This window comes from Arctopsyche grandis, chromosome 13, assembly GCF_051622035.1.
Source record: "Arctopsyche grandis isolate Sample6627 chromosome 13, ASM5162203v2, whole genome shotgun sequence".
Taxonomy (NCBI): domain Eukaryota; kingdom Metazoa; phylum Arthropoda; class Insecta; order Trichoptera; family Hydropsychidae; genus Arctopsyche; species Arctopsyche grandis.
The window spans coordinates 12,944,072-13,016,160 of record NC_135367.1 but is presented as its reverse complement, the minus strand read 5'-3'; the positions used below and the strand labels follow the sequence as shown (position 1 = coordinate 13,016,160).

Here is a 72,089-nt window from a genome sequence, read left to right as displayed (position 1 = left end):
AAACTAGCTGACGATTCCAGCTGATAGCTCGTTACGAATCGTTTAGCATGGGAGCGCTAATTGGGTGTCGAATTTTGTTTATTCAGGCAATCGGCGGCGAAGCGCCCTTTTAAATTGTCGTGCGTGTGAAATAAACATGCATTGTTCATATCGGAAGCTCTGCTTAGAGCTGTGCTTTGATTAATTTATTAAATAGTAGAAGGGGGAATTTTTTTTTCAATATTCAACTTCAAGAAGATGTTTACATGTTCGGAATGGTACGGTGATTGTTGCCCACAAAGCGCTCGACCAAAAGTCACTAAAATCTCTATAACTACTAGTCAGTGGCGGCTCGTGCATATGGGCTGCGGGGCTGCAGCCTCCCAATACAGTACAAATGCATGCTATTTTTGCCGTCCACATCGGCTGTGGGGCTGTAGACCTACCAGTATAGTACATATTCAAGCTTTTTTGTTTTCATTCGATCAATGGTTTGGTTAACGAGCTGCTACAGCCTGAATAATCTCTGCAGCCCCCCCACTATGAAATCTCACGAGCCGCTACTGCTAGTAGTCAAATGTAAACCAGTCACGAGAAAACTGGTTGACCGATTTTAGAGTGTGACGGGTGATCACGTGTGACCGATCTAGAGCGACCGGTTGTCCTGTGACCGGTTCACATTTGACTAGTAATCACCGAACTGAACATCTGGCTGCCGAAATTTCCATCATATTGTGGCGGCTCGCTTATACGACATGGTCGAGTTTGGTTGCCTTCCTGCGAGTGGGGACCAACTCGGCTGGGTTCGGAGAGCCGCTACTCACTCTGCCTTCAGCTGTCATAAATAAAACACGTGCATTAACATGCCAGTCGTCTCATTCATTCATCCCCCATAATACTAACGATAACTATCATATTAAGGAGAATTCTAGTGCCAAATATTCTGTACTCGCAATTTTCATGGCAAAAATTGTCTTTTGGACGATCGCAATGTGCGTAATAATCCAATTACTATTCGGAATGATCAGAGAATCGTTCTTTACTTATATATGGGTAAATATTTGGAATAGTCGATCGAATGAATTAGTAACTTCTAATAATCTTATTTTTAAAAAAATACAATCTTCTTTTTTCGGTTTATTCTTTTTTTTTTCTTCTCCATTTTGAGCTTTTGCTTTTTGCATTTTGTAGTATCAAATTAACAAACCTCTTGAATCCATTGGCTATTCCACCTCTCCCAAGTATTCGAAAGCTCCTCTTTTAATTTTCTTTTAGTGTTAGTCGAAAACCAATGTATCTACAGAAAATAAATGAAAGCACAACAGGCAAAATTATAATAATATAAATTTGCCACTTTATTTCAAGAATGGCACATTCCAATGTTTTTATATGGTAAACGGACATGGGCCCCCCTGGATTGATTGAAAATAGTCAAATAATGTTACTTTTATTTTAAATCACTTCGTGTTAGCATAAAGAAAGTGTGGAGACACGTTAACTCCTGTCTGTAAAAAACGAAAAACGGATGCTGTTGCTTGTTCATCTGCAGCAGCAACGCTATCACCAGAATCAGACCCTGACAAGCTTGAAAGTGGAGATACTAGGTTAACCTATGATATTGGACTCTATGTAAAATCTACTACGAAGATTCCTATCGATCTTAAGCTTAAGTATCGTTTGCTAACTGATCCATACAAGCCTCACCCGTCATATGATTTTGAAGGCGACATGTCAGGAAGTGGAAAACGTTGTTTCCGGGAATCTTGGCTAACCCAGTATACTCCATGGTTATCATATTCACCTAGGTTAAAAGGTGCTTTTTGCATTTTCTGTGTTTTATTTCCGCAACCAGTTCAAAGAGGAATTCAAGGTGCCTTCATTACTACTCCTTGTACAAAGTACAAAGATTTTAATGAATGTGCCAGAAACCATACCAGCTCAGCACGGCATCGTGGGTCTCAACAAGATGCTGAACACTTCGCGTCAACCATTAGAAATCCAAATAAGGATATTATTTGTCACATAGATAATTCTGTAAAACGAACTATTGAAGAAAACAGAAATAAACTGTATCCTATTATTTCAACAATCTTATTTTGCGGAACAAATGATTTGGCAGTTCGTGGGAAAGATAGCACCAAAGGAAATGTATGCATGGAAAACAGAAAGAAACAACTTTATGCGTATCGAATTGAGGAAAGAGACAGTATTTTAAAAAACCATTTTGATACAACTGCTGGAAATGCACGTTACACATCACACCGAACGCAGAATGATTTGATCAATTTGTCTGAACAAGCTATGCGAGAAGACTGTCCGTTCGTTCGCCATACAAATACGCTACAGTAAATTAAAACTACATTAAAACATTACTAAAAATATTTTGCCCCCCCTTAGAAAATTTTCTGCGGATTATTCCACAAAAAGCGTTCTGGCACACGTCACTAAAATCTCGATCACGGAACATCTCCGGAAAAACGCGGAACATTCCCATTTATACCGTAGTCATGTGCACACAAGCTACTAGTAATATATAATTGACTTCTGTTTAGGAAAAAATATTTTTCAGATTCTGGTCGTGAATGATGCGTTTAAGCACCGAGGACTTTTCGGCGGGACATCCGGCTGCGGCTACACGTCACGTTGACGTTTCTCGGCTAGGGCGAAAGCGTCTTGCGTGTGACGTCATGCCACGCGCCTCCACACCTTTGCTAATCAATTAATCATTGTCGTCAAGTCATACTAGTTGATGATTTCGATATTGCAAAGCCACTGGGGTATTCGCAATGCAATTCACTTTCAGCCCCCGGCTTTACGCTTGTGAAATGTCGACCATAAATGCGCCCTATCTAATTCCCAATACGTTGGACAAATTGATTGATATTTTACGATTTACATGAAAGTTTAGAAAATTTGATTGTTTTGACGTTGAAAAAATAAATAATAATTATTCGCAATTTGTTAATGGGTCATGTGCGTGATATATACCATTTAGTTCTATATGTATTCGATAATTGTTTAAAATGAATATTTTATTTCTGATTGGAGTAGTTAAATATATATACTTCCTGAGATCTTTTAGCAGTATTAGTTATTGATTTGATATCAAATGGCAAAAAACCAAAAATGTATGTCGGATCAAATTCGACAAGGCCCCGGCGAGATTCGAACTCGCGATCTCCTGTTTACTAGACAGGCGCTTTAACCAACTAAGCCACGGCGCCTCTTGTCCCATATTGTTGATATGTTTCTACTTAAAGTGTTTAACATATTTTTAATTATGATTGTAATTTTATTTTATTAACAATATTTTATTTCAAAAACATAATTTTATACTGCTTTCGCCTTTCGTTATTTATTTTAAAGCAAACGTAAATAAATTAAACTAGATGTTTATAGTGACATCTATAGATACATATTTAAGTCTGTCTCAAAATAAATTTACCTGCTGATTTTATTTACATATAGATGTCACTTTATCATTTAAAAAATCGTATAATATTTTTTTGATCATATACGTACACATTTCAATTGGATAAATTAATTTGTAGCTAATGAAGTGAACGTGTGATAAGATATGGAGCCGGAAGCTGCATAAAATGATAAAATACAATCAAGGAAAAGCTATTTATTATTGTATAACTGTACCAAAATAATGAAAAAACCCACTTTGATAAGATTAACTACATTAAAATTTCGTATGCACAAATATAAGCTTACATATGTGTATAAGATAAATATCACATATTTTCACATACATACATACATACATATGTTGTGTGAATCGTTAGCGTGAACGATACCCCATTGTGATGTATTCAAATTTGACAAAATATACGCAGAAAGTGATAAATATAAAATTGGGGTAACAGAATCCAAGGAGTCTGATATCTTTGAAGTGACTCCAAATGACATTTATATATGGAGCTGTGACATCCTGAGCGCTTCATCATTTATTTATTCGATACAACGTTTGGATTTTGAATATAGCGAGGAACACGGAGATAGAGACAGAGGGATGTGTTTGTTTTATTCACGTGTGATAGATGTAATATACATGCATTAAATTTTTTTCAACACATTATCTGAAAATGTTATTAAATTTACAAAAAAATTGAGGAGGTATTTTTAATCCGGAAGCAAACTATGAGAATTTTCGTAATGTATTCGTGCGATCGAACCTTTACTATCTACCTCGGCTACCTTTTGTGCAAGAGTTCAATTGAATATTCGTTGCATTAGTGAAGAGAAGGTGCCTTTGATCTTCGATTGATAATTCAAAATTGAATCAGCCACTCTCGACTTCTCCTCCAATGCAATATCGGAGTCATCTCCCGTAAGAAAATACAATAAAAGGACATGCTTCGAAACAAGTTTTCCCGATTTTTGTTTCAAATGCGACGTAAGGGATCGCTTTGTACAAATTAGAAAAGGCACTTTATTTAAAATGCCTTTTAAAACGTATGTTTTATTTTTAATCGGATTTCAATGAGGGGTGTAAATGTGGCGTGCGGTGAAATTCTCTAAAACATATTCAATATATAATTCATAAGTATTTTAGTATATATTAGAGTTCTGAAACTCAACAGCCCCAGGTTATTCTGGTGGTTATATCATCAAGTATTTATGAAATTTAATTTAATTATCAAATTTAAAATGAAATTCATAAAATATGTACAGGTGATCGATGGACTTTCATTAAAACATGTTTATTTCTCGATGCACCGAAATGTTATAACTTATGTTCACTTTTCTGGGTTTGAAAACTTAATCCTACATCTCTTAATATATAATTTGGAAAGAGACTTTGTATGCATGTAAATTTTGGTTGGTAGAATCCGTGACGTCATCGGAAAAATCTAATTTTCTACGACGACGATATTGATATCGATTTCGATTCCGTTTTTGATTTTGATTCATTTTTCAGTTCTGGATCCGGATTCCTTTCTCAGTTCCGGATCCGGATTTATTTTACAGTTCCGGATCCGGATTTCTTTTACAGTTCCGAATCCAGATTCCCTTTTCAGTTCCGGAATAAAAAAACAAATTAATGTTAACTACTAGATTGGCCATGTTTAAGCGGTTTTTTTTTTAAATTCCGTGCGAAGGCGGGTAAAACCACTAGTAAATTATAAGCAAAAAGTTTATTTATTATTAGAAAGAGAACATAAATCGGATTTTCAAAACATGCAGGTAAGTGTGAATGAGAGGGACTAAATTGAGTAACCAAGCGCTGGCGCTGCCCTTACGAGTTCATAATCAAATAATTCTCTTTAGCCCTCGGCGATAAGTTTCCCACCGTCTCGACTTTTTCCTTTCCCTTTCCGGTGATGGAATTTTCTGGATTTCGGGCCTGACGTGATCAACATGGCCGCGTAACTAATCAAGAAGTGCATCCTTAACATGGGCGAATGTTCATGGGGATGACAATTTGATTAAATACATAAATTTATGTATCTACGTGTATATTTTGGGCTTTGGTAACATTTAATATCTTTTGGCAAAAAGTTATAGCACGGAGGATGTACTTTAAGTATGTATTTAGCTACTAGTGTATTCTAGTCCATCCGCTGTAGGAAGATAATTAGGTAAAACGTACATGCTGTCCCTTTCACCCCATCTCAACCAATAGCATTTCGTACGTACAATGTTCTATTGCTTATACGAAATGCTATTGGTCGAGAGGCTGTAGAAGGGATAGCATGTACGTTTCTCTTAAGTGTCTAAATCGACCAAAATTAACTTAGAAATTTAATTAATTTTATTTAAAATTTTTATTATTATACAGCAAATTTGCGAGAAATACATTTTGTGAGTAGCATTTTACAAGATTCAACAAATTCAAGATGCTAATAACTTGAAACTGAGTGGGAGGATACCGATTTATTGGATCTGTCACAACAATTAAACTACACAAATCGGAAAATTCTTACAGGAGAAGGTCGATCAGTGTTTTTTTTTTAATAGGCACAAGATCTCGCCAACAGCGTATTTGGCCGGGACTTGAACCCACGACCATCTCTACTGGTATGATAGCTCTACCAGTGCACTACGCTGTGGTAAATATTAGTACAATATAAAACGATGATTAATATAAATAAAATATAAAAATGATTTCCTTATGTTTAATAATAACTTTTTTACTCTATCTATGTATGTATGTATGTATGTATGTAGTAACAATAGATGAAGTAATCATGCGGAAATTAAAACCCGAGACTTTGACTGATTTGAACTCAGAATCGATCACTGATCATGGTTTCATGATCTAGAAAAAAATATGTGTGCTATTATATGTGTAATTTTTTGAACACCGTTAGTTCTATCGAACTAAAACTTAGTATCAGTTACTATAATGTTAATCGATTCTACATTAGCTTTTTTTTTACTTTTTAGTTGACCAGTGGTGGTACCTCCCCTTATAATTATGTAGATGTCCACTTTATTTTAAGTTTTTGGATTCAATTATCTCCGAAACCGCTTAACAGATCCGACTCATTTTTTTCTTTAAAATACATACATACATGTATTAATACTAATTTTTATTTTAAATTTATACCAAGAATTCCTAACAGTTAGCCCCAATGCGCCTTTCTGGCTAGAAACATTGTACATTTGATACAATTATTATTAGTATTATACAAAGTAAATAAATATCAATCAACACCTACAGGGGCATCTATGGTTGAATATGTAAATTTGCAGCATTTTAAACAATTCAGCGAAATTCGAGATTGCTGAAAACTCGAGATTTGCGAGAAAATGGGTTAGGTTGCCAATTTGTTGGAACCGTTTCAATGAAAATCAGATAAATTGGCAAACTCTGATAGGAAACGATCGACCTGGAGTCTGGTCTGGTCTGGTCTGGCCAGCCAAAACCAGTGGGATTTGAACCCGTGACCACTTTGTTCAAAGCACTACATACGCTAACCACTAGTCTATTCTGCTGGTTTGGTTTGGAAATCTTTCTGAGGACTTCAACCAAACTGGGACTTCGACAAAAGACCCACCCACATGCATCGCATAACCCGCGTCATAGATGCTCAAATGTTTTGTTTTGAAAAGACGGTACCGGGTATGGTACCACGAACGCCATATTTTTTCTATATGTTTACAACTATCTAAAAAAAACCCACGTCCCACATCCCACGCTGTGTGATTTCACCCTAAGGAAGCTGAGCCGCTGTTATACTCTTTCTTTCTTCTGGGTGTCGATAATATTTTGAATATAAAAATAATACAAAAGAGTGTAAGGGTAGTTGTGTGATAGGAAAACGTTTGGTATTTAGCAGGGTTGGTGTTGATGTTCAGGGGTGCCACGTCCGGCGGAAGCGGCAGTTGCGGCAGACAAGCCGAGAGTTGGCTAAACCAATTTGCAGGGCTGGCTCCAATTATGTACGGTGTTCGGCTAACGTCGTTATCGGTCTGGGCTCTCTGGGCTCTGGGGTCTGGGGTCTGGACTCGGGGCCCCCGTCGAGGGTTACCACTTGCCCAAATTCGATCTAACTCTGCGAAATACCCAATTGTTCGACCGGCTGATTCGCTTCAACGCACACACACACACACACACACACACACATCTAAGTATGCCCTTTTTATCCACTTTTATTTCCTTTGCTTTTCTATCGGCTTAATCTCGTCAGAGACGTGACCTTATTTTCTCGCGTACATTTGTAACCCGGTATTAGTACATATGTACATACATATGATATACACATACATTAAATATACATACATAGTTACACAGACAACTTTGTACATACATACATATGTAGTATATAAATTTATAAAATTTGAAATGAGAAATGAAATTTGGTAAGAATCGTTTTCGAAAATGAAATCACAATCTGATAGGATCGACCTGGAGTCACATCTATCCAAGGTCTTGCCAGCAACACTGGATCAAGGCACGAACTCACGAACTCTCAGTTGTTAGCATTATACGCTGACCACTGGTTTATATGATTTTTTAATACATGTAATTCCTGTGTAGATTAAATTTGAAGTGCAGTTTTATTTAATCAAAAGTGAACTAGGCCTCATTTAGTGTTTTATTTTAAAATGATAGCGGTTTAAAGCAATTTCTAAAAATTTCATAATTCTATAGTGTCGATGATTTTATTTAAGTAGACCGTCTTTGGTGATTTAATGTTTAAATGCTTTTAATTGTTCGTAATGTATGCCGCAGTTTGTTATCTTCTCCTAGGGCACGTACCAATTTGATGGTATCTTCGCTTATTGCAAGGGGCATCAAGCTCCTCAATCAGATTACTGGTAACTTGGATTTGTTCAATTTAAAATATGCTGATCTGGTTGAGAGATTTTTTAATTTGAAATCGTAAATTCTTTACTTAACATTACTTTCAAGCTTTATTTTTGTTTATATTTTATTTTTATGTTTGTGTCTTTTAATTGTTTTTGTTTTAAATAGATTTAAGCTTTGCCATAGTGAGGCCCTGGAGTATATACATATGTATATTTGTAACGTCACTATGATTTAATTGTAGTAAATAAATAAATAATACATCTTATGTATATTGTAATATGTAGCTACTGATTCAGTTATCATTGTCTATTTAATTTACACATTATTTTTCTTAGTATTTATAGTGTTATCTTATTTAAATATTATTGTACACAGCATAATTGGAATAAAGCTTAAAAAAGTATTTACAATTGTTAAAAGTTTTGGTGATAAATTTTCGCTAGCAAAGGTGTTTCACACATGTTAGTTCCACAAAATTTTTGAATATTTGTTTCCCGATACAAATCGATAGTGACTTATTCCTCGCCATAGTCGTATTCATATTAAAGAAATTCGACTGTATTTTACTTAAACATATAATTAAACCATTGTTTATGCTTTTAAGTTTATCATATTAAGATGTGATAATTCCAAAGTGAAGGCATGCAGTCTGCGATCATTAATTTTATGAAAATAAAAATTGACTTTGGCGTCAAACCTAATTGCATAATGCAAAATTTTGATTCCTTTCTCACACATCTCTATGAAATCTGCAAAAACAGTTCGACTGTGTATGTATGTAGGTACTTATATTACGATAAAATGTATGTTTATACATTGAATTTTCGCATTATAAAGTTTCTCGTGCGGGTTTCAATCGTTGTGTACGTTTCGCATTATGTTTATTTACGTACATATTTGCACGAATGAAACTCAAGCAGTGGGTATGTGTACGTACGTAGATATCCGAGTATTGAAAACTTGGAAAGATGTTGTGTGCGAGACGATTCAACCTTTTCTCCCCCAAGTGTTTCTTTATTAGATTAGTTTGGCGCTGATTGGCGCTCCAGCGGAACCTTTCTTCGTAGGGGGCAGATAGACTCCAAATAGCTTAACGATATTTATTCACTACCTTAGGGATGCTGATCCGCCAAAGAACAAACGTATTTAATTTGTAAATAATATACCTACATAAACATAAAAGATCAATTTGTAATAATTATTATAAAAAAAATGTATGTGTATGATTTTTCTTATGGGAAATGGGATTGATATATTTTTTTCCAAGTGGAGCTTTATTTTTCCCATTCGGTGAAAATGTATTCAATGAAGGAAAATTGTGATTTTCTGTCAGCGGAAAACACGAAGGGGGTAACAAAGTGAAGAAAACGAGAAGATACTACTGTAGACGGATACGGAAACCTTCTGGAAGATGAATGATCGTTTGAGCCCGCCCACTGGCTCCGCCCCTAGCTGTTTCGCTTCAAGACGCAACTGAGACACTACTAGTATCCGTACATTTTCGCTAGTAGCGTTCACCACTAATACGATAACAAAATATAAGTTATTAAATTATTTTAAAGTTGAATTAATCTTTAGAAATGTATATTTGTATAGGAAAAAAAATATTATTTAACAATAAGTACATACAAATTAATAATTATTTAAAAATTTAAATGCAGCTTAACCTAACCTTATCAAATATATATAAAACAAAATAAAATAAATTAAATAGGTATATATTTTTATATTAAAATTTGCTTTATTTAATTTAAATTTTATTTGATTAAGTTTAATTTTTTTAATTGATTTTTTATATCAAATTTTATTATTTTACATACATATATAATTGGGTACCATTTATAAAAAGAATGTCAATAGCTCATGCAAAATAGCTCGCACGACAGATTCGGTTTTCAAATGGGTTGCCAGGAACAAAAATAAAATTTGACAAAAATAAATACTGACCCTAACAACCTGATATTTTATGAATAGGGTCAACCCTAACTTAACCTAACCTAAATGACATATAATTTCAAATTAATTTTATTATTTTATAATTTTATTATTATTAATCAAATTTTATTATTTTACATATATAATTGGGTACCATTTATAAAAAGAATGCCAATAGATCATGCAAATTAGCTCGCACGACAGATTCGGTTTTCAAATGGGTTGCCAGTAACAAAAATAAATACTGACCCTAACAACTTAATCTTATATGAATAGGGCCAACCCTAACTTAACCTAACCTAAATGATATATAATGTCAAATTAACATCTCTAAAATGGCTCGCACGACAGAATTGGCTTTCGCCCGGCAAATCAAACGTCAAATGGGTTGCCAGTTACAAAAGTAAAATTTGAAAAAAATAGATAATGACCCTAACAATCTAATCTTATATGAATAGGGCCAACCCTAACTTAACCTAGCGTAACCTAACCCTTTAATAAATAGTTTGCTGCTATGATTACCCAGTGAAATTATGAAAAAGATATTATGATTACCCAGTGAAAATGTAATTGGTTATGATTTCACTGAAACGTCAAATTTTATTTTAATATCAAATGTTAATTTGACATTAAATGTCGTTTTGACATTTGTCGTGTAATCTATATTACAGCCGTGCCAAAAATATTATCCCTATATAATTTGTGAATTTATGTTTTGAAATTCAAAATATCAATCGAATTGTAAAAAAAATGTATATCCATATAATTTGATAAATTCTGAATAGAATATATTCGTTCGATATTAGGTAAAATTTTATGATAGTAAAATAATCATTTGTTACTTCATTATTCAAAATATCATACCATAAGTCAAAAATTTAAAACAGAAAATATTTTCAAGGCTGACTAAGTAGACCTTGGTTAAGTGCACATCATTTTTAGGCATTTTTCCGAAATAATTAATTTGTTTTTTTTTTTTCATTTCATATCCTTTTCATTATAGTTGTTCGTACTATCATAGTTGATAGGGCTTTTAATGTGAATTTACATAAAAAAAATACCCATCATAAAATTCTGGTTCTTTTAGTTCATACATACATTTCATTTATGATAAGGTGTTGAAAAAAATAAAATGGGCAGTAAAAAGATTAAAAATAGACCATTTTATTACATATATGGGGAACTGAAAACTAAAATGGCCTAAGGGCGTTACATATCCTCGAGGAGGCCTTAGATATTGAGGATAATGGATGAACATCATACATTAAAAATGATACAAAATAAAAAGAGGGTTTTTGTTTAATTTCTATTTAAATATTTAAAAAAATTACATTTCAAGTGTTTGCACAAACTTAAATTAATTATATCTCTCTATCTATGTAAATTCTAAGATTCTAAAATTTGTTTAAAGCTCAAATAAAACGCTGACTAATCGACCCTTATTTAACCCATGCTTAAAATTTTATCAATAAAATTTACATGTCTATAGTTAGAGCACAGGTTTAAAACATCAAAACAAATGAATAAACTTAAAAAAAAAAAAACAAATAATATTTATACTGGATAAAATAGCGTTAAGTTACAAGTAGAGGTTTGTCTATTTTACGGGTACAAACACACGTCACGTTTTTAGCCCGTTTTCCAAATAAGATTTGTAAAAGATCCTCGCTTTGCGGTTGCAAAGACGAGCGCAATCCGTGAATGCACTATGCACACATCCTACATCTCATTCTAGCACACCGTGAACGGACGAGTAGAGAAAGAAATAGCAAGAACACTCCGAACTCCCATCGGCCGCGAACGATTTCGTGATTGCACAGTTTCTATTGAATTTAGCGGTGGGAACCGAGTATGGCCGGACAAGAAGCGAAAATGATCTTTATTTCACATTACCGTAAGAGCCATTAGCGCTCAGGGGTGAATATGGTTGTATCGTTTGGACGGTGCATTCTGAAAGAGAAATAAAAAGTTGATTTTTGCGCGCGCTATAGTATCGCTTATTCGTATGTGTAGTAAAGATTGTTTTTGTTTGTTGGAAAGTAGTGTCTCTTGTGACTTTTTAAAAATTGTCTATTCAGTGTCGTAGTCGCCGTTCGTTGTCTGGTGTGGGAGCGGAGTTGTGATGAGCGAAATGCGGTTGTATATAAGCGTGTAATAGGGGCTATTTTTGAATGTTCATCGCATTGAACTTAATCCCTTCATTGCGTTCGTCCTATGAGGTGTCACAGAGGCCGATTTGTACGGCTCTGAACATTTTTGACCGCGCACCTTTTTTATTGTAAACTTTTGATATATGTATGATACATCCATATATATTATTAGATTTTATATTTATCAACTTTCTTGTACATATATATGTAACATTTTTACTGAAACATTTATTGTGAATAAATATTTATTATGAAATTTTTTCATCTTTAAAACCTAATTTTGGGTATTTAACTAATATGTCGATAATGGTCCAGTTTCAATCTGAATACACCTATTAGTGTATAATGAAGTTAATTCATTTTTCGAAAATAAAATCCTATTCTAATTAGTATCTAATTGGAAATTTATTAAAATGTAATTTATTTTAAAAATCTATAAATACAATTACTAAAAATAATAATTGTACAAATTTGCTGTTCCAGTGGAGACAGATTAAAATAAAAAATTGAATGACTAAAAATTCTTTAAGCTCATTAAATCCACTGCCTTATTTTCTAAGAAAGTCTCAACGGCGTATTTTAGCCCCAAAATAGACACTAGCGTATTTTTCTCTTGGAAAAAAGTCTTCATTAATATATCCAATACAAATTTTTTTCACAATTATTAAATCACCAATTTAGTTTCTATGTGTTCATATTTTTGTTTGTTACATTTAATACGACGAATGGAATTAATAAAATGAGCTTTCGTAAGATAAAATCACTACTATTTGCCATGTGGATTCTTGGAAAAAGCTTTTAAAAATTAAAAATGATTTCACTGAAGTGGGTTCTCGTTTGCCTTTTGGAGCGGAAACAATGGAAAATGAGCAAGTTTTTGTATGGAACTGTCTCAACAATCACATTTTTTTTAGATAAATTAATAATCGTTTTAGAAATATCAAAATAATTCATGCGCTGACGAATTATTTCATTTGTTCTTTTGTTTTTGTAATTATCTTCAATGCCACCATATTGAGCAGTTTGATGTTTATGTAAATGAAATAATACTTTTTCAAGAGAACTTTTATCAAGTGCACAAATATGTGGACCAGGCCGCTAGTTACATATATTATTTACAAGTGGTTTTACCCGACTTCGCTCGGTATTTGTAATATAAACAGCTTAAACATAGCTAATCTAATAGTAAACATTCATTTGTTTTTTATTAAATTTATTTGAATCGAAAAAAAAATTATATTCAACGATATGGATATCGTCGTCATAGAAACTTTGATTTGTTTTCGATGCTCCCAACCGAACCTTACATACATTAAACTTTATATATGTAGTTACATACAAAGTCTCTTTCGAAATTATATATTAGATGTAACGTTATTTGATTGATAAAATAGTGTAGCATATGCTAAAAGGAGCCGCCGTTATAATTGGTTTTCGAGGATTATCTCCAGGCGTAAGTGCTGTCGGCTAATAATGGAGACCCCCGAATTGACTTAGTGGTCGATAATGGCATTCGGTCACTTCCCGCTAGAGTTCTCAGAACTGACACCGCGAAAGCGTGGGACTGTATGCCGAGACCGTGGGACTGCATATCTAGTACGTGACTATAACAATAGGTAAACAAACGCGTCGAGGAAGATGCAGTGAGCGACCTGCCCTTTATAAGCAGGTACTTAGGCCATATGAAGGCATTCTGGACGGAGCACTGGCAGTGCGTGGATCCTCCACCCACCCCTACGCAACAATAGTTTATATACATAGAAGAAGTTTTCGATGAAAACCCGTAGTTATGAAAATCGGATGATAAAAATATAAAAACTGGGCAATGCCTGGCACTCGCACAGCGTGTCAAGCATACAACAATATTTAAACAATGAATGCACGTGCATTATGTTACTATGTGGTGCAATAGCATACATACGCCCGCCCCTAAAACGGTCAGTAGAGATGCGCGCGCGAGGGGTGGCGGGTGTCTGGCTCCCCGAGCCCACACTTTGACAGCCACTGGCCGTAATGCGCGGGTAATAATGTGACTTGGTCCTTTGCTCTCTCTCCCATCCGCGTGTTTGTTATTTTATAAACTCGCGCTAAGGACGTAAGGAAATTAGTGTTATGATAACCGCCGCGGGCGCAACACGCGTGACACACACTCTCGTCTGACACGCGTGCCTGATCGACGCGTGCCGGTCAACTCTATCAATTCAATCCACCTTTGTGGATTTTCATCTCGTTGACTCGATTTTCGATATGATTATTTTATGTTTTTTCAATAAATAAATAAAATTGTAGTTACAATAATATCCGTTTTGGGACTTTTTTAAAATTTTATTTACAAAGTGTTCGTATATAAAATTGATGTGATCATTTCGGCGAAGTTTATTTATTTTTTGTACGCACGGCGTCTTTGAATTTTTCTTTCGTGTAAGAAGAAAGGCGGGATATCCCGCCGAACACGGCTGTCATCATATTTTCCGACGGGAACAAGGTAAATAAATTTATTCATTCCTGTTTTGTAGTGCCTGCGGTTTCTCTTGTAAAATTTTTGAATGAATTTTTAAGATGGGTTGAGTGGTATTTTAACCGTCGGATAAATTCCCGTTTTATTTTAAAAATATTTCAATTATTTTAAATTGAATTAAACATATATTTTTTAAAAGTTAGAGTTTCACTAAAATAATTATTAGAATAATTTTTATTCCAGACGATAGGAATAATAGCGAGAATCACTACAAATAAATATTGTAGATCATAAAAATGAAAAAAAAAAATAGAATCATTATTTTAAGATTAAAATACATATGAATGTATTAAAAGAATAGAAAAAAAATTGAGAATGACTATTTTAAGCCGATTAAAATTTGGATAAATAAAAGCCGTTGAAATTTTATTATAAATAACATATCAATATAAAGAGCTTGTAAAAATCAACTCATTTAAAATTTTTAAATAATTCGGAATGTTCATAATAACGGATGTGATTTTTTTAAAATAAATTGTAATTGTATGTATCTATAAACAGATTTTTTTATTAATCATTAAGTGTGTACATGTGTATGTACATAAAAAAAGTATTTTGTCATTATGTTGTTATTTTTATTTCAATATATACATACATATATAACTGTATTTTGTATGTACTATGTAGATTTTCCGTTTGAATGTTTCATATAATTGTTTTCTCTTTTCGAGTGGGTAGATTTTTAATTTTATCAGAAACACATCCGGAATATATCTCGCTATTTTAAAATTATAACAACGACATTGTAATCAGTAAATGGTTTTATCGCAAAATTAATTATATAACGTTAATAGTGTTAACGATAAATGATGATAATTTGAGCTAGTTAGTTTAACTGTTGTGTGATTTCATTCATTCATATCGAATAGATTGTGTGCAATCGTAATATTATAGTAATTATGTACCACTGCAGTTTTTGATAAACACAAATTTGTGAATTTTAATTCAATATTCTTGTTATGGCAAATCAAATTATTTTTGTACAATGTTTTATTATTAGGTAAAAATATGCTTTCGTCATAAACAAGATTTTGCGTAATTCGAATTTCGGCTAACTTAATAGAATGCGGACTAAAAGCTTTTAGCAACATCGAGTTACGGATCTCTTTTCAGGTTCTCACTCTTAATTTTCCTCCATTAATTACATTTTTCCGAATGAAATTAGTTTCCTGTTCATATTTGGTTTATTTTCGGAAAAATCGTTCGAATCACATTAATAACTTTGCTACTTCAAATTATCAAAACTTGCTTATTAAACATTCCAACTTGGTCATGATAAATTGAATTATCAATATTACCTACATTTAATTTTAATGTCGTGTTCTAAAATGAAATAGGATAATATAATAGAACTAATATTAGTATAATTTCAATTTTTAAAATAAGAAATAAGAACTTAAAAAATCATTCATATCAGCTGTAGTTCAATTTTTGAAACTGACTTTTTTTTGCAGATTTTTAGTGTCGAATTATTAATTTAATATTCCGTATGATTTATGCCGACCAATTTAATCTGTATGAATACCTTTGTGTTCTATAAACACAAACATTATAATTCATTGATAACCCGAACTTCTCATTAATCATTTTGTACACAAACATATCAATTAAAAAGTTTAGTCTCTTTCAGAACCAGAATCCGTAGGTATATGATACATACAAATACCCGTACATAAGTATCTATTTTCAATATACCAATTGCCTAAAATCTGCTGGGATATTCCAATGCTGATTTTGCACGTATAGCAGTACCGGTTAGATCGATTCAATATTCGATATTGGTTTTAGGATAACGCTAGGCTTCCAAACTGAGGCCCGACCGGAATCATTCGATTGTCCGTTGTGGTTTGAATCGCGTTATCGGTATTCGGTTATTGGATACACTCGGTATGATCGACAGATTTGCGTCTACGGCGATCTGCGACGATCATGACGACAATGGTGATAATGATGGTGTCGGGCAGCCACTGTGGCGTGATTAAATCAAGCACGCCATGTTGCAATTGAGTCGAATTGTTTTAAACGGCTCGAGAGGTCCACTCGAACGCCACCGATACGTGTTATATCATTTCAGTGTGTGTTAATTCAATTTCGCGCGCCACAGTTTTAGAAGGGCCACGGGCGCCGATGATTTTCACACTCGTGGAAAAAGCTGGGAAGCGGCTGAATGTGGGACGTATGGGTGAGGCGCATGATTTAATGTGTTTAATTTTTTGCTACTAATTCGTTGAAATAGAGCTCGACTCATCTCTATGAAATGTGTAATGAAATTTGCCAGATATTTATTTTATTCTAAATCATTCATTCGAATGTGTTTTCTATAATTTTTCAAAAATGTGCTATATATAATTTTTTTTAATTAAAATGTCACATAAAATGTGCTTTATATTTTTCACTTAAGATCTTATACTATTAAAACTACCTATTAAGAATTTACATATATTTAAAAATTGGTAGAAAATATTAATTTTGTGAATGTGTCTAGAATATTTATGTATTTTATCGGAATTTAAAAATAAATAATTGATAAATTAAATTAAATAATGCATATATGCTGTTTTCTATTAAATAAATAAACATGCTTGTTGGTCCGATATGAAAATATGTAGTTTTTAATGCTATTATTAAATCGAATTTGTTATAATTTCATGGTATTCTAACAAGCCGGACTTCCACAATTTTTGGGAGACTTTTTCAATGGAATTTAAGTCAAACCTCCAAGAACTTATTAGTTTGTTATAATGAAAAGAGTTTCATTATTTTATTCCCTTTCCACTTCTCTAGCTAGTTCAAAAGTTTAGTTTTTGGTATTTTGAAATACATGGTCGTTAAAATGAAATCTTGACACAGTGTTCTTTTCCATATTCTTCCCTCATTTGATCAATTTTTTATAGCACTGCAATTTATAATCCTTTAAATGTTGTTTGAACATGGTGGTAATATAATTTGTTTGGAAATTTTTATCTATTCCTACCCTTGAAAATGTAATAAAATGATCTGAGCCCTTTTCCCTTCACTTGATTCCCGTGTTTTTGGCATTTTTCAATAAAATAAAATGCACTTTAGTTAAAAAAAACCAAAATAGTAAAAAAAAAAAATCGGAACAATAAAAACAACGCGATCAAACCATTTCAAATCTCGAAACACTGATTCGCGTAAAATTAACAAGGAAGGAACAATATATAAAATGCTAGTAAGATGCGATGCAGATAGTGGCTGTTTCAAATACCCGAGTATTTTTGGATAAAACAATTTTTTACATATGTACCTCCTTTACGTTTCACTTACGATTACAATTCAGGAAAAAATTTGCCACTTATCCGATCGTTTTTATACTTTGCCATATTGCTCATTTTAGTCATCAATGTAAGTAAATGGATCCTCCGCCATTATTATTGTGCAAAAATATCGTTTGAAATTTAAATTTTTACAAGTGATCTAAATACGTTTGACCACGGCTGTAGACACATATGTATGGAGATATGCAAAAATCCCGTTATTTTCAATAACAATAATCTATTAGTGAAGTAAAAATATATGAGAGATAATGAGAGCCTATAATCCAAATTTTATAAGACACATAGATATAGTGTGAAAAAGATAAAGTTATAGGAGATTAAACAATTAAAATCTGACAAATGAGTGGAGGGCGGAAAGTCAAACCAACAAGGCTACTGGCTCTTGACAATGGGTTAGCTGTCACTGTCCACAATTTTTGAATTTTTAAACATGTTCATGACGATTATTTTTCACTATCGGGGTCAAACCTCGCAAAATGGCAAAGTTTCAAAACGATCGGAAGAGTTTAGGAAGATATAACATATATTTGGTGAAACTAATACAAACCTTGTAAATAAAAAAAAATAGAAACTAATGAAAACAGTTTCTACGTAATTTGTAGTTGAAGGTATTTTTTACGTTTACTAATGAGTAATTTCATTGCCTACAATCAATCTGTTTTAGAATAAGATTTAGTTACAGATTTAAGATTGCACATCAGTATACAGGGTTGATTCATCGAAACGGTATTGCAAAGCTAAATTGAGTGCGGCATGCGCATATTTTTTGGGAAGTCACATCGCAATGGCGCGCACGGGGTCAATTCGGCTCATTGTGATGCGGGTGTGCGCAATAAATGGTTTGACATTTATATTTGATGGAGACATTACGATTTAGTTAAGGTCCAATTTATTCGGTTATCATTTGTTTATTGAGCCCTACGTCTGTCGCGCTGACGAAACGCCACAGCGAGCGATCCGACGCCAGATACTCACTTGTAGGGACGGATTGGAACTTAATTTTAATTTTGTATTTAATAAGGTGTGGTGCGCCCAGTATATACATATGTTAAATTGACTAAAACGTCAGACATTGTTTAGCAAATTTCTAAATATTTAATTTTAATTTGCGGTAAAATTTTTATTAAAAGTAGAAAATAATATGCTAATAAGCAAAAGTTGATAGTTTTGCCCTTAATTATAATGAATATTTTTGTATAAAGTTAAATGTAAGTTTAAATGACTGTATATTCAAGGCATAGTATTTGTGAGCTGACTTTGAACCACTTCCACTCTTTCGACCGCTTTTATGCATTATCTACTACACACGGAGGTTAGCTCTCATTAAAGTAAACAGATATTTTCGACATAACGCTCGAGGGGTTTAAGCATTGATGAAATCATTGAAATTTTATCAGAATCAACTGTTAGATCGACGTGATGACAGCTAGCTATCCGATGTGCGCTTCTGCAACCCCCTACGCAGCTCACAGGCTAAATTTTTGAACGGTTATAATTATAACAGTTACTTTTTTACACTATATAATATAAACTTTATATTACAATCTTTAACACTTTCTCATATATGTACATTTTTAATTTACTAATACATTATAATAATTTATAGTAAAATACAGCTATTTAATGTTAATTTTACTATAGCACATTCAACGTAATATTTATAATACAATTCCTATGAATCTTTTTAGGAATAAAATTTTTATATACACATTTCAAGTTTTTTTTTTAAATCATAAGCAACCTTTTTAAATAAAACAATAAGTGCGTGGATATGAAAAAAAGAGCGGAGGGATTTCTTTGTCCATAATTTAATCATATACATACATACATACATCTATGTAATATATGTACATATATAAAAAGTTTATTCAGACATATACCAATTTTATTGTAATATCACACATAAATCTTAGGCGCTGATGTATTATTTTATTTGTCATTTTGTTTTCGTAAATCTCTTCAACGCCACCATATTGGGCAGTTGATATGAAATAAGAAGAGACATACATATGTAAGTTCGGAGTAAGTGATATTTTTATGCACGAATGTGTGCACCAGGCCGCTTATATTATAAAGTACATAAGTTTTAAGATAATATATTATCTTACCCAAAAAAGTATTGTAAAAATAATTCAACGTTTAAATTATAAAATGAAGATTAAAATGTAAATACTATATATGTATATACCTATATTTTAAAATTATGTAGCATACCTTAAATACAAAATATACATATATAAGGTCGGCATAATACTGCACGGATGTAATCGCACGAATGATATTCGTAAAAATCGAATAATTTTACAATTGAATCCGGCCCTTGTGGCACTCAATAATCGTGTGCCATATTCGATCATTAAAATCTATTTACTGGCATCGCTATTGTGCTAACTATGCGCTCGTGCACGCTCTCAATAACGACAAATCGATAAAGACATATACATAATATCAATAAAAATACATTGATACGTACTATGATATGTGTCGCAATCGTTTTAAGCACCACGATTTTTTAACACCTAAAACAATGCTACAGATCCGTGTTATATAGAGTATACTCATTGAGATTTTTTTCATATTTTTTTTTACCGGTGTGATTTAATTGTCTTTTAGCACTAAAGAGCAACAGAGATGTACATATGTACATAGGACAATGCGGTCGCCTCGACTCGAGAGCTCGTAAGTGGTTTAAATAAATTATTGTGTCAGTTAATGAAATTGACTGTCCTAATGGTGTCCGTGTTCACATTGCGACTTGATTCACTGTGGGTGTCAATGAGGATCTCGTCCTCAGAGTCAGGATACGCACACAATCATTACTAGTACGATATGCCTAATTGTGTTGCTAAAGGTCGGTGCATATTGCGAACTTTGAACGGGGCAATTAGCTAAAGTAAAAATTGGAACTATCAAAGTTTTCGGATGCTCTCTTAAGGAGTGGAGAGTCCATATATGCAGTTATTTATCGGACAATCTACCGGTAGATTTTTCGAAGGCTCAAAATAATATGATTTCAAAAATGGATTTTACAAACATCATAGGCAGTGGTCTCTACGACAAAGAAATTTGATAATATCCCCATTACATGTACTTGATAGTTTTTCTGTTACTGTTTGACCCTTCATTAATGAAAGAAGTAGATTGAGAATCTTCTCCGTTCTCTTGTTCCCTCCACGCAATCAACTATGACGAACCATTCAAGAATATCTTTCCCTCTACGAATTGCATTAATGGAGAATTCAGCGATTGAGAGATATTGAAGAGTTTTTATTAATAACATTTTCACAGAAAATATATCTGTTATATTAAACTGCTATTCTGTAGTAAAATGAGTAGCGACTTTTGTGAAATATGTACAACGATGAACAAAGATTTTGATCGACCTACTTAGTATGGTGAAGTATTATACATACATATGTCATCATCATCATTATTCAGTCATTCGCCATCCACTACTATGTAGATGGAGGTCTCTCTAGTACACTTCAATTCTTCTTTGTTTTGAGCAACTCTCATCCAGCTCATCCCACACACTTTTCTGATTTCACCCTCCTATCTTCCCCGTGGACTTCGATGCACCCTTTTAAATTCTCTCCAGTACCATTTGAGCGCTTCTATCATCCATTCTTCTAGCTACCTGACCCGCCCATTGCCATTTCATTATCTTTGCTTTCACCAATACATCAACCACATTTGTAAAAAATTTTGTCCACGTATTCGATTTTCTACCTATCCTCGTTATACCAAGCATACAGCGTTTCATACTTCTTTGAGTGCTCAACTGAACCTTATGCAGCATTCTGGCGTTCAATGCCCCAGTTGCATCCACACGTCATCACTGGCAAGACACATTGATCAGAGACCTTTTTCTACATGCAAAATGTCATGAATAGAGGTAGGACCGGAAGCGCGCCGTCTATTGTTCCATTATTGTAAATGCTTTGTAAAAAAGGTTCGGCAAACCTTTAACAATGCATTTACAACATCTGAAAAATGAACAGCGCGCTCTGGGTCCGCTCTTTAGTCATGAATTACGTCAAAACGGGTCATTATGGTCTCCTCATTTCATAAAATTCGTAATTTTTTTGTATTAAAATGAAGACTATCAAAGATTTTTTATTTTCAAAATAATCACGTGAATAAGAAAAAATAATGATTTTATGAAAATAAAGCTTCCCCCATACAAATACCAATAGGAGCGCAACGCGCTTTGTATGGGGACTTTCAGGCAAAACGGCGACTTTGAATTCTCGTTAATCAGCCAAAACTAATCATAAATGTCTCATTTAAACTGAAATAGATTACTGTTAACTGTTATTTTTTTTAAATACTTAAAAATCAAAACCATTCTAGAAAAAATGTATGAAAAAAAAACCCATGTTTTTGAATTTCTTGTTGAGATAAATCGATTGGTTGGAGGCCCAGGATATTGTTTAAAATCAATGATTTTTTTTATTATTTAACGTTTCATTGATACGACGATAATTTAATATATACGAAATTGAAAACTTAAAGTTTGTGTGAAGTGTGATTTTTATTTTTCTAATTTATATTGAATAAAGTTTGAAGTACATACCGTTTCAATAGCAGCAATTTTATATATTTTATTACTATTCTCAGTCGATCAACCGTGTACAACAATACACACATTTTTTAAGTACATATGTCAAAAAAAGCTCTACATACAATACAAAATGTTCGTTTGAAATCATCACGGCCCGCATATTATAATATTCTGCATTGTGATCTGGGTTCAAATCTGCCCGTACGAGCACTACATACAATGGGGTGTGATATATTTAATGGTGTAATGAAAATGTTAGCCGCGGGGGATCCCACTTGTAATGTCGGAGTCTGAGGGGAGGACTGAGGTACAGAAGGGAGAGAGAGAGGTAATAAGCCGTCATTATTGCCATTAGTCACCGCTGCCGATGCCCAAAACCCCATGGGTAATTAAAGGACTAATCGCATTTATAGCGCCGCGATCGAAACCCCTCTGTGTCTGCGAAAAAAATTGTCAGGAGTAAAAGGGACCACTGCAACAGCGATCGTTATCCAGGATTGGAATTCAATTTTTGATGATTTACTCATTCGTGAATCTATTTAAAAAAAAAGTGATAATTCGGCTAATTGCACGATTTTATTGCTGTTTATTTTCATTGCTTGTTTTTATACGTCTCTGTAGTTCCAGAGGTTGTCTTTTGTATGGAGTGACGTCTCTGTATTACATTCATGCATTTCAAAGACAAAGCGTTAAGAAGCTCACATAAGGTGAGCGTTTCATTACGTTCCTAACCAATAGGCCTATTATGTTTTGTTGAAAGATTTTATCATTCCAATCTAGTACAAGTACGACGTGTAAACCACACGAGCTTTTATTGGTGTTGTCAGGGACTAATGGGGATAGTGATTTCGTTATTTTGCCGACCGGAAAATCTCGTCAAATGTACTCTTCGACTCTTCGACACAAATTGCTGAGTGTCGTCTTCACGACGAGCGATTATGGCAACACTTGGATTGAATTATGCCAGTTATGTCGGCCGGTGTGGGCTGGGATGCGAATTGGCAGCTAGATGCCGGCGTGGGTGATGCCAGGCACTTCGAGCTACTACTCGACCGGATGTAGATCTACTGATTTATTCGCACTTGTTATACGAATACGAATAAAATTGAATAAATAATCATTTTAAAAAATTTTAATTCCTCGATTTATATAAGTTAGTTTTAATTATGTTATTGAAGTTTTAGGTCGATATATAATACTTACATGAGATGTATAATGTATAGATATATGTCAATATATAATAATATACATATGTATATCTTAACTATCATTTCTCTATCTGTATATACGTATTATATATGCTTTACATTAATTTTAAATATAAACTTTCATAATATTTTGACGGTAAATTTTTGTTCGGCACTGGTAAACCATTTTGCCGCACTCCAATCCACACCAATTCGTTAAATGAACTTGTGAATTAAAGGCATATTATGTATTCGGAACAAAGAGATACCGATCGCATACATATAGTACGGTTCAAAAGTGCGACACACTTCCTTTGCACAGCTTAATTTCAAAGAAAGGTACAACACATATTGAATTAAGATATGTGTGCGAGCCTTATCGTTCTCACAAATCAACCCTTTTGAATTTTCGATGCATAGGGGTGTTTTTATCCCGCCATGTATAATCAATGACCTATTGAATAGGATAGTCAAAGAAGGAGAGGAATCCATTGTGAGTTTCTACGCCACATTCCGAATACGGTAGATGGAAAATGCGGAATATGGAAAAATGCTCAAGTTACTGTGAAAATTCGGTAATGCATAGCTTTCTTCGATCGTAATAAATCATCCTGAGTTCGTATTTTGGCCTGTCATTCCAGATATATTATTTGCGGATGCTTCTGCGTATTATCATAATGACGATCTTTTGTATATTGTATATTTACATACACATGGATAGTATGTAAACAAGAAAAATAAAATAAAATCGGCAATACATTGCATCAAAATTGGAACGATTTTTATAACTACTATATATAGTTTGGTGAATAAAATATCATTTGGAATATGTGTGCATATATTATTCCATTGAATTTTATTTTTAAATAATTTTATATGAGCCGTTATACATATTTGAAAATGGCGGAAGTCCAATTTTCAGTTCCAAAACCACTATTTCTGTTTGACTTAATTCACAAATTGTTATCACTTCTTTGGATTCGATATATCCAGAATCTTGGAAAAGCTTGTAAAAGCTTGTAATACGAATAATCGTATTACAAGCCACCAGTATTTTTAAATATTGTCAAACGCAAACAATTAAATTTAATGTTTTGCAAAATATTTCTCGAACTGAATAAAAGGGGACTTATGCCAATTTCAAATATAACAGCTCATATTATTACAATAAGATTTAGAATATTGTAATATATTTTTTCATCGATTATGTACATACTATACATATATCGATGAAAACATGTTTTGTTTTTTTTTTCAAACGGAATTTAATAGTAAAATATAGATTTTTCTATGCTATAATATTTTATTATTGTATATTGTATTAAAATGTAAATAGTCACTCCATCAATATTAAATAATTACTTATTTTTTGTAGAATTCAAAATCTATTGTAATAAAAAAACGCTTCTCCTACATATGTATTAAATAATCACATATGCATTATAAAAACAAAATAACTTCTACATATAATTTAAATAAAAAAATAAAAAAATGAATCCTCAATAAATCAAATAAAAGAAAATCACTCATACAATCGGAAAAAACAAGATGGTTGCCATATCGTGATTCCGACAGGTAGATTTTTGATTTTCTTTACTTACTATAAAAATATGGCCGTGCCAATATAGCCAGTGGTCCTCAAACATTATATTATATATACGCAAAATGGGTTAGCGCCAAAAGCACAATTGAGCTTCCAAATTAATTAATGAATTAAAATTTAACCAAGAAAGTATGCGGCGGGTACAAGTAACCGTCGGAAATTAACGACGAAGTTTCCCCGCCACTTTGAGTGGAGTTGAACCGGATGTGGTGTGAGTGTAGTTGAGTGGAGTCGAGTGTAGACGAGCTGACCGGCCACACCACCTAATTGCAACTAACTCGTTTAAACGGCGAACTTGAGCTCTACCTAGCCATACTAGTCTATACTGCAGTGGCTCTTAACATTTTTAACCTGAAGGATTATTACTTATGAACAACCAATTTTAAAACCCCTTACATCATCCGTAATCTGTGAAAATCAAAAAAAGTTTTAATTTACTAATTAGGTACTTTACCATTACTTGTAGGCATTTTTGTTTTTAAGCAATTTTTTCGCTTTAAAAATGAACTTAATCGCTTTAATATCTACCGAAGAAGATGTCATGGCATTCTCACAAAAGAAAAAAATTCAGCAAGGATACTGAATATAAGGAAACACGAATTGAAACTCTAATTGCCTCTTTAAAGGAAGTCAACATCCAATATGGAAATTGATTCAGCAACAATCATATACCATTTGTAATAGCAATTCATTTCTTCTATTGTTAGGACTGATAATTGAAGTTGAACAAATTGTGCAAGGAGGAGAATTAGGCATAACCAAGAACACAACTGGAAAAAAATACGTAGAGAATCTTTACATGTGACCAAAACAGAAGATAGAAGAAGGCGATAGATTATTTGTCGAAATTGACTAAAGCTTGTTCACAAAGAGAAAGAACAATGCCACTGAGTAGTTTCTCAACAGTGGATTTTTGGAAATATATATATTATTTAACACTTGCCGCACTGTGATGGATAGCGAGTGACCAGGACTTATTTTATATCTTCAATTATACTGATGCAGGGTCTTCATATTTTACATATGTTCTCGCATCTTATTAAAACCTCCATGATTCGAATTATGTCATTACGAAATAAAGACATTGATCAATATAAACATAATTAATTATTAACTAAGCCCCTCGTACACGTGCCTGATACAGTGCCTGCCTGACGTACAGATGCGAGAGAGAGGGGAAATTCAGTACGCCGCGCTCAACGGTCAGTGTGAGAATGATACTCGCCTTGGAATGACGGCTTTGCTTTAGCCCTTGTTTTTATTTTATTTCTTGCACTTATTTTATATTATTTGGCGTTTAATAAATTATAAAATGATTTTTATAGTTACAGTAATTAACCTCGCAGATTTTGCATTATTTTAAAAGAAAAAGTGTTCAAATAAATGACTCCAGGCAATGGGAAAGTATCCATTAATATAATTAAAATGCATTCATAACTATACGCATACCCATTAATATAATTAAAAAACATTCAACCTCTTTCTAGAAATCAAATTTGTACATATGTACTTTTTAAATTTATTTAATTAATTTGAGTGAGTCTCCGCTCGTGTGAAATTGATCTAAACAATCACACAAATCGAAGTGAAATATTTTTCGTTTTATTAAATATCAATTGAATATTGTAATACTAAATTCATTAAATTTTAATATTAAGGGCAAAGTAGTAAAGATGCTCACTGGGAAGACAAAAAATTTCCAGCGTCAGAAAATATTACACTTTAAAATTAAAATCAAATTTAATTGAACTAATGATAAGCCAACATAAAATTTCCAGTTGGGAATTGTTTCGTTTAAAAATATTAAAACATTATTTTATAAATTAAACAAAAATTTAATCTTTGTGGAATTGGAGGAGATAAACTGGGGCAACGTATTGTACGATATCTCATTGTGTGTTATACATACATATTTGATACGAACATATTTTTCAAAGCTATGTTAAAATTTTGGCCCTTATAACCCATTATCAGGAAAATACGATTTCCCCGGGGCTTCAGTCAGCGTATGAACACTGGTTGAGAATTTCTGTTATATTCTACATATGTAGTGTCGTGTCGTGCAAACACACCCCCGCCAAGTAATCAATTAAGCCCTTAAGCCACTTATCATATCGCGAACATTTGCATAAAGTTTTATCGAACCCTTCCCCGTCCCGCCCATCTTCGGGTTGGTGGGCGGAAACGGATGCTGTGCCGAAGTCGACCTTCAAACAAATTATCCCCAAAGCTCCGGCTAATTGGTGCGATATTTTGAATCGATTACGCGGAAACCTAATAGGTGTTGTAAACTTGAATCTCGTTATTAAAACCAGATGTACGGAGAAACTCGGTACAAATTACATTAAAACGATAATTCGTTAAGCGATACGAACTAATAATATGTGCGCATTAGTTCGCTCGGTCGATCCCTTTGGGAATTTTTATGTGTCAATGGCGCCAATGATTAAAATATGCTACGAATAAGCGATTGCCAATAATATTGATTTTACTTTGGTTATAATTAAATACATAATTCTATTTAGTTATGCTATGAAACTGGTAATATTCATATTTATTTAAATAAACGTACATAAGGATTTTCAACAACAAAAATGTACGTTAAATCTGTTGTTTTGATTGCTAAGTAATGCGCGTCCACGCAAATTATGTAGGACGAGGCAGAGAAACCTGACAGCTTCCTTCTAAACGAAATAACACAATGAATAATCTCATGCTTCATGTTACAATTAACATCATATGTTGGGAAATATCATATATTTATATTTTCCATGCAGAAATGAGATGTTTTGTTACAAATACGAGTATACATATTTTATTTTATTTTATTGTCACAAATCAATACACACTCGCCATTACAGATTTGCTCCAATGCGACGGGTGTACGTTAATGAAATACATAAACAATCAGAAATCAGAAATACAGTAATACATACATATACAATCAGAATATATAGAATATAACAATTAATCAGAAATAATAATCGTAGTGACATCTATGGATTTCAGATTACTGTATATAATTAATACAAATTATACACAGGCAGATTTTTGTGATAACAGGATTAGATTTTTTTTAATACCAATTTTCAGGAACCGTTTCAGCAATGATCAGATAAAATTGGCAAACTCTGATAGAGAAACGATCGATTTGGAGTCACAAAACCCCCAAATCTAACCAGCAGTGGCGAGGACACGAACCTATGACCTCAGTGATGCTAAATATATACGCTATCACTAAGCCAAACTGCTGGCTTAGTGATAGTGATATGAACTTTTATATTTGAAGTGGTATAAATATGTACAATTTTCTTCATTTCGAGAAATATTTCGCAAAAAATGAAATATAGCGATTAACAATATTTAAAAATACTGGTGGCATGTAATACGTTTATTCTACTTTTCCTAAATTCTGGACATATTAAATTAAAATAAGTGATGACAATTTACTAATTAAGTTAAACAGGAATAGTGTTTTTGGAACTGAAAATTCGACTTCCGCCACTTTCAAATGTATTGGCTCATGTAAAGATAAATTGTATTATACATACATACATATATAGTGTATAATCAGTACTCACATTGACATTCATACTCTGATTTGATTTCTAATTATTTCGTCAGATAGCTTTTTCATACAAATCAAAGCACAAAGTGAGCTATGTATTGTAATGAAAGTAATTTTTTTACGAAAATTTTCCAAAAATTAAAAAATTCCAATTGAAAATACAACTATTTTTGGATATCGACTCCAACTATGTATTGTTTGAATCGCATACGCGTGAAATATTTTAACCAAATTCAACAGTCACTTTGTAAATTTTATGAAGAAACGAGCATTTGTAAATAAAAAAGCTCTAGTACGAATTTACAAACCCATATCCCAGATTGGAAACTTTAATCATTAAATAATCTCATCAGCCAAAATCATAGCTAGGTAAATGCTAACCACCGAGAGGTTGCCGGGTTCGATCCCGTGGGTTGACCTCGATTGAAAAGAATATATTCGGAAGTATTTCTGTAGTAGTGATGTCAGAATTGAATATTTGTGATATCATGTCAACCGTTTGCTATCGGAGTTTGCCAAGTTATCTGAATTCTTTGTTGAAACAGTTCCTCAAAAAATTGGCAAAACCATCCTACCCACTATGTCAGCACTATTTGAATATGAGTATTTTCCGTAGTGCTGCTGGACAGACATATATATTCGTGACCACAAATCGATCGTTTCCTATCAGAGTTTGCCAATTTATCTGATTCCATTGTTGAAATGGTTCCCCATCGAATTGGCAAAACCATCGTAACTATTGGAATATGATTTAAAATTTATAATATACTAGTGTTTTTAATCCAACTTCGCTCGGTATTTGTAATATAAACCGCTTAAATATGGCCAATCTAATAGTAAACATTTTATTAAATGTATTTGAATATTCATTTGTTCTATGACGTCACGGATTTACGAACTAAAATTAACTAATTAACTAAAAATATTTTTAATTAAACTTCCGCTTTTCCAAAGTTTAATTAAAAATATATTTATACAAACTACATATCTGATGAATTTGATTAAATTAGACGTGAACCAAAAGTCTGACATTGTCAAGTTAGAGTCAAAAAGGAAATTCCAATATTAGACAATTTAAAATTAATCACGATCGGGTCGGAATATAGACAACGTATGGGACGACAGAAGATTATGTGCCTATATATGTACGTACATATGTATGTATATGTATAATATAATATAGATAATGCGAACGCGAGGAAAATGGTGCGGTCGTGATTGAGGTGAGTGGCGTGTAACGCGCGCCGTTATAATTTAACGTCTTGACAGTGATTTAACCGTTAATGTGGCGTCGCTATCCATTCTGGTTCGGCGGATTTAATTAGCGCGCAAGATTCACGTCAAACGCTTAAACAGAGCAGTTTTAATTAGACCCCCATCCCGGCATCCCTCCCTTCTATATATCCCCGGAATACAAACTTTCTGGATTTCCACTTTGTGAACAACGCTTATTGGATTAGCCCGAATGATATGGCTGCCGGCTCCACCGAAACGCTTTAATATTTAATCGACTTACAACACTGCAATGGAAACGGTTAACTTTGGGCCGCCGGCACACGTTTAAATCGCAATTAAACCGTTTTTGCGAAACTCGTTTGAACGCAGACACATATGTATATATTCAAGTACGTGCATACATATGTGCGACGATTCGTTAGTTCGTCGGTCAGGCAGCGAAACGGTTGAAAAATAATTTTGTGTTTTATTTTTTTTATTTTTTCGGAAAACGATGCGGAAAAGTGGGGTCAATTCGACTGGTTCATTAATATTTTTTTCATATGTTTGAATTTATTCTGTAATACATATGTTACATTTTATTGATTCAAAGGGATTAGGTTCAAATGGTAAATATATTTCTTTCTAAAATGATGAACTTTATGTATGTATGTTCGTACATATGTACATATTATATTATATGTGTTAGAATTATATGAATAACCAAATTCATTTAAAATTTGTCCACATAACTAAATGGTTTTTTAATGGTATTTATGTATGTAAAATATAATGGTGGCTGCTTACCGCTAAAACCATCTCCATATGATTAAAAATAATTTTTATTCTGTTGGTGAGATAAATGAATTTTTATTGTTCATTTTTTAATTTATTGTGTACAAAGGTATCTAAAATATTTTTCTATAATCAAATTTATGTGTTTGTTTTCTGTATTTTTAAAGTATTTGGATTTTCTTTAATTTTCGTCAATTTTCTTTAATGTATTTACATACTACATATATAATGCATTAACATACTATATGTACACATATACAGCACAGTTAGCCGAAAATTGTAGTAAAAATACTGAATGTTATGATTGAATATCATATCGGAATAAGAATACGCATGTACCTACTTAATTAATCAAATAGACACTTAATATCTAGATCTTTTCGTTATTTTCTTCAACTTTTCCAATCTTATATCTCCAACTTCCCTAACACATTATTATTTATTTATCTAAAAAAAGACAGCAGAAACAAATAGCATTACAATGTATTACATCGACATCAAAACAGTTTCTAAAAATTCATAACAATAATGAAATAGAATAACAAAGTAGAAAAGCATTGAATAATGCTAGTTATGGGATATACATATGTATGTATATACATATGTATGTACATACATATCTACAATTTATTACTAAGAAAAATGATCAAACAATATAAATTTGATGCAAGAAAAGGAACCCAAAAAGAATCAATATGAGGGAGAATATTAAAAGAAAAGCAAGATCTATATAAAATAAATTACAAGAATAGTTGTTAGAACAGGGATTAATATGGAATAATGAAGATTATCTGATTGGACATTGGGATATGATCTGACTGAATAAATCAGGACTATCAATTATATAATTCAAATGCTTAAACAAAAAACATAAATCATAAATAGTGCTGTTGCATTTAAGGCAAACAGCACACAGGGCTTGGATAGTCTAAAATTGAAAGCCAAAATGCTATATGCCTTACTTATTTTTACATCAATATATTGTACATATAAAAATGGAAACATAATTTACCATGAAGTAAAATTCCAAGGTCTCTTACACGATCAACCCTAAGTAATTGATTCTATCTACCTTACTTGATAAACGCACACTACCACATACTGCTATTTTCATTGAATTATCAATAGATTTTAAAATCAGGAATTATTTGCGAATGAGTAATTAAAATACATAGTTCAAAAAAATTCATGGGAAGCTTATATTACCTACATATGTTTGGAGAATAACACTACTTTTACTCTGGGCGTGATATGCTTGCGACCGAATTTAGATTTCCCGTCGATAAATTAAACCATATACGTACATTCAAAGTCACCTAGAACAACATTTACGGTCGATTGTTTGCAGAAAAGCATATTACAGAATGGCAGACACGAGTGACGAGGACGGCGAACGTAGGCGTAGGAGAAGGGTGAATGTTTACGTATTTATATGGTGCTAATGTATCCCCCAGCGCCTAGACGGGGCCCCGCCAATTGATTCCATTATTGCAGGGGACCAAGAGAGGGTCCAGGGCGTACTAATCCGGGGGCCCAAGATAGTTCCAGCGCTAACTAACCACCCCATCAACCCCCAACCCCGTGCATAGCCCGACGACTCGAGATCAAAAGGGACGCTTTGCTCGCGAGCCTCATTCATAATACACAGACCGTAGAACGGTAATTACATTAAAGCCAGAGGAGATCCTGAAACTCATATAACTTTAAATAAACGACTGATTTACACCACCGTGCTGTGCTAGCTTGTGCCACAATGCTATGGTGTAAGTTTTGCTTGCAAAGAAATTTCATAGATGTGATTAAACTTAATTTCATCATTTTTACCTGCACCAACTGTTGTTGGACGAATACATTTATAATTTTGTATCTTGTACAAGATCTACATATGTACTCTACGTGTATCCTATTGGTTCTTAATATTTTCGCTTAAATTTCTACAGTTACATATATAGCCATACAAGTCTCAAGCATTTTGTGTGACGTTATAGTTCCTCAAAGAACAGCAACTGATCTGTCATGAGCAGATATCGGCGTTCGATGGATGCTTTTCATACAAACAATGGTTCACTATTGTTAATTTATTTAAAAAACTATGCTTTTTTGCTCTCTTGCTTTGAACACTAATGGAGCGGTCAATTGTTATTTGAAAAGCATGCTTCCAACGCCGATTTTTGGTCATGAGATAAGGCTTCTTATTCTTAATCAAAGTTTATTATTGTTGATGATTTTAGTCGTATTTGTCCCTGTCTTTTAAGTACCAAAATATTATCAAATAGCAGAATGGACATGATACAATACTTTGAACAACGAGCTTTATTTTTATTTTATAAAATATTTTTTCGAAATTCCATTCGAAAAAATATTTTTTTCCTTTTAGAAAATGGAGTCGAGAAATTTGTTTCTTGAAATAGTCTGTCGTAGTGTCTCCAGCCCTGTGAGAGATTTCCCTGAAGACAAATCTCCACCTGAATCTTCATTTAAGGGTTTATCTTTCCAAGCTTATTTTAATGTTACATATGTAGTGGTGGTACTAAACATAAAATTTTCTTATTAAAAATATTCAAAAACTTCACAGAATACCTATTCAAGCTAAAAACTGTGCTCATTTTTGAAGTAGTTTCATCTTATTTCATTTTCCATTCAAACAACTATTAATTTCAATTGTGAAAACAATTTCTATATGTAGTCCTAGGCATGCAATTTTTTTCCATGTTTTCACGCTTTTAATAGTTGTGTTGATCTATCATATAGAAATTGATCTGTCTGTTCCAATTGGAGTGAGCAGGTCAAGAAGAATGGGTGAGTGGGCGGTCGAGGGGGAGAGGACTAGCTCAGCGGGTCCAGTTCCTGGTATTATCGCATTATCATCACCAGGCGAGGACGTCCCCGGGGATCCCCCTGCAGCTGCCCATTACCGACTATGGAACGAAATGGGCACTTCACCATTTTCTTGTGTGCGATTTATTAATCGAATTATATACATATGCTTCGACACCTTCCAATATGCTATCGATCATTTTACGACCGTTGGCGATGTCAATAAATCGTCCAAAATGCTTTCTAAAATTAGGCAATCCAAATTCTATCTCGACCTTCTTCAAATATAGTCTGCTAATAAATACTGACAAGACTAATTCCGATGGATTTGGTAGCATACAATATCATACGCCTTTGGTCAGGGGATATCAGAGTGCATCGTCAGAAACGAATGAGCAGCATCAAAGAGTGGCTGAGAGAGCTGATGGAGCAGATCCGGTGTGCCAATGTCAGACTCCACGTAGCCGGGGACTCGGCTAAACGAATTAGTCACAATTTACGACTATAAATACCCGAGTCATATGCATGTGTGTGATGCGCAGAGATGGATAGTTTTGCCACCGTGGCCAACACCAACCTGGCTACCCACTTGAGGAGCGATCCTCGCTTCAGCTAAATCGATCCATCCTTATTTGTCCTAATGGTGTTCTGAATATGTAACTGGATGTATTGTTTGTATGTGCTGGTACCGGAGGGGGTCAGTAATGCAAACTCGCCGCCCATTATTGCCAATAATTCAATCTGTGGCGCGCGCGTAAATTTTTCAACGAGCGGAACTTGCATTATCCTCGATGAGGCTGAGTGGCGTTTACGACTTCCATTTTCCGTTCGGAAAGATTTTATGATTCTGGTCTATGTGCATGTATGTATGTGTAGGGATTATGATGATTGGGATGATTTTCCTGATTACGAAATTGAACGATGTCTTTTGTTCTTCTTCTTTACACACACTACATATGTATATGTACGTATGATAATGCACTAGCAAATCCAGAAAATGATCAATAGGGGGGGGGGGGGGGCATTCAGATTGAAAAGATGATACATAAAAAACAATGAGCCAAATTGGGAGGACTTTTTTTGTATAGATACATTTTTATAATATATTTAAATGTGGAAATCTAAAACATATGAACATGTCCAAGAAGATCCGCCTGTGGTACATTACATGTTTTGCTGAACGTAACGCTGTGAAATATTTATATTTTAAACTAAATTATTATCTGAATATTAATTATTTTAAAATATATTATAATAACTTTCATATATGTACATATATGTAGATATGTATATATGATATATCTACAGATAAATATCAATATAAAATCCATATTCTTAAACTTTGTATTAGGAATTGCGATTTACAGTCAAATTCCATAAACCAGTAACCGGTAAATGATTTTTCCTACTACCGGTAAATAAAAAAAAGTTTTTTTTGTAGTCTAGATTTATGTGTTTACAATTTCTAAAAACGTTAGCTTAGATTGAATCGTAAATATAAATCTCAGGTGAACAATGTCACATAAATGCATTTAAGTAAAAAAAATATATGTATAGATATTTTTAACCAATCATATTTATTTATTTAAAGTTTGGACCATTTAAAAGTTTCGAGCATACTTTAAATAACCGTATGATCACATTTTTGACGATTTGATTGGTCTGTGAATTTAACAATTTTAAAATAAACAAATTCCAGGCAACTAAATCTACAATACCCCATGTGAATTGATTTTTACTAGCCTCTTATTATTACTTAATTCGCGATAAAATAGTTTACGGTAATTACCGAGGGCGAAATTATGTCGATTTACTAGTAAACCGGTATACCGGTATTGCAATCTAATGTGTATTATAGTATTACATTATTATTATAATATTTTATGATCAATAAAATTAAAATATATTTTGTGTTTTATCTTTTATTGCTTAACTTTTTGTACATATTACATTTTTTTTCATACCGAATGTTATTGTAAATTAAATAATTTAAAGTATAGTTAAAGGTACAATAAATATCATGAAATATTGATTTTTTAAAATATTGGAGTTATATAATAAAATAATTAAATATTATATATGAATGGATTTGTTTGAAAATGAAGCATTATTTTTTTATATTTGCTTTATGATGAATACTAAATACATTATGTACATATGAATACATTATATGAATACATTTCTATGTAAAAAAATACGAATATTTACTAATTTATTCAAATTGAATTTATATCGAAGGTTATTTCTGTATTTGTGCCGCACTGTATTGAAAATGTATCGAGTGCGGAATAATAAACTGACGCATTACAAATCACAATTTCCGATGCTATTTATGTATAGGTATAATAAATTTTCAGCTTAAATATGTAATATGTACATGCAATTCGATACTATTTAACATGTTGTATTTTTATTTACATAATTTACGTAATTATAACTAAAAGGAAACATTATTTGTATTTTTTTTTATATTATGTATTTTATTATTGCAGGTGTCTGGAACGGCGGGCCGCGGCATGTTTTGTTATCATTGCCCGCCTTCATTACCACCCCATCAGCACAGACTGCCTCAAATTGATTACCCCTTCACACCTACACACCCATGTGAGTACCATGTACCTGTATTAAATAAAATGTATCAATTTACCTCGTAACTATGTCTTAAATTCAACGTTTGATGATAGAGAACTGGAATTAGTATCTATGCGTATCGATACATATGTCGAGTTTGTACCTATGTATATATACTGTATTTATGTTTTGATTTCGTATATACGACAGATGATTGACGCGATCGACGTAGCAGAAGATAAATAAATAACTGGTCCATTACTGGAATAACAATCCGAATCAATGCGAAATAATCCAATCGTCGGTTTCTATTATTCGGGTAACAATTTGGGGATTTGTCCCAAATTCGATCCGAGCGACGAGCTATTAGTTTGACTAGTTCGTATCGAAAGTGATCACAGATTCTCAATATTTTGTACTGATACAATGTCTATTTTACTGTAAGTGATGACGACGGACTATTATACATAGATAAGAGGGTGGCAAATTGTAAAATGTATTCAATTCTTGTTGAATTTTCATCGTTTTTCAAAATTTTCTACACCTGTCAATCAGGAACACAACTTTGCGAAATTTTACCCTACAATTCTAAAATCAATGAAATATTAATAAACGAAAACCAAAGTAGTGAGGTAGATATTTGATATAATATTATTTTACTAGTGGTGCTACCCGGCTTCGCTCGGTTCCACTTTTGAAGATCTCTTTTAGTTTTAAGCACGGATATAATAAAAGTAACTGGAAATAAAAATGCAGTCTAGTAGTGAGAATACATTGGAATCATGAAAAATATTTTCATTTGGTTTGTTATTAAATTTATTTGAATCGAAAAAAAATTATATTATTTAACGACCGACCAATCACAAACGTCTTTGACCAATCCAGACAATCAGAAACGACTTTGACGACAGCCAATCAGAAACGAATTATACACGCCGTTTCGGTTTCATGTTCATAAGATTTTATTTTCGACTGATTCATATTCCAGAAGGTATCGGAAAATAATTATTGTAAAATATATACATATCTATAGTAAAAAATCTTTTTTGCGATTTTGCGTACACTCGTGGTTTTCAGTTTATGTATTCGTTTGTTGAAATATGTACATATATACATAGAAAAAAAATCGAACTATACATACATACATTAGACGCTAATAGTTTTTTAAATCGGGATGAGTTTAATTGTTACTGTTGAATAGCTCACACCAGTTGGTGGAAGAACGTGCTAAAAAAAAAGAGGAAAACAATCAGGGGAGGGTGTGATGTGTGCAATAGCATTTGACAAACAATGGAGCGTGTAACCGTGTAGTGATAACAATGGGGTCGGCGACGCCCGTCGTGTTTGAAATCAATTTTCCGAGCAATTTGTCCGCATATAGGGTTGTTAACGAGCTGCACACCCGACGACTAATTGGCCCAACGGCTAAATCCCACCGTGCCGACAATCGAATCATTGTTTTTCTTCACCGATGGGGTGGTGGTGGGTGGCGGGCGCACGCCATGACAACATCGACGATGATAATTTTGATGGAAATCACTACGGAGCTAATTCTAATGGCATTTACGCACATATGAGCTGTGTTCCATTTGTCAATGATAATTTCGTACGAATCGTAATGTACGGAGAATAATTGAATTTATATTATTTGGATACACTTTATTTAAATTGGCATATCAAGAATGCTTAGTTTAAGTTATTTCAATTCTCAACCATTGTCAATTTTTTTTTAATATAAATTTTGTAAAATGATCTTCGGTATACTAATACGTACATATGTGTATTTGATTTGATGTGAATGGTATTCAAATATTTTTTATGATTTCAAAACAATCTTAGTGAGTGATGGTTATAGTAATAATACTTTTATAGTAAATTAAATAAATATGATATACATATGTTTAACCAAAGGTTATCTTTTTACTTGTACATATGTATATTTTGAACGAATCTAAAAATGTAAACATTAAATAACGGTTCGGTGATTACTAGTCAAATGTGAACCGGTCACAATACAACCAGTCGCTCTAGATCGGTCACACGTGATCACCCGTCACACTAAAACTGGTCACACCCTAAAATTGGTCACGAGAAAACTGGTCACACCCTAAATTTGGTCAATCAGGTTTCTCGTGATCGATTTTAGGGTGTGACCAGTTTTCTCGTGACCAGTTTTAGTGTGACGGGTGATCACGTGTGACTGATCTAGAGCGACCGGTTGTCCTGTGACTGGTTTACATATGACGAGTAGTCCGTTTACCTAAATAACAATGCGTATTCTTATTGGATTCCATTTATATAAAGTAGAATTTTTTTAATATATAATTGCAATTTAATTACAAAATGGTTATTCACCCTAAAATATCGTTTAATATTATTGATCATTTTGTGTACGTAGGTTTGATATTTTATAAAAAAATTAAAATAATTATTCCGGTACCGGGAATCGAACCCGAGCCTCCTGGGTGAGAGCCAGGTATCCTAGCCACTAGACCATACCGGATCTTCGAAACAGTGTTCGCTAGTTTTAAGTCTTTCCCGATTCCCCAGTCATAATTATACAGTTCTATTTATAAATGACTTCATTTATAAATATATATGTGCTATCTTGAAATGCATGTTTCGAACGGTCCGACGTTCAGGAGGTAAAATTTTGGGTCTATTTTGATAATCGCGTTATTGGGTATTGTATGAAGTTTAAATTGAGTAAGATATTGCAACAATTGGGATGTAATTCAACAATTAGTGGTACATTTAATATGTATTGTATGTATGTACATAGATAACTTGTGTACCAAATGTCGATAGTAAATAATAAAAAAAAACCGGGATTGGGATATCTGAGTGGGATTTTTAGAATTTTTATTGTTTTTGGTTACTCTGGCTTTAATTTTTTTTATATAAAAATTAGGGTTTATTTCAGGGTTGTGGAGTCGGAGTCGGAGTCGTGGAGTTGGAGCATTTCAATCGGAGTCGAAGTCGTAAAAAATCAACCAATTCAGATTCCTTTTTTTATTATTTTCTTTATTACGGTATGCGTCAACAATAGTTTCCAATTTTACGGAAGGAAATCCACCGATATAAATAAAATAAAATTGAAATTATTAATTTCTTTATAAAAAATCATGAATTTAAATTAAACTATAAATAGAATCGTTGAATCGCGTATTTTGATGTCTTGTAGGCAAAACCAATTGTTTTCTCTGTCTTATACTTGTTTTTATTTTCTTTTTTTGAATTCCTTTAAGTTTTTATATTTTGAATATCGCTATTAGTTTCGTGTTTAAACAATAATAATTTTACACGTTGGCAAGAAAAGTCCATCTTACTAAAATCATTAAAGTTGAAGTCGGAGTCGTTAAATTTTGAACCGACTGTACAGCACTGGTTGGTTTTAATACTGTTTTTGAAATAAATTTCAAACATTGATAATATAAAAGTTTAATATTTATTCACCTACATATTATCAGCAATGTTGTGTCGGAAAGCATCCATCAAATAAAAGACGTGCTAGGAAAAGTCGAAAATAATAGAAACCGAGTTGGAATTTATAATCATGCATTGCGAAAAAAATGAGAAATTAACTATAAAAACATAATCACATTTTAAAAATAGCAAATATTAAAAAAAAATGTATACATGCTTATCTGTGAATTGCTTAAACAAATGTATAGAAAAATTCGAAAATTGTATAAAAACCAAATTTTTAAATAAGTAATCACATATTGTTGCTAACGTCAAATATATTATTTACATCGTATTGATTTCTACAATATATGGCACATATGTACTCTCAGTTTATTATTAAATAGCCTAATATTGCTGATAAAAATGATGCTTGCATTTCTCGCCTACCAAACTTGTTTGCTTATACTTAAATTTTAAATGACATCGATTTGTAAGACCATTTCTGCCAAATGATATTTTGTTGCACAACTGATTACAACACGATGATTATATAAAATTAGCCACAACATACTGAGATGTACTCTTGCTTAGCTCGTCCACGTCTTATATCTGGCCCATTAGCTCAGTTGGTTAGAGCGTCGTGCTAATAACGCGAAGGTCGCGGGTTCGATCCCCTCATGGGCCACTTATATTTTTAATTTTGATTCATTTTTTAACAATATTATTTTCTGTTATCATAAATGTGAACTATATATATTCTAATCTTTAAATGGCGCCTGTTCATTTGACAATATTTGTTTACGTTGCGGTTCGTACAACTTTATATTAAAAAAACTTCATCTGTTGTTACTACGTACATAGATAAAGTAATAAATAATCTATAGCACATTTGTTGTACTTTTTTTTTAAAGAATAAGTCTACATAACATACAATCGTACATATATAGATTAAATTCAATACCTAAAGGAAAGTGCATTTTCATTGCGCTACACCAAACATTCTCAACATACTTTGCAACATCACTCTTTTGACAGATGTAATCCTCTCATTGTCTGTGTTATCCCTAAGGTAGAGGGGGAGGGTATCTTCAAATACTAATACAGATTACAACTGACACATAAGGGAACAGCCGCAATGCCCCCATAATAGACACACCTAACATAAATAAAATGATGAATTTATTTCAATTTATATGTGAACTTTATAAAAGAGTATAAAGGGGGTTTGTTATAAATATTTAGTTTGCAGTATTATATATTACTAGCTGAATTCCCGTTTCCGTTTTTCCCGTTTCCGAGTTAAAGTCGTAGTAATCTGACTTATCCAGCGTTTATCAGCGAAAAAACGCAGGCGGCGAACACATTTGAAATTATTCAATTGTTTGTTTATTTACCCTAACAATGGAGGTGGCGACGCGAAAACATTTGAAATTATTGCGTTGCAATGCCACTCATTCCCGTTTTTCGGCGATTTTTTTCACAGAAAACATATAGGAACCCATTCGCGACAGCCAGTCAAATAGACAAACATTGATTTTTTATATACATATGTATGTACATATATGTAGATAAATAGGTCATAAATGTTAATTGTATTATACATATGACCGTTTTTACAAAAAAATCTAGTATGTCAGATCTCGTGCACGGTTGAAGTGAATCTTTATTTTTGACGATTTGTTTCTTGACACAGGGTATACATAGGCGTGCGTAGTTGTGCATGGGGTGCTCTAACTAGAAACTATTCATCGTTATTAAACATTTATTTCATAAAAAAATCGAATAATATGTGATTTAAATTGAAAGTTTATATACATACATACATATAATGGATGATTTTTCCATGTGTCGGCGCAGAGTTTTCCTATTTCCCGAAGGATTCGCTCCCGGCCGGACACCTGCGCGACTGCATGTTTAATGCGTTAACGCAATTACCGACAACGAAAGGGCGGTGCGATTAAGGAGTATGGGGCGGTTGTGAGGGGGTTACGTGGGGTCTAAACGACCCGAGCGCGCGCATATGCGTCCCACATTTTGCACTGTTATAATTCACCACTTTAGTTTTTAGTCCGCAATTTGCACTACTATATATAGAGTCTAATCTGCGAGCATCTCCCATCGCCACCCCCATTAAATATTCACGACGTACCTGAAAATCGCGATAAAACCCCTACCCTGCCACCCCTCATATTCTCGCAATTCAATTAGATTATCTTCCGACCACCCTTTTTATATTATATTTTGTTTGTTATTATTTTTAATGACGACTAAGTGCGACTCGTTCTTTGTGTTTTTTTTATCGTGATGAGATTTTTATTTTAAAATATTTATTGTTCTTTTGAGCATATACGATTTTTCAGGTTGCATAATTCAAAAGTTGTTATATTATATAATCCTTTTATAATCCAAGCAAATTTAATTTGGGAATGACGGGCTTAGTCAGTCTTGAATCTCGTCGTCGTATTTTATTATTACGACACATGCTCCTTGTTCTTCGTGGAAATATTTATAATCCACCAATTCTTACCGAATTCACTTTCTTTGCACCAGAAAATTATTTTAGAATACGCAAACGTGTTCTGTTTTCGCCAATTATAGCGAAAACTAACATTCTTTTAAATACTCCTATATGCACAGCCATGGCGCTTTTTAACCACTTAGCTGATCAGACGGACATTGACATATTTAATGTTACTTTTGGTCGGTTCATAGAATCCATTCAAAATATTGTGTTACCATCTTTTCTGATTTTCTTTTTTCTTTTATTGTTAATTTTATATTGTAAGATTTCATTATATGTTTTTATTATGTAATTTACTTGAATGGGTTTTTACCTGTATAAATAAATAAATAAAAAGAAGTTTCTTCGATATCTATGTATACATGACAAAGTGTGGGTACTTCCATTTTTTGTTTTATCTAGATTTTCTCCAACGTATCTTAGACTTTGCAATCGAAATTTTTGAGAAGGATTGTTGCCATTTTTAAATACTTCTTTTATAATATTATACATATATAAGTGACAGCCTTTCACTTTTATCAGAGGTTAAATATAGGACGCCTGAATGTGACTGGATGTCGACTTTTCCAATGTATTGTGGCAAGAACGTCTGTTTTCAGCAATTCGTTTGTTGTTGAGTATGTCCGGTTTCTCAACATGATAGGAGAGCATATGGACCTGTTTGGTTGTCATGTTGAGAAATTGTCAGCTTTGTGAGATTCAACACGAGTTTAATTAAATGAGATAATTTTGTTATGAAAATATTTTTTTACTTACTAAATACATTGTCCATTGTTTTTTGTTGTATATATGTACATACATAGGTATAAGATGTGAGGCATTGAAAGTATGCCGTCAGATCACATCGTTTATTATTTGTAATCGATATTATTTTTATGTATTAATAGTATTAATAAATAAAAATAGTTCCAGACATACTGAAGTAATGTTATAATATTTTTACAACTCAACGCACAACAAAATAAATATCATGTCTCAATATGCATAGCTATTGACTTACTGCGAAACATATGTATAGTACCTACAAAAGCTTATAAATCTATAGTAATATACTTACATATTTATATGTATTACATTCTATGTACTTTAATGTATGTACATACGACTACTATCATATGCAGAGGAAATATTAAATGTGGTACTATTTCATGTGTATGTATCTATAATATAATATTATGTATTCAAATGGTATAAACGGGTGGACCGGTGATGACGCGATATCGTTGATGTGAATTAAATAGTGGAATCAATTAAAGCATTAAAACGTATAATTAGTTATACTGCAATTCCGCCATGTTTATTGGCCCCTATCAAATTGCATACACGCGAATGACATTCAAATGATGCATGCACCCCCTCTCTATATCTCTGTCTCTCTCGTGCAATGCATATTTCTCAATTGGTCGTATATGTGAATATTTTTTGTCAATAAATATTTAAATTGAGCTCTATGCAAAATATAGGACGGTTAACAGCGATCGTTGACAGAAAATGCTCATCATAAATCAAAAAATCTTTACTAATATAATTTATTTCTAATACAGTTGTTGAAAGTTGTCTATTTTTTTTTAATTATCTATAATAATATTTTGAATTCTAAAGACAAAATTTTTCAAAAACAAGCTATATACATATGTATATATATATATATGTACTAGTGGATCAGTGGATTCCCGAGACTATGTAACTGCATTCAAGTGTACATTTTTTCCGGCATAATTAGTCATTCTCTTTATTTTAAAATACTTTCAAGGATTGTTATTCTCGCAAAATAAATATTGTTCGTTTTATGTACATATGGCCAAGTGTACATTTCGTTTGTTCATGAATATACTAGTTTGTACGTACACGAACCAATCTGGCCAATTATAGTGTAGGTACACAAAATAAAAAAATTGACAAATGAATTAGTTTGTTCATGCAAATCATGCACAAACTATTAGGCATAAGTTTGAGTATTATCAATCGTTTGTTCCATCCTCTATATACATATGTATACTTACCCTGGGTTGCAATAAGTATTTTTGATATTAGTGGAAACGGGAATTATAGCAATGTGTTGTAATGTGATTTGGCATTTTTGACAGCTAAAAGTTTCATGCCACACCTAGTGAGTATTTAAGAATAGCTTTTGATTGTTAGGAATCAAACTAAAATAGTTCGTGTATAAACAACTAGTATGTTCATGAACGAATCGGAGTGAACATTTGGACTGTAAAATATCGATGGAGCTCGTAGATGCAATATGTGTGTATTGTAATCAACTGATTTATTTTACAGAAGATTTTGTTACACGTCGTAAGCGTGATAAAAAATTTTACATATTTATTTTAAGAAACTTAAATTTTTCAATGATTTTTATAATGATATACGAATACAATATTAAATATTGTGACAAAGTAATATCACCTTTGCATTGCTTCGACAGTTTTGCATTGGCTGATAACGGGCTCGATTCGATGCTTTCGAGCTACATATAATGTACACATGTGTGTATTATAATCAACACGGTTGCATATTATTATCGGACAGATTTATTTGTTTTAAATTTATAATACGACCGCGAATCCGGCGCAGCGATGCACATGCGGGAGGCGGATATATTTGCAGCTGAAATGCAGTCAACAAGCCTGTCCTGTTAAAACAGTTATCGCTGTAATTTACCAATTACAGCTATTTACATGTGGTGTGTGCGGTTCGCAATAATTACCGCCGGCGTCATAAGCCCTCTATGCACAAAGCTAACCGTGTTTACGCACAATAATTATTAATTAAAAACGTAATTGGTCGTGCGTGGCGTGCGCCACTGGCGATGATGACACACGATGTGCGACGCTCGCAAAGCTCATCAGTTTTTTTTCATAATTTTTTTTAATTATTCTATTAATTAATAGCTGTATTTTTTATTATTTTAAAATGCTTTTTATTGATTATATGTATATTATATTAGGGTACCATTTATCGGCCCGGCAAATAAAAAGAATGCCCCTCTCTAAAATAGCTCGCACGACAGATACGGTTTTCGCCCGGCAAATTAAACGTCAACTGGGTTGCCAGTAACAAGAATAAAATTTGACAAAAATAAATACCGACCCTAAGAACCTAATCTAAAATGAATAGAGCCAAACCTAACTTAACCTAACCCTTAAATAAATAATTGTTGTCTCCTAAGATATTTCGATTACCCAGGGAAAAGGTAACTGGTTATGATTAAACTGAAACGTCAAATTTTATTTTCGTTACTGGCAACCCGTTTGACGTTTGATTCGCCGGGCGAACGCCGATTCTGAACGCGAGCTATTTTTGAGATGTTAATTTGACATTAAATGTCGTTTTGACATTTGTCGTGTAATTTATTTTACAGCCGTGCCAAAAATCTCATCCCATTATATTATGATCAAAATACATCTTAGTTCTATTTAGGACTATTAGGACTGGGTGGATATGGGGGGTATAAGGGGGGATTCGTTGACACTACCCATGACTTCGCCCATCTTTTCCATCTTTCGACTTTCCGTCAAGTCAATTTCCACCCAGACCCATTCTACTGATGTACATATTTTACTTATTTTTATTTTATATGTATATGTACGTAGTAACAATATGTAGATGATGTTTTGTGATCATGCGAAAATTCGAACTCGATATTTTGATTGATTCGAACTCGGGATCGATCACGTTTTCATGATCTAAAAAAAATGTGTGTGTGTGTCTGTGTATTTTGGGATTTTTTTGAACACCGTTAGTCCTATCGAACTGAAACTTAGTATCGGTTACTGAAATTCTTATTGATACGAGGTAAATTTTTAAGTTGACCGAAAATGGTATCTCCCCTTATCGGTGTCTCCTTTTTTTAGTTTTTGGATTCAATTATTTCCCAAACGGCAAGTCGAATCGGATTGAAAATTGTTTACATGTAATATAAATTATAAATTTTAGACCTCAATATTTTTAAAATATTTTTTACTAAACCGGAAGTAGTACTTTCACTCTAGAGAACCGAGGTTTTTTATGTTTTTATCAGAAACCTTTTGGTTTATTGAACCGATTTTCTTTTATCTGTATGAACCTCATTTCAAGTATCAGTTCTTAAAATATATATTAGTGTAGTCGTTTTAAATTATAGAATTGAGCCATTAAGTAATTTAACTTATGGATAAATAGTTTTTGCTAATATCTGACACAAAATGAGCCATCTCTATCGCGGCATTTTGAGTACTTATAATTTATACAATTTTATTTAAAATTAAAAAAAAAAATCTTCATTGAATTTACAAGTTTCATAACATATCAAGTTTAATTACAAGATGATAAAAATCGACTATTTTCAGAAAAATAGTTAGTCATATAATAGGTTTGTGACATTGAATAATAATACATATGGAACGTATGAATAAATTATTTAATCTCAGAAAATGATAAATATAGGCTCAGTATTTTTATTTCACGAAGGCCTGCTTTATAAATTAAATATATTCGACAGGTTTTAAATCAATCTACGTTGAACTTGTATTGGTGATCAATAATTGTATATACATAAATATGTATGTATGTATATACAATTACAGATGTTATTTTGTTCTACATAGTTTGGTTTTAATTGATTATATATTTTTAATGTGTCGGATGTTTCAAAAGTTACGGTAATTTTATTATATTTGTGTTTTAAATCAACTATTTATATATTTTAATTACGTAATATCATTGGGTTATTGAAAGTTATGGATGTTTGAAGGTCTCTCTCACTCTGTGGGGTGTTTTTAATTTCCGTCCCTCCCTCCTCCCCCCCAAACTGATGGGACGATCGTGTGAATTGTTAACGAGGATTAAAGCCATAAATTTAATGGAAATTTAAAAAATTCATGCAGACAAACCTATCTGCTGCTGTTATTCACCCCACTCGCAAAAAAAGATTATACGTCGAACGTCGAAACAATAATATTTTTATTATTTGTAATGCTGTTTTAAATTTAATATCATAAAGTAAATTTTTGGTGAGTCAGATAACGGCTGAAATTTATTAATCTTTTGAAATGGTGGATGCTGGATAAATCCTCTAAATATAACCAAACCGGTACATATGTACATATGTACATATATGTATGTAGAATACGTTGTACGATAAAAAAAATGTGTTTTTTTAGCGTGGATTTAATATTTATTATACTACATACATAGTTAGACATATAATATGTAATGTAATTAAACAAATCAATGTAATAAATGTTCTATAGTATGAAATTAGCTTGGAATTAAATCTCTTCAATTGATATCAGTATTAAATTGACGAATTTATACGAAACTAGATTGTCAAATTTAATGATTGGAAACTCAATTTGCATATGAGTGAGTTTAAATTGGTTTTATGACAAGTAAATTGGTTGAAAATCAATCGGTTGAAGCTGAAAATACATTATACTATGTATATGTATGTATTTGTACTATAAGTATTTGATTACTTATTATGAACAAATGTGTATAAACGAAACGGCTATGGTACAAATTTAAGCCAACCATTAATTTAAAGAAAAATACATCAGTTTTTACAATTTAATTTGAGCATATTCGCATTGCATATATGTACAGTCTGCACTCACCGCGATGCAATATTCAGAATACAAGTACATTGTATGTATGTACACATGTACTACAACAATGCAACGGCACATCAAAAGACGCTTCGATTTGAATATTAACGTTTCGATATCCCATAGACACCGTACATACCCCCATAATATAATAGGTAATCGCATCGTATCTAGATTCAGATCGCAATTCGTAATCTCGGATATAATTATTAGCTCAATCGCCGATCTGAACGTACTCGACTGAGGATCGTTTATCGTAATGATAGATGCACGGCGTACGATACGCTCTTTCTACATGTGACTTTTGACTGTTGGATTATACCCAGCATGCACATACATTATACATACATATACAGATATGTTGGTTTGTCAAGTTCATTGTCGACCCTCTTCTAAATTAATTTTAGTCTGTAATGTACGAATGTTGTCGTTACGCGAGGTCGTGTCAAATTGACATTCGTAAATTGATATAAATGACACGCAGATATGTATAACACAGTTGTTATTAGACCAATAATGTTCTATATCTACGTCATATTGAATTACCGACACGTACTAACGTGTCTGTGTATCGTTTAAAAGTGCTATGAGCGGATTGTGGTATGCGGTGTCTGATATGGTATGGTATTGTGTGATGGGCTTACCTCATTTAAATTATCTTGGCAGTGGGCAAACTCTTGATTTGGATTCCGATTGGTTAATGAGCTTTGTTTTGAACCCATGAGCTGTAAATTCTTCATAGTCGGCTCTTCAATACTGAGGATCGTGACCTCAAAAGCTGGGGTGTGGTTAACGACTTTTCTCCAATCTTCTCAGATTTGATCTGTCCACTGTATAAGAGATCTTCTCTTCCTCTCTACCCTTCTACGGCACCAACAACAACATACTTTTCCAGTCTGCTGTAGTTTCTTCTCACTATATATCAAAAAAACTGGAGAATTCGTCGCAAACATATTATTGAGAGATGATCTTTCGAACTCTTTCAAAACTCTTTCAACTCTTTCAAAATTGAAACATTGGTTCGCTTTGCTGTCCCAAATGAGATGTAAATCAGAATATCTTAGTTGACCAATAAGAATCTGGTATTTTATTTCAACTGAAATCTTCACTGAAATGAAGCATATTTATCATTTTTTTCTTAATACCTTTTTCCTTTGAACATTATTTGTGCATACAAGCAGAAGCGTGATCATAAAATATTGAAACATTGTAAATAGAAAAAAATGAATTCTTACAAGTGTTTGTTTGGTTGTTAATATAATGACATCTTCTACTTGTTCAATATTGAATCTGAGTCTTAGTAGGGTTGTTTCAGGAAAATATGTCTTTTCATTTAAATGAATCCGGAGTTGTCAGCCTTTCATAGATTGAACTAATCTTCTTCTGGGTCGCTCCAGCGGTCTTTCACCTACCTTCTACACATAGGCGGATCCAGAAAGTGGTCAAGGAGGGGGCCATTTTGAAATTGAACATAAAAAAAATTAAAACTTATATGATTTTAGATTAACATTACGATGTAAATAATAGTAGATATAATACTTACATTGTAGTGATTTTAAAAAAAAAAACTATTATGGTGTAAAACCCCATTCAGGAAATATGAAAAATTTACAATATATATGAAATTAAATTCATCCCAAGGGGGGGGGGGGGGGCATGGCACCCATGGCACCCGCCCCCTTGGATCCGTCTATGCTTCTACAGCTTTGGATAAATTTGACAACCATCCTGCTTTAACTGGAGTACAGAAGTTGAAATGAAACATACAATGTATTGTAACTTGTATTACTTGTAATAAATATCTAAAGGTGGCCATCCATGTAGGGATCTGTCTGCAAACAAGTATAGTATGTCTCGTGGTGTCTACGGTTATAATATTTGTTGCTAAAGACGCAATGTTAATATCAGAGATATTTTTACGAAATATATATATATTATAATATATATCTGCATATATAATACACATGTATTTACCGACCAAATCATAGTTAAATTTTGTTTATGTATCAATGAGATGTAACCGACTACATATAATACATATGTAGGTATATCTCTTTAGCAACAAGCTAAAGACGCAATGTTAATATCAGAGATATTTTTACGAAATATATATATATTATAATATATATCTGCATATATAATACACATGTATTTACCGACCAAATCATAGTTAAATTTTGTTTATGTATCAATGAGATGTAACCGACTACATATAATACATATGTAGGTATATCTCAACAGCTCTACTTCCTCTCAAAGTGATTGAAGATATCATATTTCATAGATGGGTGGATTTTGAGCATTACAACGCAAAGTATATATAAAGAGGTAGAATTTTTGATATGGAGGTTCGTCCAGTTCACTTTTGACACTATTAAATCTAAGAATGTTGCAATATTATGAGTCGACGACACGTGTCACGATCGATTCGGTCACATAGTCTTGGTCGATTTTGCAATGCGAATTGTGTGACCGTTGTAAAGCATTCGCCGCGCTCAATTATTTTATATATGGGAGGGGGGGGGGTCATTATTATTATTATGCGATCTCTCTCGCGGTGCAAGCGGTGCATTGTTCCGATGCAAAAATGATTGTTTACATGCGCGCACTCTCAAATTACGACTCTGGCGACACTGCTCTGTCGCAATTCGAGTATTGGAGCTTTTTATTCCTCGTAGTTATTATAATATTATATCCAATAATGATGAATTTAATTCGACTTGTGATGCAAGTGATGCTGTAGTTTATAGTGTGAAGTTTCTTTTTGTGGGTGTTATTTTCTTATTCGAAACCATCTTAATAGTTGTTGCATTAGTCAGTGCGATTTAATTTATTTTTGTAAATAAAACTAAGGATGCGGATTGGAGTAGCGTGGAAGCATTTTTTTGTAATTTCTTAATAACTAATTAAGCAATGGGCTTTTTGTTTAATATGTGTACATATTAATTGTATCGAGAGCAGTAATTGCATTAGGTACATGGCATCCTTTCGAACGTATAGTGGGGCGTTATCCTGAATGACGCGCTCAAGGATATTTCTTTATCAAAGCGATAGATTAACGATATTATAGCGAAGCGAGGGAGAGAGGGGGGAATGGGGAAGCGTTCGGTTCCTGTCCGCTTTTGCACCCAAATTTCATTATGTATTTATTTTCGTTACAGATCAAAAGGGTAGACCCATTAGGGTCCAATTGAATTATCGATGCCCTCATGATGGCGAGCGCGTTATTCTTTAATGCGCTCCGCAGATCCCTCGGGTGTCGAAAAACCGGCAACCGTACTAACAATTTGTATAAAAATATCTCAAAGTATAAACTAGTAGGTTGAGATTAACAATTCAAAGCATTTCTTTTTTTGGAATAGTATATTTCTTATTTGATTACTGTCGCGGCGGTATAAATTGAGATAATCGTTCTGAAAATGCATACATTACAAATAGTTATTTTAATTTGTTTGTATTGATGTACATACCTATATGAAAATTAGATCAATTTCGTTGCCAACGACCATACCACGTTGAATACACCGGTTCTCGTCCGATCACCGAAGCAAAGCAAACTTGGGCGCGGTCAGTACTTGGATGGGTGACCGCTTGGGAACACCGCGTGCCGTTGGCCCCTTTCCTTTTGCTTCATGATACATTTTGTTCAATGCCAATTTTATTCGCTGAAATGATCTACCCTTAGTGCGACCCTCGCCAACGACCATACCACGTTGAATACACCGGTTCTCGTCCGATCACCGAAGTTAAGCAACATTGGGCGCGGTCAGTACTTGGATGGGTGACCGCTTGGGAACACCGCGTGCCGTTGGCCCCTTTTCTTTTGCTTCATGATACATTTTGTTCAATGCCAATTTTATTCGCTGAAATGATCTACCCTTAGTGCGACCCTCGCCAACGACCATACCACGTTGAATACACCGGTTCTCGTCCGATCACCGAAGTTAAGCAACATTGGGCGCGGTCAGTACTTGGATGGGTGACCGCTTGGGAACACCGCGTGCCGTTGGCCCCTTTCCTTTTGCTTCATGATACATTTTGTTCAATGCCAATTTTATTCGCTGAAATGATCTACCCTTAGTGCGACCCTCGCCAACGACCATACCACGTTGAATACACCGGTTCTCGTCCGATCACCGAAGTTAAGCAACATTGGGCGCGGTCAGTACTTGGATGGGTGACCGCTTGGGAACACCGCGTGCCGTTGGCCCCTTTTCTTTTGCTTCATGATACATTTTGTTCAATGCCAATTTTATTCGCTGAAATGATCTACCCTTAGTGCGACCCTCGCCAACGACCATACCACGTTGAATACACCGGTTCTCGTCCGATCACCGAAGTTAAGCAACATTGGGCGCGGTCAGTACTTGGATGGGTGACCGCTTGGGAACACCGCGTGCCGTTGGCCCCTTTCCTTTTGCTTCATGATACATTTTGTTCAATGCCAATTTTATTCGCTGAAATGATCTACCCTTAGTGCGACCCTCGCCAACGACCATACCACGTTGAATACACCGGTTCTCGTCCGATCACCGAAGTTAAGCAACATTGGGCGCGGTCAGTACTTGGATGGGTGACCGCTTGGGAACACCGCGTGCCGTTGGCCCCTTTTCTTTTGCTTCATGATACATTTTGTTCAATTCAAATATTTTATTCTTGGCCTTCTGCTTTTTTATTTTATTATTAAATACATTGCATAATTCATTCTTTATTTTCGTTTTATTTCAGATACGTCTTATTCATATCACCCGGCGATACATGATGACACTTTCGTCAGAAGAAAACAGCGACGTAATAGAACTACGTTTACACTTCAACAGGTAATGAATTACTTATGTATTGTACATACATAAAATTAGAATTTACAATACTGATATGAGACTACTCTTTATTTGATTGAGCATGATTCGTCACGGTATGTGAAATAATATTTTGCGTAATTAACAATTTAAAAGAAATTGGAGACAGGGTATAAGATTTATTCTATAGATTAGTTGTACGGTAAACGGATTTTTGCGCAAATTGCGATCGTGCAAAATTGTTGCCACAAAAATCGCGAATACAGAATATCTGGCACTCGAGTTCTCGTTTGTACAATATTTCGCGTGTGTGATTTTCGATTGATGGAGTTTTTGGGTTCCAGATGTTTCGTGATCAAGATTTTAGTGAAGTGCGCGAGATCGTTTTTGCGGAATAATCATTGAACCTAGTTGTACATATTAAAAAAAATGTAATAAAACATTTACATATGTTCATACATATACATATCTAATATTATTATAGTGATTTGGAATTTTTGATCAACCTGACAGTGCGACGTGCATATACAATTATATGTAAATACGAATATATACATATATAATAATAATAGTTGAATTATATATGTTTACAAAAGAGAGGGGACATTGAATAGAAAAACTCTTGTCCCAATTCAATTTTTTAACATGTCTTTTATTTTCTACATCAAATTTTCAACAGTTGGAAGAATTGGAGACCGCTTTCGCCCAAACTCACTACCCAGACGTGTTCACCAGGGAGGATCTGGCGATGAAGATCAACCTGACGGAGGCCAGAGTGCAGGTGGGTCACATTTCACTAGTACGACTCCAATTTCGCAGAATAGAATATATCACGTGTTTTTTTTTTCTGCTTCCCTTTTCGTGGACATGATGTGTGTCGTTTAAGTAATAATATCGTACGTTGTATTTATATAAATGTGAAAAGTGAGAATCACTCGTTGAGACTGGAGAGATGTGGGTTGGATTAAGCAACCTCTTGGGAATGAGTTGCGCGAGGGTAAGTTTCGAAGGTTCACACAGGACGTCTCATACCTCCTGACGCCAGGACTCGAGCGCACAAATATGATAAATTACCATCAAAATATTATATCAGTAGTAATTTTTGACATAATAGCTACGTATGTGTACTTTTATACCAGTCCTACATATGTAGCTGAATTCAATTAACTTTGAACCCCTTTTAGCTTAAATAAAATTATGAAAATCCTATGGGCAGTAGATTTTTTAGTGTTGCTGTTTCATTTGTTTACTGTCTAGTAGGAAATTTATTTTCCTTTTTTTTCAAATAAAACGTACATACATATGTGTTACATATTTGGAAGATTTTGCACAGTACACATAAATCTATAATTTAAAAAAGTTGAAATTGAGTTTTTTTTAAATTACATTAAAAACCATAAAATGCAATACAAAGAGTGGATGAAGAACGGCAGTGGATTAGACGTGCGGAAAAACGTTAAATTCTCAAAAGCCGAATTGAAATAAATACAATGAGAAGGGCACGTGATGCGCCCAAAATCCCCCTGTCCCACCTAAATTTTCTATCCCCTTTTCACACAGGGGTCGTGAGGAGGAGCGAGAGTGAGACGGGACAAACATCCCATCGTCCGGTGTCGAATTGCAATCCATTTTCACAAAATGTTAAGGATGATCATTGTTAGTTGGCGCCTTCGGTGGATACTACGATGTATAAATGTATATCTCGTCTCCTAAGACTCTCATGTACACCCTATCGAAATGAACTTCGGATTTATTTATTGTCACCCTCTGTATATAATAGAGATTTTGACATGAAAAAGCTTAAAACTATATTTTCAACTTCGTTTTTGCTTTATTTTTTCTAATGAATGTTCTAAATTTAGAGTAACACGAGGCGACCAAGTTTTACTCTCTTGAAATGGCTCTTTTGATTTAGTACGTATTCGCCCTATTATGAACATACCTATATTGTAACGTAGAGATTGGACGATTGGTGCTCGTCGACCAATAGTTTAACTGCGCTGATCACCTGATCCCGCGTTTGCGTTTAAATGGCATTGATGTATAAAGCTGTATACAACAGCCAACAAGGTTTTGATTTCCATCGACCAATGATATATCTGTGTTGAGAGTACATGCTGGGTATAAATATTAGGCGATTTTGTTCAAAATAACTACCTCTACCACCATTAATGCATCTTTTACTCCGATCTCGTAAGCCCCTCTACACTTCCACGCTGCAATATTATTGTTCAGTTCAACATTAAATTAAGTATATAAAAGTTTATATTTATTCATTTAGGTGTCTATAATTCAAATTATATGAATTTTAAAATGAAAATGATTCAGCATTTTTGAATTTACTAATCTGTTTTTAATTCGGTCGGTCTGATAAGCTGTAATAGTATTTTTTTCATGGATTTTCATGGGGTTTTGGTTGCGTCGGGTCGCTTTCGTTTAGTGTCTGGGTGTTCAGCACACAATGGGATTGATTCGCGAACGCAAATTCAATAAAGTCCATCGAGTTTAGAGCATTTTATTTTTTGACAGGCGGCGCGCGCCGAACCGCTGATCGAGTTACGTGCTTGATTGCCGCTCGCCGCGCGCGCGCCACTGCTCTAAAAAATATATAAATAATATATAAAATAATATATAAAATGCACCGTGCATCGACGCTTAAGAGTTAATTGGCATTTATACATTTGAATAAAATTATTTTGGTCAAGTTGATTGGTAGGTTATACAAATCAACATAAATATTGTCTGTCTAGCTTTTTCGAATAAAGGAAACCTTCTTCAAAATTTCGTCAATTGATGGCTTTGTTAAACTAGATGTATTCGATATAGTCATGGATATGCCGTGGATATACATATGTATACAAGTAAGGCGACGCCTAAGGACGGCATGTTTTGGGGGGCGGCATGCGGTGACATATTTTTTTTGATTTTTAAATGCTTTTTATTATTACGAAATTATGTTCACAATACATCTTATATCTATTTTAATAGCTACTGATCTACTGATCATTTTCAATTTTACAATTTTATTTTATTTGGTTAGTAATCATAGTATTATATTATACTAATGTTAATGTACAGCGTAATAGGAAAAATAGCTCAAAAACCCATTTACAATTCAACGGTGACATATTGTTTTATTCCATTCTATGTACATATTTGTTATTTTTTTTTAAGAAAATTTCCCAGGACTGAGTGGGACGATCCGAAAAAAAAATTGTACCCTCCCCCTATATAAGAAAAAAAATGTGTTGCACGTCCAAAATTTTTAAAATTTTTCCCTAAAATAACCATTAATATTGTCAAGGAATTATATTTTTTTCAGAATGTACAATTCTTGAGTACAAAGAAAATAGAATTGAATTTTAGAGATATTTAAAAATTTCGGTTCGATTTTTTTTCAGAAATATGTTACAAAATATTTAAATATTACTTTAAAATGAATATATATTTTATTTAAATGTATATTTATATATTAATATTTGTTTTTGGAACACAGATTGATTTGGAAAAACCAGGATGTTATGTGTACTTTTTCTTCTGTGTATCAATCAGTCAGTGTATGTAAAAACAAAACGGGCCAAACCAGACAATTTTACCAAAACGATGGGACGAATGCAAAGCACGAAAAAAGGGACTGTACCGGCCAAAACGGGACTTATGGTCACTATAATTTTACGTAAAATAAATAACATAATTTAAAGTTTATAGATGTACATATATATGTATGTATAAACAGTCGTTCAAATGAATGAATCGACTCGTTTTGAAATTTGCATTTAGGATATGAACAAATTTCTACAAATTAAATTTAGTGGGTGCATATTTTTAATTATAAATAAATAAAATCAATTATAAATCCTTGCATTAGTTAGTTTATAAACATAAAACGAACACACACACACACACACACACGTAAGTATCCATTAACAAATTATGAGCGACATGTAAGGGCAAGCAAGCGGGCGAAGTAAGCAAAGTCTACAAAATTGCCTCGGTAATATTTTAGACGTTCGCGGCGCAAGTTAGGCGCGTTTTCTTACCCGAAATATCCACCCAAAATACGATATTAACCAAGTTTAATCTCGTAAAAAGACGATAAGTGTCTCCACACATTGACGTTACATTAGCCACTTTAATCCCGCAGTAGCAGCAGACACAAACTCTCTCCTCCCCCCCGCCATCTCTCCCTTCTTCTTCACATACGCCATTAACTTCTCCACGCCGAACTTTCTTACACGTAAACGAATTTGATACATCATAACTCCGTCACGTGTTTACCGACTGGAAAAATGGCGTCATCAACATCGTGGATCACTGGAAAATTGATTCATTATTATTATATAGAAATATTATTTGATTTATTCTTCATACATATTATAAAACAAAGCTTCGAACACGCATATTTTAAATGTCTAAACATGTTATATAATCTATTCTTGGTTAACAATGACATCAATGGCGTACTGTGAAGTAGTTTATATTCGTTAATAATAACTAGTAATTATAATCTTAGCTTGAACATTGAGTGTGAATTGAGACTTATTCAATTCTGTATCAATTATGAATGCAGTCAGAAAGGTAGACATACGGGGTCGCTGATTTTATGCTTTTATATCTATTTGAAGTAATGTAGGTCACCTTTGCATAAATGAATCACATGCAGAATATCAATTTATTTAGTTGATTATGATTGAGAGTGGCGGGCTATCTATCTATCTGTAATTTTGATTGTTGGTAGTGTTAAAAATCGCATTTTAATCGAATGATAGATCCTTGGCGCGTCAATCGATCGCTTAATATTCCCGCATTCCAATTGGTTACGCGCATTTGTTATAATAAAAAATCAAATGTATAAATCAAATGTCGATCGCGTTCGAATTCAATTGAATTCAATAAGTCTGACGCGAGCTCGATTGTGCACAGGGCCAAATTGAATATTTAATATTTGACATGTAAATATCGTAATTGAGCAAACGAGTGGAAGAAGAGCACAAGCGACATCAATTCAGTCAAAAACCGGTGCGCATAAGAAATCTGTATGATTTAAAATAACCGTCTTCAACATTTTAGTTTGTTATACATAGATAGTTTATTGTTGTGCTCTAGATCTGTAAAAATCCTTTCTTGCTGCACGTCAACAGCTCGGCACAACACTGCACGGTAAAGACTATTCATACTATAACAGCACCGCCCGTTTTCAGCACGTTCATACTTGTTTTGGACGAGTGCAAGGCAAAATCGGCTTACATATACAATACAAAGCGACGATACGGCACAATATTGCTTGTTGGCGTAAATATTGTCACAATATGACGTTTCCGAAAATATTCATATGCGAATGGCAGCACTTTGGTCATTATTACATCACGTCATGCGTGATATGTGCGTGATCTTTCCACATAGGCCAAAGAAAACCGGTTCTGCTTGATACGTTTCGGTGACATGTACTGCTGTATAACATGAATAGATAGTGTCGGTTACTGCTGTTTTTTTGCGTCACTTACGCATTACGGAAGATTTGAATGTATCCATGTATAATGTACTAATTAATGTGTTTCGTACTGCTGTTTACATGCGGTTGCCGGCTTCAGCTGTGTTGGGACATTAACTGCATTTGGTTGATTTTGAGTGTAAAAATGATATATATTTTGTCGAGTAGGAGTAGTGATACGTGGCGTGTGCGTAAAAATGGCGTGTGTTTTCGCGTCGCCGCCTAATACATTAAAATGTTTAGGAAAGTTTTCCGGGATTTCCCCGTCACATATTATGTTAGCGGCAGTTGGTGGGCCGCCTGAGTGCCTAATAAAGCTCAACAACTTTCAGCCGCAGACTTTCCCCGCCCCGGCTTAATTCTGCAATAATGCAATCTCTCTCGCCGACCATTTTAAAACTCGTTACGTGCACAAGCCTCTACATAGTGTGCAAATACCTCTGGTATGCTTTTTTTTCGCATAAACATGAGTTAAAACGTACTAAAAGCGAAAAAAATGCACGGGTTTAATTTCGTTTGAATTAATTATTATTTTTAATCTATACAATGTTATATAATATATGCATTTGCATTGCTTGTTACTACTTTATTGTTTTTATTTCAATTGTCGTCCCTCATCGTTCTAGAATGTACATTGAGAAACGGGAAGTGCCAATCTCAGCGAAAAAATGTCATATCTATTGCAAGTTTCAATCCAATCCGTTGAGTGGCTTAGGAGATAACTGAATGCAAAAAAGAGGAGAAAAAGTAGTATTCGTCGTTGGCTGTTGCTTTTCAAATTACAATAGACTGCTGCATTAGTGTACAGAGCAAGAGAGCAAAAAAGCATCGCTGACAGCAGTGGGGTAGTTACATATCTGATAGCAAAGTCATAATTAGAGGTAGGGCCGGAAGCGTGCCGTTTGTTGTTAATTGTTCGCCGTGCTTTGTTCATTTTTATGATGAACCTTCTTTTTTGCACTCTTGCTTTGTAAATATACTCAAAACGCCTTGATTCCTGGAAAAAGCACGCCTCCGGTCCTACCTCTAGTCATAATGCTTTTGGCCACAAAAATGGTTCAAAATAGTCGACTACTTTGTCCTACACAGCAAGAGAGTAAAGAAAATGTTGACAATAGTAAACCATTTTTTGTGCCAAAAGCATCGACCGAACACTTACCTCTGCTTAGTACATAGACTTGTATGTAGCCTTTGGCTTGGCGTTTTAAATAACAATAGTTTTTAGTAACTCCATTAATGTACAAAACAAGAGAACAAAAAAGCATGGTTGATAATAGTGATTTTTTTTTTTTTGCGAAAAGCATCTTCCCAAAGCCGATCTTTACTTATAAAGTGAGGTAGCATTTTCGGTCGATGTAAATGAAACCAAACCTATCAATTAAAATAATTTTTGTGTTTATTTCAAACAAATTGAAAACGGATATATGCGTAAAAATGGCAAGGCCTGTAACATAATTACATATTGTATATTTTAAAAAACAAAAATGAATAAACAGCTTTTTTTAAAAAATTGCAACCAAATTATTATGTACATATTATATATGTATGTATGTACATATAAGATGAAATCTTAGCTCTTTGACGGCCACATAAAGAAATAAGTATGATGAATTGGAAGTAAATAGTAATTGGATGCTCAAGTAACCCATTGATGCACAAATGGGGTGGAAAATTGAACTTGATAATCGTAAATCGTAACCGCAAAATAACCCAACTGTTCTTCTCTAGAGTCTACGACCCTCTACCCTTCATACTGAGACTAATCCACACTCTAGAGGGGTGAGAAAATCTTCTTCGTATTTGTATTATATTTTGCGACATTAAATTCCAGCATATAATACATCATGTCTGGGTGCTTGAAATTTAACCCTTAATTGAAATTAGTACAAATATATATACATATATGTACATATGTATGTATGAAAAATGATCGTTAAATATACGCAGTGCGTGCTCGCTTTATTTACCGTTATTATTGAAGAAATCAACTTTGTTAATCGTCATTGTTGGCAGCAGCATCGTCGTTCGTAATGACAATTAACTCGTAATTGGCAGAAATACATTGGTAATTGACAAACTGGAAAAAAACCGAAGATTTTAATTAGAGTTTGCGTCATCAAATCAATTTAGAATTTATTTTTAGCAAATCCAAACCGCCTTTGATTGGATTCAATCTTAGAATCAACGAAGACGCGGACCCTCGTAAAAGTGTGTCAAATTCACACTAACGGTTCATTCACATCGATTTACTAGATCGGAAATTTCTGTTTTCGTTTATTTTTTATTTTTGGTTTTTTATTTAAATGAATTTTGGCATCTTATTTAATTGAATTATGCCAAAAACACGGGAGTTTAGTGAAGGGAACAGGGCTCAGACCATTTTAATATACTTTTTCAAGGGTCATAAATAGAGGTAGGATAGCCAAGGTGCCGCTAATTGTTCCATTGTTGTAAATCCTTTGTAAAAAAGGTTTGGCAAACCTTAAACAATGCATTTACAACATTTGAACAATAAGTGGCACCTTCTGGGTCCGGGCTTTAGTCATCAATATTAAATATTTCATTTTTTACGTGGCCTAATACATTTGTCCACGGCTGTATGTATAAAAATTGTCATTTCCAATTATTTTGCATATATTACTTTATTTTTTTGCAACGACAATCCAAAGAATTATTATGTAATTGTAAATTCAAAATCTCATCCTTAGCTGATTGACCTTTCATATTAGGACTCCAGATTGTCTCCTTCTATCACTTAATTGTATTGAAAACTGTCTACAAAAATATAATCACTTTTTTACGTACACACGAAGTATCATATCAATAGATGAAGTATTGTAATCATTATTTTACATATAATCAAACTTAAGTAGTTTTCCTTCAGACAGCAGGCTATTGACACAGATATTCTTGTTTGTTGTTTCTAGGTTGCAAATTTTTTCTTCATATAAAAATATTTGCTAAAACTGAAATGTTATCGATTTCTAATCAAACCCTGACCATTGATTGCCGTTCCCTAGTATGGTAATGCTAAAGTAGCCCCATTTCTGCGGTGTTTCACCCTCGACTGTGATGATAATGGCTGTAAATAAATAACGGGGCGGCTCGTTTTTTTGTAGTTAATCCAATCTGACAACTTTACATGGACCAGGGGGGTGACTTTAATACCTGACTAATACCATTTGCGGGGGAAGGGGATGATGGTTTCTGCGACGCGTACATGTGTTCGTGATACGGGAGCTATTTTCCTATTATTCGTAATTGTCGGTTGCGCGAATTGCATTAGACACGTTTAAATATATGTATGTATGTATGTATGTATATACATATAATGGGGTGTCGGGAAAGCGCAGTTTCAAGTGTGATAAAATCAATCGGGATCAGGTGTAAGGGGTCGTCGAGACGATGGGTTTTCTTCTCGGATGTGATAGTATTCAAATCGTTCGGAAGTAGTCGGCCGTGTTCTATTTGATATTCTCGTGTAACAAAGTAACTGGTTTAGCTGTGCAAGTAGTTTGCATGGTGCAGTGCACTGCACCGGTGCACTTTATCGTTTGTTAATTGCATTTTCCTTTGTGACCACAAGAACCATCTCACAAAGGGCTACTACGAGCCGAGCTTTCTTACGCTAAATCTAATTATTCAAAACCACCTACTTCTATCTTCTCCGTCCCCTTTTCATTTTATTTTAACTAAGTTATGGTGTGAGATTGTATGAAATGTAAAAAAGTTAATGTTCGAGCTTTTATGTATAAAAAGAGATATGAAATAAAAAATACCGAGACTTACTTAGACAAAATTCTGGATCTGTCAAATGAAAAATCTGCTTAGTTAAAGATTATATGCTTTTTGATCTAACTTTTTATATTTACATTAATAATCGATTTCTATGGCTACTATTTTTTGTTGTAATTGAAAATTTGCTACTACATACATTAACTGTATGGACAATATCATTTACAATATTAAAAGATCTTAAATTTAGGGCCTCAAAATCCAGACAAGATGTGTCATAATTTTTATATAAAGTAAATAAATATTCAAGGAAAAATATATTTTTACCCCAGATTTCCAGAAGCATAAACATAATTGCAAATTCTTCAATTTTCGGTTAGTAAAATTAGCTATTTATAAATTTTAAGTAACTTTAATTTAAAAATATTAATATTAATGTTGGAAAAACCACACACATTCATTTGCGAATTGGGATTTACGTGGGAGTTATTTAAAAATATGTATGTATATGTTTATTAAAAATAATAATTTGGGAAATAATTATTGTAATATTGTAACATTCCAAATTCAAAAATTCAGATGTCAAATTCTACACTTTTTAAATTAAATTCAAAAGTTTACAAATTGAATTCAACATTTTACTAATCAAAATTAGCAATTTACAATTCAATTCAACCATAGGGAATGCATTCTTCAAAATTTCATTTTTTATGATTTTATATCAATGAAGTTTACGATGATTTCGAATATTATATGTGACCTTTAGTATCAAGTCCCAAAAAATGCATTTTCATAATTTTGAACATTAAACGAAAAACTTTTTATCATTAAGTTTAAGACTACTATTAAAACAAAAAAAATGCAGCCACACTAAAAGTTATCCAATGAGAACCAATTTTTTGTTTTAATTTTAGACATGTCCCATTTTGAATTTGGGGGGGGTCTCACATATAAATCCGGCCTTGGATAATATACATACATACATATGTACTTATTTGAATTATTGAAACTTTTTCATACTATTGATGGCTTTTAATAAATTAATTTTCTACATATATAGAAATATATATATATATATATATATATATATATATATATATATATATATATATATATATATATACATATATATATATATATTTCTTGACAATATTAGAACGCTTTAAATAGCATATTATTATTAAAACACATATTCGATCAATCTGAAACGGATCGACAAGGTAGCCCCACGACTTATATATGTATTATAGAACATACATACATATATAGAACACTCTCCTTCCATTACACACAACCTACCAATTCAACAAGGGAATCTTTCCCGTAACATCACACAAATACGAGACGATTGTCCCAGCATAGATACACTCAAATGTAACATATAAATGCTATGCTATAGTGTTGGCCGGGGTGTATCGCGTTACACACGCCCGTCTCGTTTTTTATTCACGAGATGATCCTGCCGAGGAGATACACGTACCATACATATATCCCAGCATCCCGAGTGGCCTAATGCAAATTGAATTTGCACAAAGGCATCTTCGGCCTCGCTCATTCAATCCACTTTGGTATGTATCATAGAATATATCTAGTATGTATTATATGGAGATACAGAGGGAAATATAGAGAGAGAGAGAGACAGCAGCCCGGGGTCTTCTTGTCGGCTTTAAAAATACTTTAAAAATGCACTCATCAAAAATTCATACGCGCCTAGCTATTGCCGATAATATTTCCCATATCCCATCGCATTTTTCATGCGCGGTGCAGTCTGCAGGCGGGTGTGTCTGTGCACCGTGGCTCAGAAGCTGCGGACTCGTCATCTTTTATGTCCGTCGTTCTCTTGCAACTTTTATAGGCCATTGTGTACCCTGTGTGTGTTTTTTTATTATCGAAGGTAAACTTTATTTTGTTTTGAAGTGTGTCTAGGAACTGGTGACCTTTTGAATATACATATTGTCCTCGCTAGGCGGTTTAATGATGGACGTGATGCAGTTTTTTTTAGATGATAAGAATATCATTCTAAATTAAAATCCATTTCACAGTAACTTGAGTTAAAACTCAAGGATTTCTATTTTTTCGATTTTTATTTATAAAAATAAAGCATTTGCAAAATTTAAACGTGGATGTACAAGATAAAGGGATGAGATATTTAGATCTACGTCTGAAAATTGCTACGACACTAGAAATCATCAATGAAGTATACGTTTGAAAATATCATAGATGCAAGTTATCTGGAGCTATCTTATATTGCTAAGGCTATGGATATTACTTGAGTTTAACACAACAAACAAAGCAATAGTAAAAAAACAATCGAATTTGTTTGATTATTCACCAACTCCATTTTATCAGCAAAAAATGTTATGACTCACATTATTTATTTATTTATTAAAGGTGAAGTTTGGACCATTGTAGCATTACAGAACTTCCAAATGCACCACAATGGTCGAAAAATTACAGAGACGAGAAAAAACATAGATAAAGTAAAAATGTATGTACATATGTTTATATTATATAAGCACAGAAAAAATACATTTATACATAATCATAAAAAGTAATAAAATTATAATAATAACAATAGAATTATTATAATAGCAAATAAATATTAAATAATAAAATACAAAGTAGGGAATTTCTTGCATCTACAGCCAGCACCAATATGTACATATGTAAAAGAACCAGCCGCAAATACAATACATCACTGCGAGGCCCAAATAGAAGAGAGAAGATCAAAATTCCACTCATACATCACATTCCATTATGAAAATAGTGATGAGCGCAGGCTACCAGACAAATAGGTTAAAATAATCTACGCTCACTGAGGTGGAAAATATCATATTCAGGCACTATAATCTGGGAATCTAAAGTAATGTTATTGACTTATAGCAATTTATAAAATCAAACGATAAAGGAATAATGAAATGCTGAATTTTTAGAAAAAATGTGGAAAAAGAAAGGATTAATCAATGGAAAGGATAATTTTTCATCGTGTCAAAACAATGCTTTTTCACGATATAAATCAATGATTTGAAGGATAACTTCGATTTGACAATGCTTGGATGGAATAAAGGCACTGAAACTTTGCTGGACTAGTACCTGCGTTTGAAGATTGCGTGAAAAAATTAGTCATTTCAGATATTAAAAGAAGTCTTTCATTACAAAGCTCGTAGCATTTAAAATGGACTCGTATATATTATACATACATATGTACATATGTATGTACGTACATACGTTCAAAGTTCTGAAATCGACTCATATCCGACTCCTATTTGGTCTGTTCTTCTTACAGCCCGTTTCACAAAGAACCGTATGCTTAGTTAACGAAGCCTTCAGCAGTATTAAATATTTTTAATGACTAAGTAATATTTTGATAGTATTTTTAGAGGAAATTTTTTTGAATAGTACGGTGATTCGCCCAGTGAAAAATTCGGGGAGAGGCTCATTCCCTATGGGGGCTTAGCCGCACACGAGGGGGCAGGGGAGTGCCTCGTTAAACCGCCATTAGCCCGGGGATATGGGGTTAAAAATTGACGTGCTCCCCGCGGATTCGAACCAGACATACATAAGTGCGATACCGAATGGTCGGATTGCATCCTCTATATACCCACATAACACACTCGCAGATAAATATCTTTCAGATAACACACGCACACGCGTCTTGACTTAACGCCTTCACTGCTATATGAATATATTTAATTTAATAATTGAATACGTCAAGAATCGGAGTTGGCTTATCGAACGATATTTTTTTCTTTTAGAGATAATTTTTTTAATAATAATTTTAAGTTCGTAAAACTATGAATTCATAGTTATATACCTATGTACATAGTACATACACTTTCAGAAATATGACACTGATTATTTTTTTAATAGAACCGTTTGATGTAGTAATAGATCATTATTATAACAAATTTATTCAGAATATTCACTCTAATTTGACATTTAATTTCAACTAAAAAATACAAAAGTACTTCTGTACACATGTATGGATATAATTTGATACAATTTTACAACAAAAATATCACAATAACCCTCGTAAAATATTCTGCTTTGTACCCGTTTAATGCAATATAAATACCTTGTTCTTAACAATTCAGTTTCGTAACATACAAAAAATAACCCTCAAAGCGCTAAATTATTCGCAAACAATTAACACTGTAGTGCGTGCGTCCACTCATAGATGTCTCTAGAGTGCTATGTCGAACAATCGTTCCCCACAATGTGACAATTGAAGTGGACTTGGGCTTTTTGTCTTACCAGACCATTTTTACGAGCCCTAACTTGCAATCGGGATTTTTTTTTATAGTATATGTGTATATATTTCCCCGTTCCTGGTTCTCTCCCTCCCTAATAAAAGTGGGACTTTAGACGGCATATAAAAGGGGGTGATCTGGATTGTTTGCTCTTGTTGTAGAACATAAACACAATCTGTGCAAAGCATTATTATTGTCGGTTTCGAGTGTTTATTCTTTCTTTCGCAGTTTGCACTCTCGCGGGGGACACTATGCTATTATACGACATTGTTTTATTTTGAATAGTGATATTGATACTTTGTAGTTTGTTTGGAGGTGATATGAATCGTAAATGCCAGTATTCATATCATATAAATATAAAAATCTACTTGTATCGTAGTCGACATTAAATCTGAATTAGTATTGGATTTTATAGTTAGACTTTAGTATTAGACTTTACGTACTCCATAAGAATTATTGCTAATGCTATCAATGTTTAAAAATCAAATTTACGATTAATATTAATATTAATGTATATAATGTTCAAAAATATATTTATACTATACTATTTTGGTTGAATATATTAGCCGTCATATTTGAAAGTGGCGGTAGTCCAATTTTCAGTTCCAAACTATTTCGGTTTGACTTAATTCACAAATTGTTCACATATTTTAATTCGATATGTCCATAATATCAGAAAAGCATAATAAACTTATTACAGGTCACGAGTATTTTTATATTGTTTAATGCAAAGTATTATATTTAGTGTTTTGCGAAATATTTCTCGAAATGAAGAAAAGCGGAATTATGCCACTTTCAATTATACCGTCATATTATGACGATTAGATTTATAAAACAAATATATTCATAAAAATAAACACACTCGAATGTATTATAGTTAATTTCAAAGCACAATACATATGTTGAAAATTCGGGGCACATTTAACATCTGTTTCATCAAAACGGACACCATTCTATTTAGTATATATTATGTTGTATCAAAAAATTATAACATTTGAATGTGTAGTCGTAAATGTATGAGAGTCAATTTTAAAAACATGTATATAATAACACGGTGATATGTTCTATTACAATGTATGTATGTATATGTTACAGTCCAAGTGTACATTTCGTTCGTTCATGAACATAGGTTTTTCATACACCAACCAATCTGGCCAGTTACAAAGAACAAATTGACAAATGAACTAGTTTGTTCATGCACAAACTATTAGGCATAAGTTTTAGTATTTTCAATGGTTCGTTTCATCTTCTATGCATGTTTGCTTACCCTGGGTTGCAATGTTTTAAAAAATACCGGAAACGGGAATTGTAGCAACGATGTAACGTGGTTTTTTCTTTTAAATATGTGTTGTTTTGACATCACAAAGGTTTTGATAGCTAAAATTTTCATGCGTCACCTGTTGAGTCAATTTCAATAAGCTTTTGACTGTCAGCACTTAAACTAAAACCAATAGCATGTTCATGAACAAACTGGAGTGAACACTTGAACTGTAACATATATTTTACATAAAAATATATGTATTGGACAATTGTTTTTTGAGGTGAATTTTCAATTGATCTAATATGTTTATAATGTATTCAATTGAGTTATATGTATATAGAAGTATTATAAAATATGAATGTATCGTTTATAATTTAATGCAAACAATAAATTTATATTTCAGGTGTGGTTTCAAAACAGACGCGCTAAGTGGAGAAAAGCGGAAAGACTCAAAGAGGAACAGCGGAAAAGAGACGGACATGAAGTGTTGGGAAAACGAGAAGACATCAAAGAAGACAAAGTAATTAATACAGAATATTTTATAATTTAAAGATAGACTGATAATTTTAATATTAACCTCTGAATTTTCCATCTCAGACGGAAGACGGTAGATTGACATCTTCTCCAGAAGTATCAGCGGTCGACGACGATCCGGACATGGAGACAGAACAGGGGAGTGAAAGTATGGGCCGAGAGCCTTCGAGTCCTGCAGGTCGTCCTGGAACGGCTGGACCTCCTGCTGCATCACTATCCGCCCAGGGAAGTGAACCAGACGATACCCCATCTCCTGCTTCCAGGTACAGTAATTTAGCATTAAGAACACGGTTGATTATTTGTTTTTGGATGAATTATTTGAATTTGGGTGTTTGATTTTTAGGACTTTGGGAAGCGGAAGTAGACCTCCGTCTCCTGGAGGACCTCCTCTTCCGCCGAGACCCACGTTGCCACCATTTCCTGCTCACATGTTTTCCGGTTTTGCCGACAGGTCAGTGATGCTTTTAAAAGTTTTGGTCCTCGTATTTGCATATATGCATATAAAAATATATATATATATATATATATATATATATATATATATATATATATATATATATATATATATATATATATATATATATGTACATACATATGTACGTATGTTTGGCAATTAATTCAAAAGTCTACAACGCGATTATAATCAGCGCAAATAGTATTTTTAGATCATTCCGTAAGTGTCAAATGTAATATCATCTAATTGTCAAAATTATTTGGCAATGTCAACTCGAACGTATTGCTCGCGCGTTAATATCAATTATATCAGCAGAGACAAAACTTGACGTCATCGAAAAAAAACCAAATCAGGTTAATTCGATCAGCGTCCGAGTCAATCGGCAATAATTCCAATGTTGGATCGGCAAAAGCGCATCATCAATTGTTTTGAATTGACCGCGATGACCTGTCATCTCCATGTCCATCTTTTTCTTTGTGTCGAAGCGCAGTCTCCGTTTGTGCAAATGTTTGCGCATGCCCAAACTGACGATTTCATTCAATTTCCCCTCTTGCTTGCGTGTTGTATATAGCCTGTCTAGTTGGAGGAACGCATGCGCATTTTGAACGAGCAATGTAATTGAATCAATTAAAAGCGTTCCGGATGCAAGTAGAGTGCACCCCTGCACGTCATCGAGACCCTTAACAATTCACTTCGTATCTCCCACTGTCGCACCTATTGCGTTTTTGACACGTTGGACTGTTCAGAGGCTTCTCAAATTTGAACATTTCAATCAATCATTGTCTTGTCACCTTTTCATCATCTGTCTTGTTAATGTGTATAGGGAAGGATACGCTCTTATTGGTTTCCTTTGCTTTCTGAAGGGGTAGAATGGATTTTTCTGCTTCTTGAAATAAAATAGTGTTTTGTTGAAATGTCTATTTGAAAATTGTTAACATATTTAATGAAATTGATATTGAAAAGCTTTGTTAAAAAGAAAGTAGGCACAATTGGCGTCACTCATATATATATATATATATATATATATATATATATATATATATATATATATATATATATATATATATATATATATATATATATATATATATATATATATATATATGTATATATATATATATATATATATATATATATATATATATATATATATATATATATATTATATAGGGAGTAATAATTGAATGAAATCTTAATTTATTTTATCTTAAATCATTAAAATTTAAAACATGCTGCTTATTGTTTATTGACTTATTTTGAATTTGGATTATCGGAATGGAACAAATCTATGTATATACAAATATGTATATACGGAAATACATACATATACGTAAATTGAATAAATACAATTTACGGGTTTTATTTAATTTACAAAGGGCGTTGATTTGACTAATCAATATATGGTAGATAGTTGAATGATTAAGTGATTTATTACGATTTTCGTCGGGAAATTTTGGGTGTACATATGTATAGTCGTGCTGTAAAAGGGTTAAGATAATTGTGCGGTCGTATAAAACGACTGTAAATCAATCGGTGCAATTCGATACACCTGCATAATGCACGCCAGAATTCATATAAGGCCATTAAAAACCAATAAAATATTAATAAACCCAATCGAGCGACACTAGAAGGGTTGACGAAACGATTTTCAAACTTTTGTGATATAAATTTTTAAGCGACATCGCAAATAGTTGGTTTCAAATAAGAAAAAAGTTTCATAATAATATCAATAAGTATTTAAAATATTTAATATTATGTGTAATTATCTGTAATTGGTGTTTTTATATTAATTAAATTTGAACTAGATATTTCAATCAAATTCACATTATTTTATTTTCAATTTCCCATGATTTTCCATTACAGGTTTTATACCTGGGTGACGCTTATGATACATACATAATATGTAAGTTTATAGATTATATAAATTGGAAATCTTATTCAAATCACGGTGACATTAATGGGTAGGCTGGCTTTTGCCCATATTAACGAGGAACCGTTCCAACAATGAAATCAGATAAATTAACAAAATTTGACAGGAAAGGGTCGACTAAAAGTATCCAAGTCTGGCCAGCAGCACTAGAGAAATACTCGGAATAAATTATTTTCAATAGACGTCAGCCCACGGGATTGAACCCAGCAAACTTTTGGTGATTGGAATTAACGCAACTCCAAAACTATGCTACAACTTAGGTTAGGTTACAATAAAAATGTACATATTTACACAATTCCCGATCATACTATCGGTATTCTAAAGTGAATGTTTCATTGAATGTAATAAAGACTTTATCTCATAGCACTTAAATATGTATGTATGTATGTACATATAACTCAAGCTTTTAAAAGTACATAAATAAAAAATTCGATCATTTTGATACATATTTGGGTGGATACAGTGAGGGATCAAGTAAACTGCGCGACGATTCATCGGCTTGACTTAAATTTCACGATACAATGCATGCAACATTCTTTATTTTGAACCGCAATTAAATTTGGAACGCGACGCCAAAACGTTGAGAATCTCCGATCGACCCGACCAGCATAAAAAACGCGTAAATTGACGTGCGCGCGTGTTTTTTTTTTACCGTACATCCATTCAAAGGGTTAAATTAATCATAGAGCCAAATTGAGTTTTATATAATAAATAAGTAAACAGTATGTGAACATGGTGTGCGTCGCTCGATGCGGGCGCAATTGTACCTACTTTGATAAATCAATTACATTACATTACATTGCACAATGTACATAATATCTACATACATACGTATGCGCACGAAATGGTCTTAATAGCATCGTCCCTTTCGATTATTACATGCATGCATTCTTATCCCCGGGGCACTTCCGGGATTTTGCTGTCGTAAGTGCCCCGGAAGTGGTGACGCGTGCCGTGAGCGTGCCAAAACGAAAGTCACTTCAATAGTCTTCCTCCCCATTCGCTTGTCGAAGATTATTTATTTACTGCCGGATTTGGAACATTGTGCAATATTTTATCTATGTAATGAAAGGGTTAACCTTTTCCGGAGTGGATATTAAAATGCTATTAAATTTATTGATACGCGTAATATTTAGTTTTGATGAGACTACTTTGTACTATGTACTTACACTTTGGAATGTTTGAATAGTCTTAACATAAAAGAGAAATAAAGAAACGTATAAAATTAGGATGGGGTGCTTTTGGGCGAATTTTTAAATCAAAAATGTCACTTTGCCTGAAGAAGATCTTTGATCAATGTATTTTGCCAGTGATGACGTATGGATATGATGTTAGACAAAGTTCAATGATCTCCAAGAAGTGTGGAATGTTGTATGCTCGACATAATGAGGAGAGATAGGAAATGGAATAAGTGGATGAAAAGTATGGCAAGGGTAATGGATCTACATAGTGGAGATGTTGAAATGGTAATTGGCCACGTATCTAGAAGAAAGGATGAAAGGTGGACAATAGAAGTGCTAGAATAGTACCCAAGATAATATAAAAGGGTAAAAGGAAGACTGTGGGAAAGATGGGTAGACAAAATAAAAAAAATCTGTGGCTCCCCGTAGCTAGAATATGGATGAAAGGTGGACAACACAAGTGGTAAAAT

General features: G+C 33.2%; 1 protein-coding gene and 9 non-coding genes across 10 annotated transcripts in view; 7 read left to right on the top strand and 3 right to left on the bottom strand.

Moving 5' to 3' along the window:
• eEF5 (eukaryotic translation elongation factor 5) overlaps window positions 1-69 on the bottom strand; it is a 6,601-nt gene extending 6,532 nt beyond the window's left edge. The window contains exon 1 of the mRNA XM_077444632.1: window positions 1-69. This exon is cut by the window's left edge and continues 355 nt beyond it. The gene's annotated coding sequence lies outside the window, so the exon portion shown is untranslated.
• Window positions 70-3,129: 3,060 nt separating this feature from the next.
• On the bottom strand, window positions 3,130-3,203 carry TRNAT-AGU (transfer RNA threonine (anticodon AGU)). Its single transcript has one exon. It is a non-coding gene; the product is annotated as a tRNA-Thr (tRNA).
• Window positions 3,204-38,898: 35,695 nt separating this feature from the next.
• Window positions 38,899-38,970, bottom strand: TRNAE-CUC (transfer RNA glutamic acid (anticodon CUC)). The gene has a single exon. It is a non-coding gene; the product is annotated as a tRNA-Glu (tRNA).
• Window positions 38,971-40,486: 1,516 nt separating this feature from the next.
• On the top strand, window positions 40,487-40,560 carry TRNAI-AAU (transfer RNA isoleucine (anticodon AAU)). Its single transcript has one exon. It is a non-coding gene; the product is annotated as a tRNA-Ile (tRNA).
• A 10,921-nt stretch (window positions 40,561-51,481) lies between these two features.
• Window positions 51,482-51,600, top strand: LOC143921785 (5S ribosomal RNA). The gene has a single exon (XR_013261458.1). It is a non-coding gene; the product is annotated as a 5S ribosomal RNA (ribosomal RNA).
• A 79-nt stretch (window positions 51,601-51,679) lies between these two features.
• On the top strand, window positions 51,680-51,798 carry LOC143921794 (5S ribosomal RNA). Its single transcript, XR_013261466.1, has one exon. It is a non-coding gene; the product is annotated as a 5S ribosomal RNA (ribosomal RNA).
• A 79-nt stretch (window positions 51,799-51,877) lies between these two features.
• LOC143921787 (5S ribosomal RNA) lies at window positions 51,878-51,996 on the top strand. The gene has a single exon (XR_013261459.1). It is a non-coding gene; the product is annotated as a 5S ribosomal RNA (ribosomal RNA).
• Window positions 51,997-52,075: 79 nt separating this feature from the next.
• LOC143921836 (5S ribosomal RNA) lies at window positions 52,076-52,194 on the top strand. Its single transcript, XR_013261508.1, has one exon. It is a non-coding gene; the product is annotated as a 5S ribosomal RNA (ribosomal RNA).
• A 79-nt stretch (window positions 52,195-52,273) lies between these two features.
• On the top strand, window positions 52,274-52,392 carry LOC143921825 (5S ribosomal RNA). Its single transcript, XR_013261497.1, has one exon. It is a non-coding gene; the product is annotated as a 5S ribosomal RNA (ribosomal RNA).
• A 79-nt stretch (window positions 52,393-52,471) lies between these two features.
• LOC143921814 (5S ribosomal RNA) lies at window positions 52,472-52,590 on the top strand. The gene has a single exon (XR_013261486.1). It is a non-coding gene; the product is annotated as a 5S ribosomal RNA (ribosomal RNA).
• The last annotated feature ends 19,499 nt before the right edge of the window (window positions 52,591-72,089 follow it).